The sequence below is a fragment of the Notothenia rossii genome (genome assembly GCF_949606895.1).
Source record: "Notothenia rossii genome assembly, chromosome: 5".
NCBI classification, from domain to species: domain Eukaryota; kingdom Metazoa; phylum Chordata; class Actinopteri; order Perciformes; family Nototheniidae; genus Notothenia; species Notothenia rossii.
The window spans coordinates 52,155,825-52,227,913 of NC_136903.1; the positions used below are offsets into that span (position 1 = coordinate 52,155,825).

General features: G+C 43.5%; 3 protein-coding genes across 6 annotated transcripts in view; 2 read left to right on the forward strand and 1 right to left on the reverse strand.

Moving 5' to 3' along the window:
* Nucleotides 1-4,075, forward strand: part of LOC307038739 (putative peptidyl-tRNA hydrolase 2) — a 5,863-nt gene extending 1,788 nt beyond the window's left edge. For all 4 annotated transcript variants that reach the window (XM_079680391.1, XM_079680392.1, XM_079680393.1 and 1 more), the window contains exons 3-7: nt 186-257; nt 960-1,034; nt 1,438-1,535; nt 1,766-1,880; nt 2,043-4,075. In XM_079680391.1, the coding sequence (XP_079536517.1) occupies nt 186-257; nt 960-1,034; nt 1,438-1,535; nt 1,766-1,880; nt 2,043-2,129 (447 nt within the window). In that variant the 3' untranslated portion in view covers nt 2,130-4,075. The remainder of the gene's footprint in view (nt 1-185; nt 258-959; nt 1,035-1,437; nt 1,536-1,765; nt 1,881-2,042) is intronic.
* Nucleotides 4,076-5,363: 1,288 nt separating this feature from the next.
* setd5 (SET domain containing 5) lies at nt 5,364-55,147 on the forward strand. Its single transcript, XM_079684499.1, is given in 27 exon segments — nt 5,364-5,781; nt 35,987-36,242; nt 40,219-40,318; nt 40,728-40,960; nt 41,799-41,863; nt 41,965-42,152; nt 42,306-42,344; nt 43,151-43,444; nt 44,131-44,279; nt 44,403-44,520; nt 44,646-44,755; nt 45,027-45,276; nt 45,398-45,472; nt 45,640-45,801; nt 45,888-46,256; nt 46,692-46,952; nt 47,424-47,541; nt 47,752-47,981; nt 48,758-48,814; nt 48,896-48,914; nt 49,095-49,208; nt 49,211-49,572; nt 49,962-50,054; nt 52,072-52,340; nt 52,795-52,916; nt 53,035-53,114; nt 53,609-55,147. Coding segments are annotated over 26 exon segments (4,485 nt in total). The 5' UTR covers nt 5,364-5,781; nt 35,987-36,171; the 3' UTR covers nt 54,146-55,147.
* LOC307039304 (THAP domain-containing protein 6-like) lies at nt 54,230-59,540 on the reverse strand. The gene is made up of 5 exons (XM_079681216.1): nt 59,135-59,540; nt 58,684-58,770; nt 58,141-58,300; nt 57,907-57,969; nt 54,230-56,507 (listed from the first exon to the last, which is right to left on the reverse strand). The coding sequence occupies exons 1-5, from the start codon at nt 59,149-59,151 to the stop codon at nt 56,499-56,501; spliced, it is 336 nt and encodes a 111-aa protein (XP_079537342.1). The 5' UTR covers nt 59,152-59,540; the 3' UTR covers nt 54,230-56,498.
* Nucleotides 59,541-72,089: the final 12,549 nt, after the last annotated feature.

The window sequence follows — 72,089 nt, forward strand, 5'->3', positions numbered from 1 at the left end:
CAACCAATAATTGAATATCCTAAATAATAATCCAGTATAAACTGAGCAATGCGAGTGAACCAGTTATGAAAAAAGAGGTATAACTGAATATATGTATTTATCAGTTGTCAACCAACATAAGTGACAGGTATGGCCACACTATTATAAACTAAAATGCCCATTTCCCTTTTTTCTCTTCTCTTCAGGCGCTTCTACACACTCGGAACGTGTCTGCCGAGGAGGCGGCAATGTACTACTTCAACAAGCTGGAGAATGAGGTGCCCATAAGATAGCCTAACGGCCCATCTACACTACAGGCATGAAAAAATCTTGAAGCTGGGCGTGTCTGAAGCTTGGCGATTTTTTGCGAGCAACCAATCACATGAATCTCCCGCCCCCGACATACAGAGCAATAGCAATGTTAAAACGAAGTAAACTGGATATAAACTCTCCAAACAGGCGAAAAAACTATCAGTTTCACCCACTGTCTCTGCCACCTCCCTCCATGCCTGGTTCCTCCGGTTTGTATCCCGGTAAATAGTTCCGGTCGTAAAGAACCGGGTGATTTGCTACCGTAATATCTCGTTTGGAATATGAGGAAATGAACTGCGGTCTGGCTCTCCCAGCTTGCACGCGGTTGGATTGGCTGAGCTTGCACTGGCGGGATTTGCATAAACGGAATTTGATTGGCTGATGCCAAGCATCGAGCCTCAAAAGTTGAACATTGTTCAACTTTTGATGCCGATAGATGCTCGTGATGCTTGCAAAGCCATGCCATGCTCCCCACAATGCAGTTCGGCGAAGATTCAAAATCTTCTACGTCACCCCATTCAAGTGAATGGGCGAAGCGTTGAAAGCATTTTTTGATGCCTGTAGTGTAGACGTACCGTTAGTCCCCACAGGTACACCTTGGTACATTAGACCTTGTGAAGTTTGTCCAAAGCCAAATCTCAGTGTCTCTCTGTCTGCTCCACTCTCAGGAAGAGGGGGACGATGACCTCATGTTCAAGATGGTGTTTGTGGTGAACATGGACCTGGCCATGGGGGTCGGAAAGGTTGGTTCCAATGCCGCTCCTCTCACCAAAACTAAGGAAGGGCTTTTTGGCGTTGCTACATTTGAATCTCTGGTTTTACAGTGATGTAAAGCTGCTATATTTGTGGGTGTTTTACAAAGGTTTTAATTTGTGTTACTTCATTGACTTATTTGATGTTCTTCAGTGCTTTTGCTCTGCGTGGGAGTGTTTCATGCTAAAATCTGTTGCAGTGAAACAGTGATTGTAGGGATTTCATATCAATTTAGTTGAACAGTTTGCATTCCAATAGAAAGCTGAGTTATGTTTTCAACGTCCCGTATGGATTTGTTTGAACTTGGTCTGAAACATCACATAAAGGCCATTTGCAATATGGCCTAAATAAAGATTCCCATGTAGTGGTGACATCAGTGGTGTTTGTGTGCAGGTGGCAGCCCAGGTTGGGCACGCTGCTGTGGGTTTGTACCAGGCTCTACAAGAGAAGAACAGCTGGAGGGAGATGGCCTGGAAGTGGGACCACAGTGGGTAAGACCTGCACAACAGAACAGTTTATTTCAGGAGGAGCAAGCATGTTCTACAGCTGCTGTTTGCAAAAGTCCAAAATGTTTATCCAATAATGCTACGGTTCCTGGAGTGTTCACGCTAGTCCCCCTTTAGTCTCTTACATAACAAAGATGATTATAATATTGTTGAATAATGAAGTTGCTTCTAATTAACATTAATGATGAAAATCAATGTGCATGGTGTTGATACAGATCCAAGAAGGTGGTGGTCCAGGGGACTAATGTGGCTCATCTACTGGAGCTGCAGGCCCTGGCCATGAGCCTCAGTCTACCCGCCTACCTGGTCCAAGATGCAGGGCTCACGCAGGTAGGACTTTTTTTAAGTAATATGGTGTGTACTTGTCTTTCGGAAGCACAAGTAATTATTCACAAAACATTGTCCAATTATTGGTACTAAAATCTTTGGTTAGAAAATGTATTTTTTCAGTTTTAACAAGTACCTTGACATGAAGACCTTTTTGTTTGGCAGGTGGAAGCTGGGTCGCGCACCGTGCTGGCCATTCTTGGGGAGGAAGAGATGGTGAACAACGTCACTGGGAGTCTGAAGCTGCTTTGAGGGGCTGACCCCCACGGTTGGGGAGGCATTGCTCTGCAGTGCCACTGTGCATCCAGCAGAAGGCATTATTTCCCAGCGGCGGGGAGAGTCTTGGCATGCAATCGGCAACCTTTACAACAGCAACAAAAAAAGACCTGAAGAACAAGGGAAATCCAGACATGTCCCAACACCAGAAACAAACCCCCTCAGCCATTTGTTTCCCTTTCATTCTTTGTCTGAGCCGCTTAGCCGGCCTTAAGAGCAGGAGGAGAGAGAGCACGGTTGTTCACAGGGTAACGAGGCGTAGGCCGTTGAATTTTCTTTTTCTGGTGACCTTTCTCTTTTCACACAGGCAACTTACTTACTAAAGTCTTATTAGAACATTTCAAACACCTTGAGTATGTGGTCCAGTTTCAGATATGGCAAAGTTAAAAAAGTTGAGTTGGTGGTCGACCAATATGCTTATTCAAGGGGCAATGTACTTTTAGACAAATACACAATGTAATTATAATTATACCCATAGCAGACGTAGTATTTCCCTGTTGGATCCACTATTCCTGAGTGAAGGATAAACTATTAACTGATCATCTGTGAACACTAATTTTGATATTTAAATGATTTTGTGCCTGTATGCAACTTTTCCCCCCAAAGACCCCTATCCTATAGAATCAATAACATTACTCATTATGGATAAATGGCTATATATTGTATACATTTGCCTGTTGGCGGGCCATATACTGTATAATCTGTGGTGTGCCACCCTGAACCATATGCGCAGTTACTGGACTTTGTTGTATTGTTTTTCTTTGTGCAAAAGGGAGAAAACTCTAAATTGAAATGTTTGGATTTACTGTTAGAATTGATGGCGGTCGAGAGGTTATGTGGAGCCGAAACGTCATGAAGTAAAGGTCTGCTGGGCTAACGTATGCACTGACTGCCTGTGAGGGATAGTTCACTTTAATGAAGTTGATCCATTTACAGCTTGACAAAATGCAGATAATTGTGTGTATGACAATTATTATAGACTTGGTGAATAGTCTTGCACACTATTAATCTTAATACACAAAATGATGTTTGAGCTGTGTCTATGTTCTCCTTTACAAATATTTGCGGGCATGAGCTGCCACTCCCAGAATTCCTGGTTTAATGTCAAAGATGTTATTTGTAAAAGATCGTAAAGAAATGGCGGTGGCATGCATGCGATATGAAATGCACATTTGAGTAGACAAGTTGGAATCCCAAAGTTCTGTCAATTTTAGTTACATGTCGACCCTTTGATACCCCCTATGTTTTACAGCCATTTGTGCGAGTGCTTCAGACTATGTATGGAGACAATTAAAATGCCTCCAGATTAAGTAACAACCATCTTGAATCGTGTTTTGTTCTTACACACTTGAACATACAGACAATGCATATGAGAGAGGGGCTGGAGCATTGTGGGGGAGGGTGGCCAATGGCATATTGCAGTGCGTGGTTAGGACCGGCCATATTACATAGCTTTTTCACCGCAGGAACAATGGCAGCATTGTGAAATATGGCCATCCCGACCATGAGAGTCCGGCCGGGGAGCTTGTAAATATTAACCTCATGACGTGCAGTTGGAAATAACTCTGGGGGTCGTGTTTATTTAGTAGCCTACAACCGAGTAGATACCACAGAGAGGAAGTAATTCCTAGCAAATAATTGCATATTCAGTTGAAAGTGTAAATAACCAAGGGAAGTTGGTTATTACTGTAGGGCGTAGCCTTCATTTCGTATTATATAATTCATCTATTACAAATATGCATTGTCGTCAGTGGCTTAGCAGGATTGTGTTCACACCTGTTACTAATGCATGGCAATGTGAATTTTTACATCATTTCCATAGCGTGATACTATTATGATGGTTTGACAGCACATTGTTATTTTAATGTCAAGTGTCACAGGTGTAAAATATCGTGTAATACTATTAAACCACATCCGGATCACTGCTTTGTTCGGTCTTCCTGTGCGTTATCATATACATTCATACCCAAATGTATAAAATGCAAACGTCCCTAATTGTGTTTTTCTGATTCAGATTCATGAAAATCTGTTTAATTATTTAAGCCCCACAACACAATTATTCTGCTGTCTAATGTCGTCACTCGTCAGACCTCTGCAACAAATGACGTTGGCATTTATCTCCACAGCCAATCCGAGTTGCCCCTCGAGTCTCATGACTGGCCAAGAAACCAATCGCGTTATTATCACTATTTGTTTATAATAGTGGCTTGGTTAAGCTCATAGACTGTAAAAGCAATATGAAAACAATGTATTAAATCTGTTAAATAATGCATCCGATATGCTTAGTAGCCTCACCAATAACTTTAATTTAATGAAAAATAAAACCAGGGCGCGTCTCAAATCTCCTTACGCTAAACATCACAGAAAGCTGGCCAGTTCCTCTTACAACTCTCTGAAATGGTTCTATTGAGCCGCTGCTGACGCGAAGTGTCGTTGTGTCGGTCACTTGTTCAGTATGTCTGCATAGTGTGGGAGTAGGAACAGACTTATTTCGGTAGCAGGAACAATGGTATGACTGGAGGGAGAAGTTATCAATTGGTGTAACTCAGGAGCAATGGTCAATTTCCCTATCCAACTCCTCAGCAGATGCTACACAGCGACACCTCATCCTCCATTCAACTGACGTGACGGTAGGTGGGGCTGACCCGTTGGGCCAAAACCCTGAGTCTTATGTCCCTGGAACTGGGCCCTAGAGACCCCGTGTAGCTAACGCTCGCTACTCTGAATTTCTATGAAAGCTCCTTCCACGTTAAATAGATTCATACAACCCTCAAATAAAAAGCATTAATAATCCCACTAACGAGTTAAAATAAATCCCATGGAATTTCTCATATTATAACGATAATTTCCAGAAAATAAGGAGGCACAGATCCTCAGTTGGTTGTCAAAGCGTCTCCCGATTTCAGCCCCTCTCCCTCTCCTTGCTTGCAGTCACCAGTAAACACATATCATAATGGAACTGAAATGTCGTACGTACAGCTCCTGAAAAAGGGACCGCCCCGTTTGACGTAGTTAGCGCAGAAAAAACGTCGACGCTGTAAATTATCCAAAGACTTTCATGTATACGTCGTGTGTAACATGACTGACACATTGATATCCAATCATTAGTGAGAGGCGGGACATCAGAGCAAGGGCCGCCCAGCCAGAGAGCCCCTGCATTGTCGCCAGGGAAACCCCGTGGCGTGGTTGTGTGTCAGTTTCGCTGGGACCCGCGGTCGATGCCGGTGAGGAGGGGGATGGGCGCCTCTGCGAGTGTAAGGACCCGAGACAGAATCAGAGCCCTGTATCACATACAGCAGCATATATCCCATTATAAATAGCGACTGTATATATACAATACACTAAAATACATGGATTTATCCACCGGGGATCTATAATAGACACTCAATGGATGCAGTGCACCTGAACAGGACAGGGAATTTAACTTTCCGCCTATGCGTAGGAGACGCTGAGAAGTTTGTTTCCTACCCCTGGAGGGTGAGCTACTTTTAAGGGCAAAGGATACAGGAGACTCCGAGGCCGATTTGCAGGCCTACTGGTCTGGTTGGATTTGATGTTGGGATACTCTAAGGACTTCCCACTGTACATGCATTTGCCTCGTTTGTTCAAGTTTGGAATGCCTCTTTAGGTGAGTACTTTGAATATTTGTTAATATAACACTGCTATATGTATGTTACTGCTTCCATTTACAGACAAGTATTGATCATGTCTTTAGTCCCCCTAACGTAGCCATGAAGCTAACCAACTTGGCTAACTCCTCAGCGTCCACATAAGTTTATTAGAACAAGTTGGTTGTCCTCACTATCTTTACACATTTTAAAGTGACTTGCTAACAAGCTTTCCATGTTGATGGTCTGCCTGCAGTGCTGCTCTGTGTCTGGACTGATCTTCCATGACTTTTTGATCAGCTCCTCGTGTTGTTTTTGATGGCAAGCTTGTTAGTGTGGAAATCCAGAACACTAATAGTGCTATAATAGATCATGCTAAAACATTATTTTAAGAAAACATGTCTCCAAAGCTTTCGACACCATCCTGCAAGTTTTCGAGAGTTTGACTGGTGTAACATTTGCTCCATTCAGGGTCCCTGCAGTTCAGTTTTTCCTCAGTTTTCATACCAGGAACAAACCAGTCACACTTTGTTAACGTTGTACGACCAATACACCTTTTATAGGGATATTGTGTTTTGCCACAAACCCTCTAAGCTACGGATTGGTGTCGTGTTGAACTATTGCTTTAATCTTTTTTTTTGGAGCAAGTTTCATGTCTCCGCAAAACATACACTAACGTTACACAGACCAAACAACTCCAGCAGCACAGCTATGTAATTAATTAAATGTAACATAGATGTTATTAGGTTGAGTTGAGTCTTTAAGTACGTTAGACCTACAACAGATGTGTTTAGTAGGGAAGTTCAGAATCAGGCAGTATCGTTAAGATAATATGCAAACTTGTTAGTTGGAAGCCAAAATATATTTTGGGCACTGTCCTTTCGACATTAATGTCTTCAATGTTTTTCTGGGACGCCAAAATTGTCGAATTTTTCAAGTTATCAATGACATAACTTGCAATTAGATCATTATTGACGACTCATGTTAGCTGAGCAGCCAGCTGCTCTGTTTGTTAGCAGACCAGCCATAGGCAACAAATGCTATATTAGCTTTTAAGCTAACTTTTTGGATGTTTTCCAGTTGATTGTGTCCTTATTTTGAACCGCTTATTTTCTGCAGACATTCCATGGACCGTAACTAGGTTTGAACCTGACTTTTTAAGCTGCATCTATTATTGCAGTGGGTTGTTGCACTTATACGTTTATTTTTATGAAATAATAGTGTCTGCAACATGGTGGTGTTTGACTACATCATGTTAACGCTTCTGTCTTTGGCAACATTCCTGATTTCGTTCAGGCGTGTGAATCGAGCTGTGGCTGGGTTGTGTTTTTCTTTATTTGTGCTTGTTATTCTTTCCCTGTGTGTTTTGGTATTCAGCAATAAGAAAACCAGATCTGTTGGATAGTGACTTGCTCTTCTTCACCTCCCCCACCTACCAACCCCCAGCCTCTGTGGCGGTTAAGAGAAATGGGTGGTATTTAGAGGGGAGCTCTTGTTTCCTTTTTTAGCCTCCATTTTTATTTCAACGTGTGAATATCATTGTTGAGTAGGTATGCAGCAATCACAAGTTTCGAGCAAGTTAGATACCTCGAAGCGGATGCGTTTGTAAAGAACTTGCGTGGCATTACATTATTCAGACCTTTTATTAATATGAGAGAATGCAATACATGTAACCCTTCCCATTTTTAGATTGAGTTTGGTTCTCAATATTAAGCTATACATTTCCAAAATATAGTGGATAATCATTCCGAGCTGAAATGTAACACTGTAACACAATCTGTGAGCTAGCCACTACCATGGCATGGTTTGGGACAGGGCAGAATGGACTGTGAGATTAGAAAGCGCCCAGTGTTATGATTTTGTGAGTTTTTATATTTATTAGGACCCCGCGGTTTCGGAGCATTAATGGCTGCCCTCGCCATCGCCTGTAGCTGCTCTCCCCTCAGCTGCAGCGCGCAGCCCCGCATCGTGCGGAGCACGGAGCCGGGTACACGGAGAACCAGCTCATTTTAATACCTCGGACATGGTTAAGTCAATTCATGTGCCCATGGATGTGTGATTACATCTATGCAGTGATAGTTGTGTCGTACCTGTCATAATTTCAGCTCCAAACATATTACAATTTATACTCTCAGAAATATTTCCTCGTTTAGATTCAATTATTTTCTGCACAATACCTGGTGTCAGGGTCATAATATATTCTCACTTCAAAGTACTGCGTTCACTGATCAAGGATAATCAAACCACCCAAAAACATGGTTAAAATCAACTCTTTGAGTTTGAAATAATGTATCTGTGTGTTTCTTGCTCCATAAATACAAATATTTCACCTGTGCCCCACTGAGAGCATTCAGCCAGCACCAAGTATTTGGATTGATCTTGATGCCTGTTGGAAGCCATGATGCAGTGCACTGATCCTTGTTTTCATTGGTTGCGACTGACATTCTCTGAATATGTTTCACATCTTTTAATAGACTGTGTGGGCTGCAACATGCAAACCTGGCCTCTCAGAACCATTGGAAACATGAGCCCCCCCAGCATTCCCCCTGACCCTGACGTGCCGTTTTAACTCACCCTGCCACCCTGGGAAAGCTAAGAATGAAGTGTTTGGCAGCTTGTTGCTGCTCTGACCCGCCATGTTGTTTTTCCAGTCCTCTCAGGCAGCTTCAGACTATGTGTTGGAGTGAGATACATGTGTTGTGGGTGTTGGGTTACAACGTTTGGTGAGAGAGGACTGCTTTCAAAGTGTGTGTGTGTGTGTGTGTGTGTGTGTGTGTGTGTGTGTGTGTGTGTGTGTGTGTGTGTGTGTGTGTGTGTGTGTGTGTGTGTGTGTGTGTGTGTGTGTGTGTGTGTGTGTGTGTGTGTGTGTGTGTGTGTGTGTGTGTGTGTGTGTGTGTGTGTGTGTGTGTGTGTGTGTGTGTGTGTGTGTGTGTGTGTGTGTGTGTGTGTGTGTGTGTGTGTGTGTGTGTGTGTTCTGCAGGATGTACCCTTGTTTTCCCAATGTGGATCTAAGGAATGTATGGACATACAAGGTTTGCCTGGCCGAGTTTTGTGTTTACTAAAGAATTAAAGCCTGTCTTTTTCATTCACAGAGTGGTTACAAACCAAGAAATGTAACTGCAAGGTGACATGCCCTTGAAAACATAAGTAGAATATGTCAGCACTGTGTTGTAGTGTGTCTGGATCATTCTCGGAACAGAATTGTAATCCCGGTTTGTGTTCCTGCTTGTAAAAGACAGAGTGAAGCAGGATACTGGCTGATTTCCAAAAAGAGAAGACAGGATTCTGTCTTGGTGCAGACGGTCGGAAAAGAGGGAGCAGGGGGTGTTGCTGTGAGGAATAAGGGAGGGGGAGAACCCTGTCCTTTTAGCTTTTCATTTGCATGCTGATGACACTTTGTATCCTTGCATTGAGGGCAGGTGTAGCTATTGATATGCTAAAAAGGTTTCCTGCGTCTTGTGCTTATGTGACCAAGTCACCCAAGCAAGTATTGTGGGTCTGCACGTATACAGATCAAACATATTAAATTGATTAAATCAATTATGTGCATTTGATCTTGAATTGTAGTGTAACTCAAATGTATTAGCTTATAGCAACTCATGTTCTTAGTCTTCAATAAAATATTAAGCTACTGAGTCTAATATGTATTTATTTTTATTTTCTTTGAATATGAGAACCATGGGGGATAGATATAGCAACAGTCCATGTACCCAGCCCTCTCTGCATCTTCCCTTCTGCAGCTGCTGTGTGTTGTGTGTCTGTCCGACTTGCACAACAGGGTTAAAAACAAGTCACTCTGACGCCTGCCTCTTTGGAGCATTCCTATTGGTGCAGGAGCTCTGGAGCTGCTCCAATGGGGCGCAGCCTTTTCTCTGCGTTGGGGGAGCAGTGTTGCAGAGGGCTGTCCTGGTTAATTCTGTTTCGTGCCGAGAAGCAATGCTTCTTGGGAGAATAATGGAGGAGGCGGAGGAAGCAATCTACGTAATCATCTCTCTCACCCTCTCTCTCTCTCTCTCTCTCTCTCTCTCTCTCTCTCTCTCACCGTCTCTCTCTCTCTCCTGTTCTTGTTTTATTGCACCCTTATGTTTTGTCCTTCATTTCCTTTTCTTTATCTCACTGTCACGCTGCTTGTCTCGCTTTCTTGTGATACTTGGCCGAACTTATAGCAGGAGAAAGCTCAGTAATAATCAGAGTGGTCTATCCACCTTTAGAACTCCAGGCAGACATTTTAGGCTTCACCACATTCCTTTCTCGTTCCTCTCCAACCCTCTCCCTCGTTCCTGTGTGTGTCTCTTTTTTTTCTCATGTAACTAAGGAGACCAAATAATGATCGAGAATACCACATACTCTGTGCAAGGTGAAACCTAGATTGCAATATGGGCAACACATTTCCAAGTGTGTTTACTCAGAGGGTGTTGTCAGGGGAAGAGAGAGCAAATAAGGAGCAGGGCAGAAGAAAAACAAGCAGGAGAGCGTTTGCACCAAAGTCAAGCCACTCGACACCAACGCGCTCACAGCTGCCCTGTTTTGTAATGCACAGCAGCAGTGCTAAAAACAAAAGAGGAAACAAATGGCTCTGGCCAGGCTTTTCCATTTCACAGGGGCCCTGCTCTGTCACCTTGATCAAATGGTTGTTGTTGGGAAGATACACAAACACATTTACACTTTTTTCCCCTCAACATCTTTTAGTTTAGTTGTTTTCCTTTTGACCCTGTAACAGTCAGAGCAGGACAGTTAAAGCCCTACAGCAGTTCAAAATGGCTGCCAATCCTCTGTGACTTTTTGTCTTGTGCGACACATTTGGTATTGGTTAGTCTCAATATGTTTGTTGTTCTGCTAATGTTGTTGTTGTTCAAGCCAGGACAAGCCTTTCTGTCGCTTTTGATTAAACAGTCGGCCAGGAAATGTCATGTAAACGTGTTTGTCATGAAGATCACGTGTGACAGGCACAGGGTGTCTCTGGTTTATGTTATGCTAGAGCATGAGCTTATCTAACGAGACGGCTGTTTTAGACTTGTCCTTGGAAAACTCCCCTCCCCATATTTGGAAGACAACATGGCTTGCAGGGAGTACTGCCATTGTGAAGCCTGTGTGTCTACCAACAATCTCAAATGGACAACAATGAAGATTTAGGCTAGGTTTAATTTGGGTACTTTTTTTAGTTTTGGAGGGTTTTTTATGATGAGGATTCATTATTTATATAAAAGCAGCCTGCCTTGAGCTTTCCTTTTAGAGGGAAATGGAAAGTCAGAAGTGAATAAGAAAGGTAGTCTAGCAGGCAGCACTAGGTTTTTTGTTGTCCCTCCTTTTTTCGAATGTTAGCGAGCCTCAAACTGATGGTTGTTGGCTTGTTTGCTCTGAAACAGATGATTGATTTTGTGTCGCTTTGTCCCTGCTGTCCACTGCTCTCTCCCCCACCCCTCTGATAGCACCTACTTGGCCTTTGTTCTCCATTGTGTGTCCCTTATCCCCAGTCTGGTCCCGGTCTATTCAGGCAACTGGACATTGCTGTATTAATGGCGACCAACACTGCGCTCCCAGGACACCGGCCGCTCAGCATCTCACCAGCGCTATCGCTGCTACAGTTGAAGCATTGAGGCTTTTTTTTTTTCATGTATTTCCGTGTGTATATAGTTTTTGAACTGCTGGTTTTTGGTCATTAGTACTACAAAACAGTAGTATTCGTGGCTAAGAAAATGTTTCTGATCCATCACACTGCGAATAAAGGCATAAATCAAACGCAATGATTGGTCATATCCAACAGTAACATTTCATAAAACAGAATCTCCGTATTCCCAATGAAGAATTCAAACTTAATTTCTCCTTTCAGCTTTGACAAAGGCAGGTTATCAAATCCTCTCTTTCCACTAATATTAAAAATAATAAAATGGCTACACAACAATTTACCTCCAGACAGATTGCCAAATGACGCTCTGGGTCAATAGAATCATGGTAGTTGTTCTACTGCCTGGCATTTGAACCTTTTATTTTATAGGACGAGTGGTAACCTCCTGCACTGGTAGGAATAGTTTTGATGCAAAATATTTGCAGTAAGGTATTTAGCATTACTTGTGTTGTTATTGTTGTACTCGTGACGCCCCCAGTGGGGAAATGCCTTTATCCAGTAGAGATAAATCTCATCCGGTTGCGTTAGACTTTATTGTTGTCCATCATTTTGAGCAACAGTAATCTAGTTCTCACAATTTTTGATAAATTCCGATAAAGTTCTCTAAGTCGACCAGGGAAAAGCTTCTAAAACCAAAGCACTTCATGTCAAAGTTGTGTTTGTAAAAGAATGTCCCTCTTGCTGGACTGCTTTTCCCTTCTGTCCATCTGATGTTCATGAGAAACATGACTGGGGAAGGTGTGTCCGTCATTATAGTGAGTTTTCTTTTTGTTCCTTTGCCTCAGATGAACAACCTTTTAATTTGCTCTGGTGGAAGATTCGAGATTCATATTTGATATATTGTGCAGCCCTAACCCAGGTCCCTTTGAAAGTTCAAAGTACAATAATAATAATAATTCTTACTGTGGTGCCAGATGTTTGCATCATCTAATGGTGCATTTCCACTACAGTGCGGAGCGCGGTTTAAGCGTGCCGTGCCCGGCCCATTTTTGGTTGCTTTCCACTTGGCGTAGTTCCGGCTAGCGGGTACTTTTTCACAGTTTTTCTGGCTCTCCAAAATCGAGGTTCTTTCCGGGCCAACAACCGGTTATGCTAAACTAGTGACAGAATCGCTGGCAACTACAACAAAATGAACATATTTGACCGTGATTTAATTGTAATACACGTTTAAAAAATGATGCCGAAGTAACAACATACTGATACCGGTTAGTAAAAAACATGAATTAATGCTTTGACAAGTATGCAGACAGACGGCAGGCGAAACACCTTTTTAAAATGCGTGTCTTCTGAATGCAGATCGGCTAAGCTAACGCAGTATATGCTCCGACCGTCCACACTCACAACAACGGCCTATACAGACATAAATAAAGCAGCGACTGTATTCTCCATGACACAGACAGTCTGTGGTTTGTACTTGTTTAACTGTTGTCTAGTTTCTGAACAGATATGAGGAGCTGTGAGCTCTGAGTGCTAACAGCTAACGGCTGATGTTGGTTTTGTGTTTCGCATTGAAGATGACGTCGCGGCTCCGCCTACACTGCATTACTACACAGGGTGTCAGCGGGGTCTTAAAAAGTACTAAAAGTTGATAAATCAATTTAGAGAAAATGAAGGCTATTAAAAAGTATTAAACGGCATTTTCCAGGGTATTAAGAAGGTTCACAGCAACGACAACATGAAACACCCTTTCATTGACTGAAAAGACATGTCGGGAAACCCCCTCAAGGCGGCCCCATGCATAGCGCGCCGTAAAAGGCTGCTTCTTATTTTAAGTTTTGTTGCCTTGCTCTGCTCTGTGGGGGGAGAGTCTGTCGATGGGGATCAAAGCTGTCCGGTCCCACATGCTAAGTGCTAGCCAGAAAGTCGCGGTGTTTAAGTCCCGACTCTCCCGATGGCCAAGCCGTGCCTCCCCTGACTGCACGTTGCTGACACACACCGCTGCAGAATCTCTGCACGGAGGAGCCGCGAAGGAACAGTGGAGTCCGGGCGATGCTGCTCCTCCAAGGAAGAGACACATGTTCACTAAGCAGAACTATATCCGGTCACAGAGATCTGCTATTTTAAAGTAAAGTCAACACATATCAACCCTAAATATAGTCTATATTAAGAACGAGAAAAGTCTTAACATATATCGTTTTTTGTAAGCATATGACAAGTGTGTGAGGGTGATGACGTCAGAGCATCGTCCTATGTGCCAGGGCTTAGCCCCGGACAGCCCCAGCCCAATTTAACCCCTGGGTATTTGTGAGGGAGCTCCTATATGGCATTACCCCGCTGAAGCTCACCAAAGTTTAATATGTTTCATAGTTCAAAGTTTTGTCAATTGTTTTGTTTATTTGTCAAATACTGGTTTCTAATGGTTTCTGAGGAGTTTTACTTGAATGAAAGAGCACAGAGTACAGAAGCAACAAAGCAGCATACTGCATTAAACCTGACCTTCACAGAGAGGTTGAAGTTCATGTGGAAAGGAGGCTTCAGTAGTCTGTCTGCACTCTGTTTAGTTGTGCTATCTTACAATCAATATCGTAAATGTGAGGTAAAGTGTGTCGCCAATGTAACCGGTTAGAACTCAAAGTTGCGATGAGGTCTTAAAATGTGTGGAAATGGTCTTAAAAAAGGTCTTAAAAGGTATTCAATTTGACTTCAGGATTCCTGCATATACCCTGCTATAGTTACTACCCCAGCTACTAAACTGTAATGGAAATGCAGCATAAAGTGAGTCTGGCCTACCAAGGCCTAACTATACCGTACTAAGCCGTGTGAGGCCCTGCAGTGGAAATGCGCCATAAATAGCACTGCCATCCAACCTGGCAGAGGTTCTATTCTCCCATTACGATTGTACTCTAGCGCTGTGCAATTAATCATATTTTAATCTCGATTACGATTTTGCCTTGCAACGATAATGAAAACAACGTATACATCCTGCCCGCGCGTGCGCGTTCACCCCTCCCTAAAAGCCCTCTCAGCCAGGTTGTGTTGTAACTTGCAGTCTGTTTAATAAATTCATATAAACACGTTACAAGGGAAGCTTTAGTTGCCGTGTCTCTATTCTCCGGTCTCTTGCGTTCAGTCAACTTTCACTAACCTCGTCAAGCCGGAGCCTCTTAGACCCCCATTTACACGCATACGAAATGCAAACGAACCGAATACGATATCAAAAAAGTCTTCCGTTCACATGAGACCGCTCGGGCCGAACATAGTACATATGCCGGGCCTGTAAGTGGCGCTGTACTTTCGCCACAAAATACACCAAAAGAAGCAAAGAAGACCCCGGACCATGGTTGCCCTTCTGTTTATGCCCCGCGGTGGATTTATAGTTCAACTGTTTATGTAATTCTCAATTTCCACTTGTTGCTGATGGTTGTGGAAGAGGAGCTGTAGCTTTTGAACTAACATCTGTAGCATGGTCAGTAGCAGTAACCAGTAGCTACTGACCATGCTACAGCAGTGAGCAACAGAGGTGGGGCTATGGCTTCATCGTTATCAGGAAATGATCGTATAAGACACGGAGCCGTTTGGCCCCCCAGAGCGTTCCGTTTGCAGATCTATCCATCTTGGGACCCGTTATCGTTTGCGGGATCCGTTTCCGTTACGGCCTCGTGTGAATGAACGGGCTATACGAAAGAGAAAAGTAGCGAATACAACCGTTTGCGTTCTCGAGTAATGCGTGTAGCAGTATAATTAAACATTACAGGTTGTAAGTGACATTAGTTATCACATTTATATATGTTTAGTAGGTTGTGGAAGTGCGCTCCGAAATATTTGCTATCTTCTTTATTGGTATTTAGTATTTATTTCTTAAAACCCACCTCTTCTCCTTAGCGTATTAACATCTTTTAGAGCGTTGCTTTTAAATTGTCTATTGTTTTTACTTGTACTTACTTTTTGTATGTTTTGTTTATTTGCCTGTACAGCACTTTGGTCTGGAGGTTTAAAGTGCTATATAAATAAAGCTGTATTGTATTTATTATTTTGATATTATTTATTTAAATGTAATTCATTTTTGTATTGGTTTTTCAGTTGAATTATACTTAAAGAGCATCTTGCAGGTTGTTTTTGTTTCTACATTTATGCTTAAACTTGCTTGAAAATTACAATTAAAAAAAAGTGAATGTAGGATTTGATATGTTTTACGAGACATAAGGGCAGGAATTCAGAGGGAAAGGAGCAATTTTGAGCTCTGCTACTAAAAACTGCTTTTTTTTAACGTCATACGTCAAACGCATCATATTACGTCACATGGGGGAGTTAACTTTCTCGGACTCGTTCTCTGACCAATCCGCAGTAGTAGTTTGTAGTTGGTTTGAGCGGTTGTGATTTAGTGAGCTGGTATTTTTTCGGTAATTTTACATTGCATTTCACCATTTGTAATCATAGTGAGCTTGTGTTTGTGCAGGTTGCACAAACTCAAGCCTGTCAGGGCATCGAGTCCACAGTTTCCCTCACGGGAAAAGGACCGGAGCTAGCGTTCGTTCCTGGGTGCGTTGTGCATCCACCTCCCTGCAGCACATACTCCGTCTCCACAGCTTTATCAAGAAACCGTATTACATCTCTCTCTCCCCCCCCCCCCCCCCCCCTTCGCTGCTCACGGCACCGTAAGACGTAGTGTATAGTTGCATTAGGTAACGCTGTGGTTGCTGTACTGCTGCAGCCGTCTCCTTCGTGTTTGTTTGTTTCCCCCTGTCTGTGTTGTTTGTGCGGCCGTGGTGGCTGTCACTCCTGGCTCCCGGCTCAACCTCCACTCACCTGCTGCAATCAGCTGTGCACCCTCCCCGACTACACACCTGCTTTCCAACAAGCCATTTACAATGGCATATCAACGGAGGCTCCACAACCTTTCTCCGCCAGATCGTCAAGTATCAGCCGTATCTCGCGTCTCTCCTCCGGTACAAAGCACCGCAGTGTGGAGTTGCATTAGGTAACGCGAGATACGGCTGATACTTGCACATTTAGTTTCTGTTATGGATCAGTATCAACAGTCCTGCCAGTAGCGTTACTATATTATCAATACTACTTTTGTTATAGCCTGATATATGATTGCTAACTTTACAATGTTGTGATGTGACTGACGTTAGCTAACATGCTAACGCCGGTCACTCACCAAGACAGCTGCTCTGTTCTCCACTGGTTCTCCACCAGGGTGTCCGCGGGGTCTTCAAAAGTATTAAAAGTTGATAAATCAATTTAGCGAAAATTAAGGCTAATAAAAAGTATTAAACGGCATTTTCCAAGGTATTAAGAAGGTTCACAGCAACGACAACATGAAACACCCTTTAATTTACTGAAACGATATGTCGGGAAACCCCCCAAGGCGGGCCCCATGCATAGCGCGCCGTAAATTGCTGCTTATTATTTTAAGTTTCGTTGCCTTGCTCCGCTCTGTCTGTGTGGTGGGGGGGAACTAAACGACTACGGTAACGGGTCCCGGCATACGCAACGCTCTGGGGGTCCAACGGCTCCGTGTGTAAGCCCTGGCCTATATGATCATTTTCTGATAACGATTAAATAGCCCGCCTCCCTCTCCCCACGTCTCCTGTTGCTGCTGGGCTGTCAGAAGAGGGGGAGGAAAAGAGAGGCAGTCACCGTTTATTAAATATTATTATATTATTATACAGAGAACAGAGTCGTTATCAATTTGTTTTAAAGCTCAATAAATAATAATAAGCTCTGCCGCACGGTCCCCTCATTCCTTGGAAGAGGCGGAGAGGTGGGTGTTTTTCATCTGCTGGTGGACTACCTTAGAGATACAGCAGGAGAACACGCCGTCCACCGCTGAGAATAAACAGAAGGGCAACGATGGCAACCATGTTCCGGGGTCTTCTTCGCTGCTTTTGGTGTATTTCGGGCGGCAGCAAGCAGCGCCACTTACAGGCCTGACATATGTGCTACATCGTTTCCAGCATTTCCAGCGGTCTAGTGTGAACGGACACGTTAATGAATCGAATGCGTGTGAACGGAAGCCTTTTTTGCGCTTGCGTATGCTTTTTACCGTATGCGTCCTCGTGGGGCCGAGGTCTAAGCCAAACTATATCCGGTCACAGAGATCTGCTATTTTAAAGTAAAGTCAACACATATAGACCCTAAATATAGTCTATATTAAGAACGAGAGAAGTCTTAACATATATATCCTTTTTTGTAAACATATGACAAATGTTTGAGGGTGATGACGTCAGAGCATCGTCCTATGTGCCAGGGCTTAGCCCCGGACAGCCCCAGACCAATTTAACCCCTGGGTATCTGTGAGGGAGCTCCTATATGGCATTACCCTGCTGAAGCTCACCAAAGTTTAACATATTTCATAGTTCAAAGTTTTGTCAATTGTTTTGTTTATTGGTCAAATACTGGTTTCTGAGGAGTTTTACTGGAATGAAAGAGCACAGAGTACAGAAGCAAAAAAGCAGCATACTGCATTAAACCTGACCTTCACAGAGAGGTTGAAGTTCATGTGGAAAGGAGGCTTCAGTGGTCTGTCTGCACTCTGTTTAGTTTTGCTATCTTACAATCAATATAGTAAATGTGAGGCAAAGTGTGTTGCTAATGTAACCGGTTAGAACTCAAAGTTGCGATGAGGTCTTAAAATGTATGGAAAGGGTCTTAAAAAAGGTCTTAAAAGGTATTAAATTTGACTTCAGGATTCCTGCATATACCCTGTCCACACACCAAAGCTCCATTTCTCTTTGATGGCCGTTATTTTTTCCAATCCTTGGCTGCTCCTGGTCTCTTGGACGCCTAGAAGGCTCATAATTATAATCATATGCATTCGAATATATATTTTCAACCTCTTCTGTGTCAAAACTAGCAGTGTGATCCATGTTTATTCATACGTTAGACCGGCCGCTCTCCCCCTTGTTTCCCCCATGTTACGTCACACGCGGGAGGTCACGTGCCGAGGCTTTTTTATGCGGAAGTGAACATTTCTTACAAAAACGATGCCAGATGTCACTGTAGTGTATATTTCTGTATATTTTTGGGAAAATCTAGTGTATTCATCATTTTCCTACACATTTATTCACAGGTGTCTTTAACCTGGAAGTTGCTCTTTAAAGTTCAGGGTATTCAACTGTTAAAAACATACTGTTCAAATTATTATTTTAATTTGTTTTAAAGTTCAATAAATTGATGTTTTCAAAGTCAATGAATAATCGCGTTTAATAATCGTGATATCAATATTGACCAGAAATAATCGTGATTATGATTTTTGCCATAATCACACAGCCCTATCTAGCGCTGGGCTCAAAGTTCAAATTATCTTTCAACTTTGACCCTGATTGCAGCTGACCTTCCACAGCAACCAGTCAGATAACAGCTGTATGAAGCTGTACAACAAAGCTTGGGATGTAACCATAGAAACAAACTTAAGTAGTTGGTTTCACCACAAGGCCTTGCATTGAGCAAAGAGAAAATCACATAATGTGTGAAGACTGCTTTACCCACACACCAATAGTCTGTGCAGACCAATCTTGTTTATATTTTTGAGAACAAAACGTTTTTAATCAAGGCCTGTTCTCACATTGACTCACACTAAATCATGCCATCAAGCTGTATCTTTATCATTTGTGACATTTTCAACAGGGTACAATCCGATTTGGTTTCCTGTCATCAGGTCTCTGTGTATGTGAATAGGGGTGTGGTTGGACCTCCTTGTCATATTGTTAATATATTTGGGTGAGTGAAATAAGATCTACAATGAGCCTTGCTTTCTCTCTGGCCACGTATTATTTTTGTCTTGATTTGTCCGTTATTCATCTTCAATTTCCTGGCGCTCTCTGAGACTGCAGCTCGACCTGCGCAGTGCTGGGGAATGGCAGATATTCATATCCTTCCTACAGCTTGCATGTGTGCGGGGGCAGAATGAGGGGGCGGGTGTAATCTCACTGGACTGGAAGTGTTGTGGAGGTTGTGCGAGGCACAGGTGGACACTGCGAGCATGGACAGTGTGTTCAAACCCAAACTGTGTTAGTATGTTCCTGTGTGTATGTATAGCCCATCTAGCGGTAACTTTGAAGCTAAATGTGGAAACAACATGGTGGAAAGACCCTGACTTGTTGGCCATTGATTGACACAATCCAACTAACTAATCAGATATCTTTCCAGTTGATTTAATGTTGTAGACCAGATTAAAAGACTGATTATGAACTACATTCACTTTGTAGGGTGAATATATTTATGAAAAAATAACAATTTATTTGTAGATTTCTTTCTAAGAACTATAATTAACAGCAACTTTTCTTCTATGGGAAATGTATTTGTATGTAAATACATTTTTAGGGAAAATATTATTCGATGGTTAAAACAATATGTATTTATTTATTTATACCTCAAAATTGTGGATAATTCCTCTCGCGTCATAACAATATATTTTTTAGTAACACATACTTTGACTTTTGTAATTGTAGGATAGTATAGACTGAAAGTAGTAGAGGTATCTCACCTGATGTCCAGATCAGGGCTCTCGACTAACTTTTTTCACCATCCTCCCGGAACCGTCCCGAAATACAATCTAAGCCGTCCCGAAATTAATGTGGACCGTCCCGAATTTAAAATATTAGTTTTTCTACTACTTATCATTAGTTAAAATCATTCAAAGTGACCTTTAACATAAATAAAACATCATACAAATCATTAGATGATAATTCATCAACCTTATTATTTGAGTAAATCAGTCAATCACATGACAAAGGCCAAATATATTTAAACAAACACACAAACGAGAAAATTACTAATATTGAATCAAATCAAGTCCCATCCAATTAACAAAAAAAATCCAACACTCTGTCCTGAAGACAGAACCCAGAGTAACCACTAACCAGGAGGACAGTCTGGAACACAGTCAGGAGACCTTTACAAACTGCCCCGCCCCCTCGCACACAGACGGGGGAGAAAGAGATCTCGTCTGGATTGGAAAGCTCGAAAATACATCATAGACGCATGTTGTAGTCTTATTGCATATTAGAAACGGAGTTGGATAAACTAAAACTGCGATATAATGTTTATGTAGCAATACTACATATGACATATATTTTTTAAATGTCTCCAGTACCGATAAAAAGTAAGATAACGTCGGAGTTTAACGTTACCACTGTCTTTAATAATTCCGGCCCGGGCGGAGCCCGTTTAATACCGGGGCTCGGTACCCATCCATACATGGGGAGAGGCGCAGCATATTGCTAAGGACTAAATACGATGGAGGGTTCTCATCTCAGCCTTATTACCCATAGGGGATGAAGTGGAGTAAGTAAATAAAGAGGCCGGCGCTCCAGGGTCTGGTTCTGCTGTGCGTTTTTGTGATGTAAAGGTAAAACATTTCAGAATTCCTCCACGGGATACCATTGTCATTTTACATCACTCAACCCGCGAAATACACACACTCAGTACATAGCCTACTGTAGATAGACCCGCGAATTTGCGGGCCAGGAATTCGCGGGCACAGCCAGCTGTGCGGCTGGCTGACAGCACATGGACACTGTGTGTGTGTGTGTGTGTGTGTGTGTGTGTGTGTGTGTGTGTGTGTGTGTGTGTGTGTGTGTGTGTGTGTGTGTGTGTGTGTGTGTGTGTGTGTGTGTGTGTGTGTGTGTGTGTGTGTGTGTGTGTGTGTGTGTGTGTGTGTGTGTGTGTGTGTGTGTGTGTGTGTGTGTGTGTGTGTGTGTGTGTGTGTGTGTGTGTGTGTGTGTGTGTGTGTGTGTGTGTGTGTGTTTCTGTGTGTGTGTGTGTGTTTCTGTGTGTGTGTGTTTCTGTGTGAGTGTGTTTCTGTGTGAGTGTGTGTGTTTCGCGGGTTGCTAAATGTTTTGTGTGTTTATGTTGACAAGGAGGTTTAATAATTGTGTGCTACACACAACGTGCAGTCGATTTCATTTTCATCGCCGTTTGTAGTAGAGTTAGCAGGGTATTTTTATTTTAACTCTCGTCCCAAATTCGTCCCAAAATTATTTTTTATCCTCCCTGACACTATTTTTTTTCGGCCCCGGGACGACGGGAGGTCCTTAAACTCGAGCCCTGGTCCAGATGCACATTAGGGTCATTGAACCGCTGATGGAAGTTCCAGAGTGTCAAGCTGCCTTCATCAATCTCTTTACCTTTAACGGTATACTGTAAAGGGACACCATTATGCTTGTATTCAGGTTCCTACTTGTATTTTGGGAAATGAAGGGAATAAAGTATAATAACGCTCCTTTTTAAAGTTTCCTATTGGGGACACAACTAGTGCTGCGTACCGGTACGCTGAACCGGTACTGGACTTTTAAAAAGTTTCGGTTCAAGTCCGGTTAAAATCGGAACGTCGGGAACCGGTACTTGGACTCGCAAAAAAACTAGCACTTACGCAGTGTTTCCGCCAGACCAGGTTAGTGAGTGAGCCGGATCATTTGGCTCGGCTCTCTTAAAACGCCGGCTGTTTCGGCTCCCAAGCGGCTCTTCATGTTACCACAGTTTACCACAGAGCCTCAGCTTCACCGCTGCGAGGCTCCGGCGCTCGCAGCTCACGCGCGTGCTCCACTAAAACCCCGGCCACTCATCGCGTACGTTCCGTGTTGTCCTGTAGCAAGCACCTTCAATGTCGGGGAAACGATCTTCAGTACTCCGAAAAGAATCCCACCAGGCTCCTTTTGCCCCTCAAACAAAGGGATGTCCTTTTTCCTTTTCGTAATTTCAAGTGATAAAAACTCTCGATCTTCTCTCAAATTATTAATATTTTTGGACGCCCTCGGCTCGCGTTCAGGGCGTCCCGAGCTGAATAAGGCCGTTAAATGACGGCAAGACGCCCCCCTGGCGGAAACGCTGCACTTACGTATATTCTCCTTTTTTGTTCTAAACCATCTAAAACCTTCCATAGATCGAGAAATTTGCGCTGAGAAAAGACGAAAAACATCGTGTCGGCTTCTGATATGGCGGCCATTACTGAACTAACGAAGTCTCGCAAAATATCACAACTGCTCGCGAGATCTGTGTGACGTCAAGGGAAGCTAGCGATGTGATTGGCTTAGACATAGTGGACAGCGTGGTGGAGTAGTAGTCACTACAGTGTATATTGTATAGTAGGTGTGTAACAGTGTAATGCGTATAGTCTACTAGGGCTGTCCCGAATACCATTTTTCGGGCTCCGGATATTCGGTAGTAATCAGCAGCGAATATTCGGTGCGGAGAGATTTTATTTTATTTTTAATAAAAAAATTGTTTCCAAAATGTTTCATAACACGCTCCGAATCCGAGACACCTGACAACACGCTGTTAATGAGCAACTTCCAGGTTAAAGACACCTGTGAATAAATGTGTAGGAAAATGATGAATACACTAGATTTTCAAAAAAATATACAGAAATATACACTACAGTGACATCTGGTGTCGTTTATGTAAGAAATGTTCACTTCCGCATAAAAAAGCGTCGGCACGTGACCTCCCGCGTGTGACGTAACACGGGGGACACAAGGGGGAGAGCGGCCGGTGTAACGTATTAATAAACATGGATCCCAATGCTAGTTTCGACACAGAAGACAGAAGAAGTTGAACATGAATATTCGAATGCATATGACGCACCACAACCTTATAATTATGAGCCTGCTAGGCGTCCAAGAGACCAGGAGCAGCCAAGGATTAGAAGAAATAACGGCCATCGGAGAGAAATTGAGCTGTGGTGTGAGGAGAACCAGTGGAGAACTGGGCAGCTATCTTGGTGAGTGACCGGCGCTAGCTACAGAATGTTAGCTAACGTCACATCACAACATTGTAAAGTTAGCTATCATATATCAGGCTATAACTAAAGTAGCATTGATAATATAGTAACGTTACTGGCAGGACTGTTGATACTGATCCATAACAGAAACTAATGCGCAAGTATCAGCCGTATCTCGCGTTACCTAATGCAACTCCACACTACGGTGCTTTGTACCGGAGGAGAGACGCGAGATACGGCTGATACTTGATGATCTGGCGGAGAAAGGTTGTGGAGCCTCCGTTGATATGTCGTTGTAAATGGCTTGATGGAAAGCAGGTGTGTAGTCGGGGAGGGTGCACAGCTGATTGCAGCAGGTGAGTGGAGGTTGAGCCGGGAGCCAGGAGTGACAGCCACCACGCACACACAAACAACACAGTACCAGAGGGGAGAGAGAGAGAGCAGCGAAGGGGGGGGGAAGAGAGAGAGAAGTAATACGGTTTCCTGATAAAGCTGTGGAAAGTATGTGCTGCAGGGAGGTGGATGCACAACACACCCAGGAACGAACGCTAGCTCCGGTCCTTTTTACTGTGGACTCGATGTCCTGACAGGCTGGTATTTGTGCAACCTGCACAAACACAATACTGCACCATGATTACAAATGGTGAAATACAATGTAAAACTACCGAAAAATACCAGCTCCTTAAAACACAACCGCTCTCCTCAACGCAACCACTAACTATACCCGCGGTCAGAGAGCGGAGATGTGTCCCCTGCGTGATGTAATATGACGCGTTTGACGTATGACCTTAAAAAAAAGCAGTTTTTAAGAGCAGAGCTCAAAATTGCTCCTTTCCCTCTGAATTCCTGCCCTTATGTCTCGTAAAACATATCAAATCCTGCATTCACTTTTTTAATTGTAATTTTTCAAGCAAGTTTAAGCATAAATGTACTAAAAATAAAAACCTGCAAGATGCTCTTTAAGCAGAAGCGCAGAAAGAGCATACTATTACGATTTATATTTATTTATTGTCTCAGTACTCGCATACATTAAAACTAAATGTGTCGTCTGCATTTAACCCAGCCGCAGTGCAGCGCCCGGGGACCAAATCTGGTTCCAAATTCCGTCTAAAACGTTTTACAACCTGAAGATACAAAACACATATTTCTGTTATAACAACAATACTTTTAATAACATAGCCGTAACAGTAGGACTAACATTGTAATACTTGTTACCGATACAGTAAACAGTATTTAAATAAATGAAGAACGAAAAATAAATGAATGAACTGTATGCTAATAATTGCCTTAGCCCCCGATGTTCCCACATTGCTCTTATTATTTTATTATGAAATTGAAACCCGAATAGTTGGCCAACGAACGAATAGTCGAATATTCGGGTAAAGGCCTGTACAGCCCTGTAGTCTACTCTACACTCAACCTTTCAGCAAAGTTTTAGGGATTTAGGCTCAGTCAGCTCAGGGACTGTTTGGTTACTTTAGTTTGGTAAATGAAATAAATGTTTGAACTTTGTAGTAGTTCACTGTAGTTGCTGTCATAAGTCATTTGTAGACTAAGTGGCAAAAAGTTTTTTTTTTTACATTTGTACTTTGTAGAGAAATGTAGACACAAGTTGGAAGGGAGCAGAATAAACCTGACGAGTTTGAATTTGAGTTGATTATGAGTTTATTTTCAATTGATAATTAGCTCACAATAAGTTCACTTTAGTTACTCACACAACTTGACACAAGCCACTCTGGACTTGAGTCCGGACCTGAACCTGAATGTGAGTCCAGCACTAGACACAACTGCCCTGCAACCTTACTGTGAATAAGTTTGCTTAGTTGCATGCTCCCAATTGTATTGTGTTGGTCCATGTTAGAAGGCTAACAAAACAGCAGCAATGAGTCAGGCAGCAGCCTAGCCTTGTATCAACATGTATAGACCTATAATATCATTCTGACCTCAGAAAACGACAAATGAAAACTTTAATTCCATGATGAGATTCCGTAATGTGCGGAGGTATTTTTGCCGACGCGCATATGTGTCGGTGTTTCCGTTTCCTGTGTAGTATTTCTTGGGTTGTTATATTCAGATATGAATGCAGGGGTAGACATTAAGGGTAAAATGCCACTGGCCCTCCGGGCCGGTGGAATTGTATTATCACTGGCCCCACCATTGTAACCACTGGCCCGGAGCATTCGTCCAAAATAAAATCGACTTATAATGAAGAAAATTAACACATTTGTTGCAATAGTAATGTATGCACTAACTACATTACTACTTGTACTACAACATTTGAATCATAAGTTATTCTTCATTTTCCTCAATTGTTCATATTTGGTTTATTAAAATAATGATATTGTGGTCATTGTTAAAAAATGTCAGCTATTATTATGAGTATTATTGTTTGTATAATGCACTTTCTGCCTTCCTGTCATTAGGAGTTAGAAATGTAATGGCTATGTAATAGATTAGATTAGAACCCTCATTATCCTAAACTGCTGGGACATTTCCCTATAGCCAATACCTTTTATATTTTCTACTCTTCACTTACTTGTCAGCATAGGTCGACATTGATGTACAGAGCCGACAGAAGACCTTGTTTATATTGGCATCATATTGAGAGGTGCAGTGACGCGTCCTAAAACCAGGAAGTAAGCTGCTGGTTCCCCCGACAAAAAGCAATGGGATTTCTCCACAGGGTTTTGGAAAATAGCTGGAAATAAGGTCTGGAAAACAAACCTGTTTGATAAATGCGCGTTTTGTTCAGCCGGATAATCTCCACATGTCTACCCTACTTTTATAATTTTCTAATCATAAATCTAATCGATGGCTTATTTTAGGGTTATTTTAGGGTTTTAGGACGCGTCACTGCACCACTAGAAGCCAACTCCATCGATCGAGCTGGCTGAAACTTTCTCTCGCTCTTCTTCTCATACTCCCTGTCACTCTCCTTTAACTCCTCCGGTGACTTTCTTTTATTTGAAGATTGTTTTTTGCCCGGCGCTTGGCCGGTTAATGCTGTTATTAAAAACATTAATGGCGAATGGTTAGGTGTAGGGCTGCAACGATTAGTCGACATAATCGACGACGTCGATCATAAAAATTCGTCGACGCAGAATTTTAGTGTCGACGCGTCGTATAAAAACAATCAGAGAGCCGGTAACGTTAATTCAAAACTGCGCAAATGTTCATTTGTAACTGCAATGCACTACAGGAAGTGCTGGGGGCAGTATACTCTCCATTGTCTGCCATGACTGCATTCTGTACTAACAACAAAGAAGAAAGAATACGAACGATGGCGGAAAGGAGAGAGAATGAGGGTGATGAAGAGCTCAAAAAAGCGAGACCGAGAGTTTCGAAAGTGTGGGAGTATTTCACAGACGACAAGCCAAAGAAGTCAGTGAAATGCAGAATTTGTAAAGGGGAATTGGCATTCCACGGCAGCACTACAGTGATGCACGAGCATTTAAAACGCAAGCACCCTGGAACCGTGAGGACTGCTACTTTGGATCATGGGTAAGTTTGAGCAAGTTAGCCATAGTCATGTTTACGTTAGCTTACATGTTGGAAAACAGAACGTCTCATGGTTAATGCTTGCTAAGCAAACGCTATTTCAGTTATGTTGAGGCTGCGTGTCCACCAACGAGCTGCTAAACAGCGCCAAGCTTACAGCGTAGTAGAGCACACTAGAGCTTTATGGACGCTGTAATTAATTCCAAACTTAAAATAATAATTAACAAGGGTCTGCGAAATGACAAGAATAAAATGCGATTGAATTGATCCTGGGACTGGACAACAGGGTGACATTCACAGGTGTGCAGACTTGAGGTAGAACATGCACTGGAGCCCGGAAAAGGAGCCGTGCCCACAGGAAGCAGAGATGGAGGGTGTGACAGAAATAATCGTTAGATTAGTCGACTAATCGAAAAAATAATCGACCGATTAGTCGACTACCAAAATAATCGTTAGTTGCAGCCCTAGTTAGGTGGCGCGATAGTCTGTAGTGAAGGAGCGCGCTCCCGCTCACGGGAGCCTGCTCGCGCTGCGCTCCGCAGCAAACAGCTGTTTGCTTTTCACCCAACAACGACAACCGACTCACAAAACGCTATGTTGTAGCGTTAATATACAAAACAATTTAACTTGGGTTTTATATTTGATCAGCATTTATCCTTTAACGCCCACATAAAATCCATTTCAAGGACCGCCTACTTCCATCTACGTAACATTGCAAAAATCAGGCATATCTTGCCTCAAAACGATGCAGAGAAACTAGTCCATGCATTTGTTACTTCAAGGCTGGATTATTGTAACTCCTTATTATCAGGGTGTACCAAGAAGTCAGTCAAGTCGCTTCAGCTGATTCAAAATGCTGCAGCTCGTGTACTAACCAGAGTTAGGAAAAGGGACCACATTACTCCTGTTCTGGCTGCCTTACACTGGCTCCCTATAGAACACAGGATAGAATTTAAAATTCTTCTTCTCGCCTACAAATTTATTAATGGGGAGGCGCCATCTTACCTTAAAGAACTCATTATACGCTACTGTCCTACTAGGGCATTGCGTTCCAAGAATGCAGGGTTGTTGGTTGTTCCGAGAGTCTCTAAAAGTACAATGGGAGCCAGAGCCTTTTCTTATCAAGCTCCACTTTTGTGGAATCAGCTTCCAGTTTGTGTTCGGACGGCAGACACCCTATCCGTTTTTAAGAGTGCGCTTAAGACCTTCCTTTTTGATAAAGCTTATAGTTAGGGCTGATTAGATTCAGCCCCTAGTTTTGCTGATATAGGCTTAGTTTGTCGGGGGACATCTTACTTCTTTCTTCTCTCTGTCTATACCTGTGTACTCTCGTTCCGATTAACCCAGCTTCCCCAAATTTCTTTCTTTTTGGTGTCTATATACGCCGGGATCCGGAGTCTTGGATGATCCTGCGGTCCTGTGTCATGGATCGCGAGTCCTGGATCTTGAGTCGTGGCTGTGGTCCTGGATCATAAGTCTTGGATGGATATCCTCGTGGATTCATCTAACTATTATACACAGATTATACACAGATCCAAAGATTTGGACTACCTATGTTGCAAATGTATTATCTTTTCAATTTACACACGGCATCTATTGCACGTCTGTCCGTCCTGGGAGAGGGATCCCTCCTCTGTTGCTCTCCCTGAGGTTTCTCACATTTTCCCCTTTGAACTGTGGGGTTTTCTCCGGATTTTTTTCCTTGTACGATGTAAGGGTCTAAGGTAGGGATCCATCGAATATTTGGCCGCCGAAAATTATCGGCCGAAAATGGTTAAAAAGGCCCTTTCGGCCGAAAGGGTTTTAGCACCGAAAAAATATCACCGAATGTCAGGGAACAGGGTTACGTTGGTAAGCTAACGTGTTGTTGGGATGACGTAACCAAAACGCGGCGACAAGCACGGCGCGCGACCATGCTCGCGGCTGGCTCACAGCCAACATGTCTGGCGCTTGGAGATATTTAAAAATATCAGAGAAAGAGGCGCGGATTGCGATTTGTAAAACGTGTTCAGCTGACATATCTCGAGGGGGTGTAACTGCAAAGACTTTCACCACTTCGGGATTACTCCACCACTTGAAATCAAAACACCCGGAAAAATATGCGGAGTAAGATCAAATCACAAGCACTGACAGCGAGAGACTGTTCAGCGCTGCCTCTCATGTGCTTGATGAGAAGAGGAACAGACTTATGGCTGATAAAGCAGAGAAGCTACTGTTCATTAAAAAGAACCTCCCACTTTTCCTTAATAAGTAGACAAGGCTGGCTTATCATAAGCTTATCTAGTTCTACATGTCTACTCTATACCCACTTTCCTGAACAATTTTCATTGTGAGTTATAATTCACCATCTCAGGTTATCATTAGGGGGAAATGACAGCAGCACAGTGTTCAATATATTGTACTTTCGGTATATAAATGATACAATGTTGTTTACATTGCTCATGAGGACAGACCACCTTATTTGCAGATTCTTGAAATTGTCATTTAATTTGTAATTGATTGTGGATTTTGTATCCAGTTTTCACTTTATGTATCTTTATACAATGTTTACTACTTTGCTTATGAGGACAGACAGCCTTATTTACAGATTCTTGAAATTGAATTGTAATTTCATTTGTAAATAGTTACATTCATGTGGATTTATCCAGTTTGCACATTTGTAAGCATGCACTTATAGGTTGCCATAATCATGTCTTTTTCCATAATCAGGTAGCTGAACAACATTGGTAAAAAAAATTATACATTATATATTATATATAATGTATAATTTTTTTTTACCAATGTATGTATATATATATAATATATATATATATATATATATATATATATATATATATATATATATATATATATATATTTCTATTAATCATTTTCGGTCATTCGGTTTTCGGCCAACTGTTTCCTATTTTCGGTATCGGTTTCGGCCAAGAATTTCCCATTCGGTGCACCCCTAGTTTAAGGACAGAGGGTGTCGTATTGTCATACTGATATTCTGTACAAACTGTGAAGTCCACTGAGACAAATGTAACATTTGTGATATTGGGCTATATAAATAAACATTGATTGATTGATTGAACTAAATTGCTAGTCGAAAATACCAATACCACAGGACAATTCTTTTTTTTAAAGCAATATTTTTAGTGGCCCGAACGGGCAAGTGGAAAGTACGTTATGCTGGCCCGGGGTGTCTAAATAATGCTTCCGGGCCAGCGGTCCATTTATAATGTCGAGCCCTGGAATGATACTAGAACTAGAACTAAATGTGCTCTAGAAATGTCCAAAAACCTCCGTACATTACAGTGTCACTGTTCCCTGCCACATTTTTGGTCCAAGCAGCGTTGAAAAAGAATAGAATTCAGCTCACTTGAGTCATTGTAATTTATTGCTGGACAACGTTGCATAACTGTAATATTCACATCTATGGCCTCAGGAGGAGCAAAGGCGAGACTTGGCTTTGAGTAATTCACTGGATCAATGTGGTGGGCTATAGCTTCTCTGGTTAGTGTATCTGTATGTACATAATGTTTCTATTTGTGCTCTTTCACGATGTTGTTTAATGCTTACAGAACTTGCTGTTCTGAGGTCTGCTCAGACGAGGTGTGTTTTTGTGTGTATGTGACTTTGATCTGCTGTGCATATGCTCTCAGGGTTGGATTTCTTTGTCCCCTCTATATTCCTTTTACTCGCTGATTCAACCCAGAGATACATTTAGATGTTAAAAGATCGTAAAACAGCACGTCAACCAAACACTTAATGTCGGTATTTCAAAAAAAGAAGAGGCGAGATAGTTATGTGAGAGAGAGGGTCTCCTTTGCTGTTCATTCTGTCTGTCTCCCCCTTGGACTTGTCTCCAAAATGGCCTCTGTTCTGGTGGAAGTGAAAATACTTTGTTGAGCCTGCTGGTAATTTGAGCCCGGTATTCATGGCCAGAGTAACGAACAAGGAAGGGAGGGAGGTGCCGGGGGAGGAGGAGGGAGCGAGGTAAAGAAAGGCTTTCCTTCTTCGTAGGAATGTACCTTCCTAGTTCACCGTCTGGTTCTTCTGGAAGAGGCCCAAATAGCGACTCCCTTTGTGAGTTTGCTAGGAGTGAGGTGGCTATTTCAGTGAGGCAGTAATAATAGGGATAATAAAGAGCCAGTGGTCTTGGAAAAGGATCCGGATATGACTTCATGTTTAAGTATATTACAAATTCCATCACGCCCCCTTTCACATTGTTAAAGTTTAAATCTTCCGGACAAAATGAGAAAAGTGCCGGTCAAAGGTCTCAACTAGATTACTGTAGATTAACTACATTATTCAAAAGTGTACAGTAACTTTGGATAATAACACATAATAAACGGAGCCTCTCTTTCCCTCCCTCTCTCTCCCTCTCCTAACAGCCGGTCCCTCTCATGCAGCTGGCTGTTCCAGTAATGAGTGAACCGACAGTAAAGAATAAACATATTTATTAGGGATGTCCCGATCACCTTTTTTTGCTCCCGATCCGATTCCAATCATTTGATTTTGACAATCTGCCTATACCGATTTTTCCCGAACCGATCTTTATGCAATGCATTAAGAGAAAAAAAGGTAACAGATAACGGCTGGTCATCCAACGCGATAAATTCAGCTATCTTGGCTGTTATCTTTTTGGCCTTTTCACTGTTCTGGTGCAGTTTCTCTTTCCTTTTAAAAGTCTCCGCCTTGCAAACATTGCATCTGGCTGTTACACTGCCTATACTTTCAATTTTATAGTACTTCCAAACTCCTGACATTTTCTCTGTCCCGACTCCCGAGTCACTAGCTGAACGTAGCCTCTCGTTAGCTTACTGCTACTATTAGACACTGCGCCCTGCCCACTCTGTTGCCAGATTTGAGAGAAATAAGCAACCAGGTCTATGAAAACAAGCCCAAAAGAAGCAACACATACATGATGTTGTGTAATTTTAAACCTAAGGCCTCAGGATGACTTTAAGATGGGAACATGGTCATTTTTGTTTTGTAACATTAAATAAAATAATACAAATATTTTATAAAAAAAAAAGATTCTCGATTTTTTGTTCTTTTTTTTCCTCCCGGTTCCGATCTTTTGAAAATCACGTGATCGGCTCCGATCACGTGATCAGATCGGGACATCTCTAATATTTATAACTACTAGGGGTGTAACGGTATACGTATTTGTACCGAAACGATTCGGTATGGGCCATCGGTTCGGTACACGTGTGTACCGAACGAATATAACGTTAAACGTAAAAAATTGAGAACGTGAACAACTTCTTGGAAGTAATCTCAGGTGCTGCGTCTCAGCATTCAGAGTAATTTGCTCACATTGGGTTCAACGCGTCATAGAGCGACCAAGTCATTTCATTGGACGAGAGGCATACTATGAGAGCTGGTCACAGGGATGTGTTCAAATTTAGTCAGTAATTTGAGGAACTGTCGAAATGGCGAACGCAGATAAAGTTTAGCTCGAAAATCCTCCAGCATCATTGAAGTCTCCGGTTTGGGAACATTTTGGTTTTGCAGTTACGTACAAGGATGACAGACAAAGACAGGTGGACCGAACCAAAGCTGTTTGTCGGCATTGTTCAACTAAAATTGGTTACGCGGCTGGCAATATATCAAACTTGCACACTCATTTGAAAAGGCATCATCCGAACGTGAATATCACCGGTACCAAAAGAAAAAAGACTGAAGTGCAAACCCAACTCCCACTAGCATTTAAGCCTCCACCACTCGCAACAAGTTCAGACCGAGCCAAAGCTATTACAAACGCCAAATATCCTTATGTTGCCATGTTAGCAAAGCGCTACCTGGCTGTATCTGCTACCTCTGTCCCTAGTGAGAGGGTGTCCTCCACAGCAGGAGACATTGTTAGTGCCAGCAGATCTGCCCTTTCGGCAAGCAATGTGGACAAGTTCATCTTTCTTTAAAAAAAAATGAAAATACAATGACAAGCAAGTCATAATGTTAAACTGGCTGCTTAGGTACAGTACAGTACAGTACAGTACAGTTCAAATACAGATTATTTCAGTTCATCGAAACACTGCACCTTAATGTTTATTTTATTATATTTTGTATTTATTTGAGTGAATACATTATTCACAGTTTAATAATAAAAATAAAAAAACATATTTTATGTTTTGTGATCATTTTTTCTGCTGTACTGAAAACGTACCGAACCGTGACCTAAAAACCGAGGTACGTACCGAACCGAAATGTTTGTGAACCGTTACACTCCTAATAACTAGTTTAGGTTGTTCCAGAGGTAGATAAACTAGCTAAGTGTGTTAGGTCTAACTTGAAGTGTGTGTTTTGCTCCGCTCACCGGTCCGTCACAGCGGTCGGGGCTGTGATCATGCAGAGCTGCGTGTCTCCGTCAGCAGCATTTGATCTGATCTCTGATCTCTCTCTTTCCCGTCCGGTTATACTTCACTCGCGTTTATGTCCATATCGATTAGTTCTTGCTAATGATATGACTGCCTGCGTGTCAAAGGACACCTTGCTTGGCAACGAGGGTGTGGCGGCAAAAGTATAGTGCAGCATTAAGCATTTGTTTACATGAGGGGTCAAAATGTCCCCTTCAGGAGGATACATTTCTTTCTCCACATTAAATGTCAGACATTAGAAAGGAAGTGACTGTGCATGTAGCATATTGAATCTTCTTGTCTGTCACATAAGTGGCGCAACTGATGCCCTAAGGGGAAATTATTTTGACCGGACATTTTGAATGGAGAGATTTCGATTAGCCGGTCTTCAGCATATTTTACCGGTCATAGTCCGGTAATTACCGGCTAACGGTCACTCTGCCATCAACAATATGTCTATAATGCTCAAACGTTTTGTTCAGCAGGATATTTCCCCAAAATTAACATATTTTATTATTTTTGGAGCGCAAATGCAATCGCCAGAGGTGAAAAGCTAACGTTGGTCCATAAAGGAATAACATCATGGTTGCATGCCTGCGTGTCCCCAGGACGATAGAGGGGGCTGATTTTTGGTTTGATGACGTTAAGATGGTTGAATAAGTTGTTAGCAACCGACAACTTTGTAACACATAGAGGCTTCAGACAATTTATGAACGTATGTTATGTCGTAAAACAAAATGTGAAAATCTCAAAACACATTCAAAATACTGTTTGCTAGCAATGGCAGTAGCAGAATGTTCTCCCTTGTAACTAAAAGCTTGCTGACATTTATGTTGCTACTTCCCAGTGAGTGTCTCCAGCTGGATAAGGCTTGTCAGTGAGCGCTGTTGAACTGACCTTGACATTATTGGAAGTCCCCGGCCTGGCTGTGGTTGCCCCGGTGCTGGAGAGAGTGGGGGCAGCACTATCAAAATGTCATGCAATGGGTGTCTGTTGTTCCTTAATAGTATACCAGACTATTACATCATTATTATAATGTCCGGCAGTGGCTCAGTCAGTAGGGGCTTGGACTGGGAGCTGTAGGGTCGCCGGTTCTATTCCCCGACCAGACCTAAATATGGAGTGTGGACTGCTACTTGGAGAGGTCCCAGTTCACCTCCTGCCCTGCCACGGTGCCCTTGAGCAAGGCACCGGACACCTCCCTTCCCCCCCCACTCCCATTGCTCCCCGGGCGCTGTACACTAGCTACCCACTGCTCCTAGTACTAGACTCTTGGTACTAGGATGGGTTGAATGCAGAGAACACATTTTACTGTGTGCTCTGCATGTGTGACCATTAAAGAGGGTTTCATCCCTCCCAATTCAAATTCAAATTAATCTTTTTTTAAATCTTTTTTTAGATATGTACAGTCAATTCAATCATTGGTGATTTGTGAGTTAACGTTTTTGCACATGTTTGCCCCAGGGATGACCTTGCTGTAAGCCAAATGGTCTCCTCAGCGTGTGAACAGAGGGCAGTTCCTCTTTTTGCAGCGTGGCTTCTGTCTCTGCGTCTCACTGAGGCAGAGAGGGAGGAGAGCACAGGAGTGTGGGTCAGTGTTTCAGCAGAATGTGGTCACATGATGAGGGCTGGGCCTCTTGTTGGGTGACTCACCCCTGCAGGCGTCTTGAGGAAGGCGCCCCCTGCTGGTTTCCTTTTATTACTGCATCCTAATGGGAGGCTCAGTGTAAGCAGAGTTGTAAAAGCCCCTGTTTGTTTTCCTGCTCTTTGGAGAGAGAAAAACAGCCCCTCTCCATGCTGGGAACCTCTGTACAAATGAGGGATAGGCCTATCCTACCATATATCACTTTACACACATTATGGCAATATCTGCTGCTTCTAACATGGAAGCCTTTATTGTCATCATGAGTCAGCAAATGTGGCCCTTCATTAGGCATGTAAAGAGGGTTTGCCTTTGTCATTGTTCAACTGAGCACTGCTATTACCTCCAGCAAAGACAAACAGGCCCTCATTCTCTGTTTGTCATTTACTAGTCACAAACAGAGTTGTGTCTGACTAGCCTATGCAATGTTTGTTTTTCTGGTTTGAAATGATGTGGAATTTTATCTATAATAGTCCACGACTTGGGCCATAAATATCCACCTTTTGGCATGATGTCTGTTGTTCTTCATTCCTTTTACCTTTCCCCCTCCTGTTGAACGCTGTGCAGCTCTACTCCTCATACAATGGCCCAACATGGTTTTTTATGTTACCAATGCTGAGTGTCATTTACCAACCAACTTGTCATAATGTGACTTTATTGCCTGTCTTATATCCAGTTTTTCAGAAAGTATAACAGTAGAGCCAAAAGCCTTTATTCAGGGCAAACATTTTGACAGTTCATAGCAGCAAAAGCACAGGATAACTGCTCACATTTCTTAATGCTGCAGTGTTATAGTGTTGGAATTGTGCAGACTGGATAATCAGGTCCGCACATTATCAGTTTCTTTTTCACACACGTAGCACACTAAATGTTATCACATATTGGAAAACTGCTGGTACAGATGACACCAAGTAGAGTGTGTAGGACGCCTGGCGCAAGGCATGTTACACACACATATAACAATGTTTTCATTTGTTTTTTTGCCATACGCGTTTGAGATGTCTTCAGCACCCCTTCCTGCTTGCCTTGTCCTCTGAAGAATGAGCGTCTCAAAGGGGCGTCTCAAAGGGACATCACACACGCACGCATGCACATCACACACGCACGCATGCACGCGCGCGTGTGTCTATCTTTAACAGATCTGTGCAGATCCTCTGGGTAATTTCTGATTATTTCAGGGTTGGTGTGTGTGTGTGTGTGTGTGTGTGTGTGTGTGTGTGTGTGTGTGTGTGTGTGTGTGTGTGTGTGTGTGTGTGTGTGTGTGTGTGTGTGTGTGTGTGTGTGTGTGTGTGTGTGTGTGTGTGTGTGTGTGTGTGTGTGTGTGTGTGTGTGTGTGTGTGTGTGTGTGTGTCACACACTGACTGGGGGTGTGTGACACTGACTGGGGGTGTGTGACACTGACTGGGGGTGTGTGACTGATGCTCTATCTGTGTGTCCCTCTCCTCAGGCCCCCCATGACCGTGAGCCGTGGGCTACGGCTCAGCGGCGCCCCACCTCTGGAGTGGTTTGTTGCTGCATTCGGGACCCTGTGATTCCTCTCCAAACTTCCCCCCACCCCCCTTCCCATCCTGTCCCTCCCCATCCCCTCCTCCCCCTCTTCCCCCCCTCCCACGCTTCGCTGTGCCGGACGTCATGAGCATAGTAATCGCGCTGGGAGTCACCACACCTGAAACGTCTTACTCAGATATGGCTGCTGGATCAGAGTGAGTACTAACTAACAACTCCAGGATCTGGAACTAGTTGGGCTTGTTATAACAGTTTAACCCCCAATGCACTTTCTGATATCTCTGTATGTGGCAACCTTGCTTTACTAGAGCAAGTGTCACAGATTGTTAACACACTTCCTGTTCAACCTGATCACCTGCACCACCTGAATGTCTGCTGTAATGCAGTTGGTTAGTGTGAAGCCAAATAAACAAAAATAAATCGGACTGGAAAAGCAAACACACCTGAATGTTATATTAAGAAACAGAAATGTCCTATGACACTGAACACCACCTTACCTTTGACCCACTGTTGTGTTTACTGCTGGTCATTTTCCAACCTTTTATGAACTCTTCTTCTGAAGTGTTCTTTTGATGTTGCTACATCTTCATATCCAAGCAATCAGGTTTAAGGGGAAAAAACAACAGCCAAAATAAACAATGGCCAGATCTAACAGGAGGAACTTTCCTCTCCTGTTATGGCGCATTTCCACGTGCACGGCCCGTTTTTGTTTGTGTTTCCACTTGGTGTAGTTCCGGCTAGCAGGTACTATTTCACAGTTTTTCTGGCCCCATAAAATCGAGGTTCTTTCCGGGCCAACAACCAGGCTGAGTCGGGCTGAGTATGCTAAACTAGAGAGAGAATCGCTGGCAAGGGGGCTACAACTAAATGAACATATTTGACCGTGATTTAATTGTAATACACGTTTCGAAATGATGCCGAAGTAACAACATATATTCAAATTATATTCAAATTTCTTTATTAGGATAAACCCCTTGAGGTGAATCACCTCGTTTTCAAGGGGGTCCCAAGAAAACAAATAACAAACAAGTACAACATACAAACAACATTCACACACATACATCGGAAGAAATAACCAAGAAATTACAAACATTCAGCCTAAGCATACAGCACATGGTAATACATTATAGGCGGTTACATTGAATGCATATCATTGGGTAGAGTAAAGTAGAGTAGCTGTACTATATATACAAAATCATAACAATAAAGACTTAGAAATAAAGACTTAGAAATGGGCAATAGGTGGGTCATCTCATGAGGAGATGGTGAAATAAGATGGAGCCTCAACAACCCTTAAACAATAAATAAAGTACTTCAGGTCATACAAAAACATTCAACCTTGAGGTGAGACGACAATGCACGCTTGAACAAAGTCAGAGTAGGGAGAGATCTGATGGTAGCAGGTAAGTTATTCCAATCAGCAGGAGCTTTAAATTTGAAGGCTCTTTTGCCAATGTCCTTTTTAACTAGAGGAACGGTGAAGAAGAGCTGAGAGGTATGTCTAACTTGGTGGGTTGATGTAAAACGAAAGAGATACTGTTTCAAATATGGGGGATAATTAAAGTTGAAACTTTTATAAATGAACTCAAGCCAGTGCAAATGTCTTCTCAAATCAGGAGAAGGGAGATTGAGGTTTAGGTACAGTGCACAGTGGTGTGTATGGAAATCACAACCGAGAATAAATCTACACATTCTATTGTAAGCAATGTTTAGCGGGGCTAGAACAGATTTCGGAGCATTGAGATAAACAACGTCACAATAGTCTAATAAGGGAAATAGCAGTTGGGTAGCAAGTTTTTTCCTAACTTTTAAGGTAAAACAGTGCCGAGAGCGGTAAAGAGTACCGAGACCAAAGTTTACTTTATGCAGTATATGATCAATATGAGGTTTGAATGAAAGGTTAGAGTCAAGCCATACCCCTAAATATTTAAAACTGTCAACTCTATGCAGAATTGTACCATCATTGCAAGAAATATCACATGAGCCAGTCAAAGATTTGAGTTTGTGTCGGGTACCAAAGATCATAGAGAAGGATTTAGTTTTGTTCAAAAGTAACTTGTTCTGGAATAGCCAGTCTTGCAGGAGGGTGAAATCTGACTGGAGTGAAACTTGAATTTGAGAGAGATTTGGTTTTGATGTGTAAATAACGGTATCATCTGCATATAGATGAACATTACAGTTTTGAAAAATGGAGGGCAAATTGTTTATATAAATGGTGAAAAGTAGTGGTCCAAGTGTAGAGCCCTGAGGTACTCCACTATGCTGTATAAGGAGATCAGAACTTTTCCCATTCAAAATAACACACTGTTTTCGATTATGTAAATATGAGCTAAACATACTGATACCGGATAGTAAAAACCATGAATTAATGCTTGCCAAGTCTGCAGACAGACGGCAGGCAGAAAACCTTTTTAAAATGTGTGTTTTCTGAATGGAGATCGGCTAAGCTAACGTTGTAAATGCTCCGACCGTCCACACTCATAACAACGGCATACAGACATAAATAAGCCAGCGACTGTATTCTCCATGACACAGACAGTCTGTGGTTTGTACTTGTTTAACTTTTGTCTAGTTTCTGAACAGATATTAGGAGCTGTGAGCTTTGAGTGCTAAGAGCTAACGGCTGTGTTGGTTTTGTGTTTCGCATTGAAGATGGCTCCGCCTACACTGCGTTACTATAGTTACTGCCCAAGCTACTAAACTGTAATGGAAACGAAGCATAAAGTGAGTCAGGCCTAACGAGGCCTAACTATACCGTACTAAGCCGAGCGAGGCCCTGCAGTGGAAAAGCGGCATAACATTCCAGTTTTAGTGTCAGTAACCTCCAGTGGTTTCGAGGAACTACCAGGGATCCCCAGCTAATGAAAACTAGCTTAAGTTATTCCTTTTTTAGAAAACAAATATTGTGGCGATAATAGGTTTCAACCTTCCTATACATTGTTAATACAGTATTACAACGGTTATGTCCAAAGCAATATGTCCATGCATTGTTGGTGAACTCCCCTTTGACACCTTTCTCTGTGTAGCACCCTGGGTTGTGATGAATATGCTTCCTCCCAACATCCTGTGAGCAGTTTGCTGTAGAGACCCAAAGAGATGTGAAGTTCAGTCCACAATTAAACCTAAGATTAAGTCCAAGATTGAACTTTAGCAGACATAAATAAAGGAAGTACAGGATGTTATGCTTCAGTCAGCTGGCTGCACTTGAACTCAAAACTGTCTGAAATAAAGCAATATAACACCGACTCATGTAGTGCTGAACTCAAATAAAAAATGCTACAACTGGTGTTTTATTTACCCTACTAAAGTCACTTCAAACTTCCACCCACCTCGCTCAATTGCTGTCATTAATTGTTAAAGTATTTCTGATAAATGTTAAACTACCTGTTATGTAAATTCCTAATAAAGGAATTGTGATATGAAAAAGTCTGCCTGGGTGCAGGGTGAAAATGCCCTGCACAAAGATCTCTTATGCCACATGTAATGAAACAACAAATCGTTGTTTATATTGTAATAAAAGTTTCCGTGGTCTTGTAACAATTTGCACATTCTATGTGGGTGGAAGAGCCCCTCTCAAGAGACTAATTATCATCTCTGTAAATGTTTATTTGCCATCTCTCGGACAGGAGCTAAGCTTGTATCATATCTCCACCCAGGCCCTAGCTTTATGGTGGTAGTGTCTGGGGAAATGTCCACAGTAAGAACAGTAGTCACCTCTGCAGGTCAACCTGCTCACATGAGACTGAGGTTGTGTGGAATGCAGTCCCTCCACTCCCCTTGTTCACAGCCCCCTTTTGTTTCCTCCAAACGCTAGGGGGACATGCAACATCTTTTCTTAGAAATACAAAATATTGGGATTTAAAAAATTGTTTTACATTTAAGTGTCATATATTTGGGGGGAAAGGGGGGAAATGCAAGGTTATACACTCAGACCTCAGCTACAGAGCAGAATGAGTTGCATAACATAATGGCGTCCCACATTCCATTTCCACATTGGTTCTCCCAGGCTGAAGAGCTACTTCAGGGTTGTGCTGCCATCTATTGACTGTTTGATGTCTTACTATTACAGTTGTTGACATAAAGACCTGGAAAATATACTGTATAATACATGAAATTCTAAATGTAGTTTTGTCATCAATCCCTAAAACACTTTTTCTGTTGGTTATTTCCCAGCCCTGAGTCAGTTGAAGCGAGCCCTGCTGTGAATGAAAAAAACTACAACCACAGCTGTGGGAGTGCACAGAGTCATGGGTATCGGGGTCTACCATATGCTGTGAGTTCATACCGCTCTTCTCTATTCATCAATTCTGATTATGGCATGCCTTACTATGGGATGTACTATTCCTTATCTGTCAGATATAAGTTAGTTTCAAGTATAAGCGTTTTTTAAGCTAAAATAATAACTCAGTTAAATCTATCCAGTCTTGTCTTTTTTCAAATATTTGCAAGTTCTGTGTAATTCAGTCAAGATTCAGATAAGAATCTGCGTTGCTTGCAGTTTGGTCACTGACATGAGTATCTTTCCCGCTCTATAACCACAGACTACTTTTGTTATTAACAGCTGTACTGTTTCACATACCTGTTTTTTGCCCTCATTTTCATTCGTCTCCATTTTCCGTTTCCCTTTTTGCCTGAACACCCATTGTTTGAAGATGCAACAGTCTTCCGTTGTGTGTTGTCAGGATCACAACTATGGCGCGCCCCCTCCCCCTACCCCACCCGCCTCCCCGCTCTCCCAAACCATCATTCCCCGCATGGATCTCAACGGCGTGGTACGCGGCTCCCGCTACCACGACACCATCGAGGACAACTCAGCGGACAGCGACAGCTCGTCAGAGGAGGAGGGGGCTGTGGCCAGTTGGTGTCACTGCAGCCTGACGCCCGACGGCCTGCTCATCAAGTGTGACAACTGCAGGTGAGGGGGGGGAAGGAAGTGCCCACACCGGATCATGGAGCGTAGTTTCCAGCTCTATAAAGTGCAAGATAGGACCTACCAGGGCAGCAAAAGTTCTTCCTTTTAAGAGAAGCAGTAACAATACGAAATCCTGGTCACTATTATTTTATTGTCAAATGTCACACATTTTATTATATCCCTCATAAGAGCCCACTCTGTTCAGATTGTAGCAGTGTCAGAAGATAGATAATCTTTATTATTTTTATACAAAACATGCTTTTGTTTGTGTCCAACTAAACAATTACAATAAACAATTATTAGAAAGTGAGAACACTATTAAATCCCTTAACTGTGATTGCTCAAAATTCAGCATGTATTCATGTAGTCATCCTCTTTCCATTTGTCCTTTAAACTGCAAGTATATATTCCAATGCTCAATGGGTGTCATTCTGTTCAAGTAGAGTGTGTAACGGCACCTTAGTGGAAGGTTTGAGTCTGGGTTTGGAGGGGACCTTGAGGTTCAGGTCATTCATTCAGCACTGAACTGATAGTCAAACAAAACATATTTGTAAAATGTAAGTTTGTAGACTTAAGTAAATACAACTTTATTTTGATAATATGTTGCAATGATGGTAATATAAGGATTGCCTACCAATACTTTTAAGGCTATTTTACAAATATTCTTAGCATGATATACAACAATTAAGTTGCAAAAAAAATATCCTACTGTTCCTTATAAGTTCCTAATAACCTTGAGTCTGTTCAGCAATTGAATGCTGTGCATTATAGCATTGATTTGACTTTTGCACTCTTATGGCCCATGTATACTATGTGCTGATGTGTTTTATTGCTATTTTAGTGGCAGGGGACTCGACAGGAGGAAAGGAGCAGACGGCCAACACAGAAAAACTGAGAATGTCTCAGGTACATTGTTTTGTCCTTTTTGGTTAATGAATGTCCCCATGACAGTTTAAGTGCTATCTGATAACTGTGTTTTGTTCTATCTGTTGTGTTGTTTTTGATAGCTGGTGAGAGCAGTGCTACTGAGAGTGGGGACGAAGAGGTGTCGCCCTCCACCGTCTCTTACACCGCCACCCAGCATACGCCCACCAGCATCAAACTCACTGTCAACCGGGTCAAAAGGAGCAAATCCAAAAAAAGGAAGAAGAGCATAGAGAAGGCGCATGGAACGCCAAAGGGCAAAAAAGTCAAGGTATGACACTGTGCGAAGCAGAGTGGATGAAGAGGAAAGATATATATCGAAATGATACACACTTAGTTCAAACCCACTTTGGAGCTGTTGTTTTTGGTTATAAGCTTGTCACATTGACATTGAATACTTATGGGTTCATTACCCTTCTTTCAGGCTTTCAGAGAGGGCTCCAGGAAGTCCATGAGGATGAAGGTAAGATTGGCGTTAACCAATATGTCGATGCAATCATGACTCGCAGGGTGTCATTTTTTTAAATGATGCGCAAGCTTTGTGCTCGAGCCTTCCGGTCTACTCTGTCAGCTACATTCTGCTCAGGGATGCCGGTCTAACTTCAGCAGCTACGTTAACTAGGGGTGTGTTCGTTTATAGTCACCGTGTCCCGGTGGAACTCCGGCCCATACTGGACCGTTGGTGAACTCGGAGCACTGTTAGAACGGGCTGTTCGGTTATTCAGAGCACAGCTCTATAAACAGGTGTGTGTGTGTGTGTGTGTGTGTGTGTGTGTGTGTGTGTGTGTGTGTGTGTGTGTGTGTGTGTGTGTGTGTGTGTGTGTGTGTGTGTGTGTGTGTGTGTGTGTGTGTGTGTGTGTGTGTGTGTGTGTGTGTGTGTGTGTGTGTGTGTGTGTGTGTGTGTGTGTGTGTGTGTGTGTGTGTGTGTGTGTGTGTGTGTGTGTGTGTGTGTGTGTGTGTGACGGAATAATCAACAGTAGTACAAAAAGCTGAAGATGTAACAAACTAAAAACAATTATTCTTAAAATCAATGTGGTGTACGTCTTTGACGTGCCTTTTAAAAACGGTGGCGGTCTTCAGGTGCTCTTCCAGCACAGTGTGCAGGGAGGAAATTAAATCCACCAATCCCCTGAAAATGCCGGTTTTGATTGAAGAGTCTCGTCATGCCCACGCAATGCCAACTCAAAAGCCCCACAAAACGTCATTATTTTGGATAAAATATAATGAGAAACCTCTGACACATCCTTCCCCATCTTTTTTTCTTCGTAGAACTCCACGACGGAGGCCAGTGTGCTGGATGAGAACACAGCAGAGGGCTGGGAGAGCAGGATCCGCCAGTGGACGGACCAGTACGAGGAGGCTCTGATCAACCAGTACAGCGCTGACGTCCAGACGCTGCTGGAGCTGCACCGCGCCGCCAGCAACACCGTGTCTAAGGCGGAGAGCGGCAGCGCCACCCCCCCCTGCACCACACAGCTCCATGCCGCCTCAGGCGATGCAATGGACACCATCAACCGCACAGAGCTGGCCTGCAACAACACCGTGCTGGGCTCACAGATGCAGGTCTGCCCCCACCCAATAATATATTGATTCAAACTTAATGTCCCAAAGCATGCATGGGAAACAGCCTTGCCCTTGCAAAATACGCGACATCACTGGCCAGTATTAACGAAGAGCCATAATAAAGTGGTGCAATGATGACGACATTATTTTGTAGCCTGACCCAAAAGTTAGCTTTGCAAAGGCTCTTTTGACTTAAAGCAATTTCGTTTTCCAATGGACTTATCTGTGGCATGTTTAAGATACTTAAGGTCTCCACGTAATTGTAACAAAGGAGGCTAAAACTAAGAAGTTTCAGACATTCACCAGTGGGGTATTTACTGACATATTTTATTTTGTATAGCAAAAAATGAAAAGCTCAAACACGTGGGTTAACAACAGACCTTTTTGCAAGGGTTTCAACCAAAAATATGTTGACTTCAAGAAGAGGGAAACAGAACTTAAAAATGCAGACTAACACATTATATAAACAATTACTCAGTGATCTTAGACTGAAAATCATAGGGGAAGAGTGAGTTCTTCCTAGCACTAAACATGAATCATTTTAGGTTGTCTGATTACATCTTGATTACTAAGTTTGCAGGCATGCTCTGCCTGCATGGATATAACCAGACATTTGTGTATTGATGCCATATACAATAACATAAACGTCCAGTCGCAAATAACTGTTTTGTGGTTTCCGTTTGTAGCTCCAGTTGGGGCGGGTAACTCGGGTACAGAAACACAGGAAGATCCTCCGCGCAGCCAAGCACCTGGAGCCAGACACACTCATCATTGAATATCGGGGGAAGGTCATGCTCAAACAGCAGTTTGAAGTCAACGGGCAATTCTTCAGAAAGTAAGAGATCATTGGATTGCTGTAGCTGGTCTGCAACCCTTTATACATTCAGTGTTTGGGTCCAAACACAAAGGCTGTGTTGTTTCACCGCTGATGATGCCATTGTCATCATGTTTTTTCCAGACCCTACCCGTTTGTGCTCTTCTACTCAAAGTTTGATGGTGCGGAGATGTGTGTTGATGCAAGGACCTTTGGGAATGACGCCCGCTTCATCAGAAGGTCCTGCACACCCAACGCTGAGGTCAGCGAACAAGTTCTTTAGAATCTCAACTCCTGCCACTGCTGTTTCCTTTCTCTGTGGCTTTCTGTTTCATTAGGTTGATATCATTGACTCTTTTTAACTGATGGATCGATTCCCTTCTCCAGGTCCGGCATATGATTGCTGACGGCATGATCCATCTGTGTATCTACGCTGTCAGTCACATCACAAAGGACGCTGAGGTCACCATTGGATTTGATTACGACTTTAACAGCTGGTCAGTACTGCTCCTCCATTCCTATCTCTCTACAGGCCTTTTAACCATCCACTAAAAATCATGCATCGGCGAGAACAAACGTAGGTTCATTCTCACCATCTGAACATTGACATTAAGTATAAGTGGGCTAAGTCCTGTGGAGAAACATCATAATCTTCAGAAACAACACATGCTCAATCAGCTGCAAAGCGGGTACTAGTGTAACTGGCTGCTTCAGAACATTTTTTTGTTCTCTAATGCAACCTTCTCTCTCTCTCCTAACAAACCACAGTAATTACAAAGTGGACTGTGCCTGCCATAAGGGCAACCTGAACTGCCCGGTGCAGAAGCACAACCTGAGCCCAAGGGAGAACTTGCTCAGCAGCCCCTCCCTGCCTCCCCCCACCCCTCTGGTTGGAGCTGAGACCCGACGGAGAAAAGCCCGGAGGAGAGAGATAGAGAGCTGCGTCTCTGGTGACAGCAACCAGAACCTGGACCAGCACCAGGAGGCCAAAGACCTGCAGGGGACCAGCGACACAGAGGTGTGTACAAAGATATAGTAATGTCGCCTCAAAGAGACAACGTTTCTAAAAAGCAGGAAACATTTCTAATATTCCAAGGTGGGTCAAATGTGTTGCTCATGTGCTGCCTGTCTGATATTAGGAGAGACTGCAGGATGAGCTGAAGGTGGAGGAGGGAGAGGTGGAAGAAAATGGGGCCGCCATCTCCAATAAAAGAGTAAGACATTTTAACTATTTTCTAATACTGCTGTTTTACTAATTTAGCTGACTTTTTCTAGATATGTATTTATCTGTGGCAATACATTCCAGTTCCAGCAATACATCAGTTGTATTAAAGATAAGTGTAAGGTGGTTTTCTGACACCGTCTGTGTCTGTCCATGTAGACGTGTCACAGTGTGGAGAGGAGGCGTAAGAGAGTGGGAGGAGCAGAGGTGAAGGAGGAGGGTGGGGAAAGTGAGGACGGGGCAGGAAACCCTGCTGGGAACACTCCTCTCCCTCCCAACACTGGAGTAGGGGTCAGCACACGACGCACCTCCTATGTCATGGTCAGTGACCATCTGTGTGACAGTGGTTTGTTGTTTTTTTACGTGTTGATTTAATTTTTCTATTCAATTTGATCATTCTCTATCAGGAAGTGCCATCTATAGAAGAAAAGACCTCATCACCCACCCTGCCAGCTCCCCCCGCCCCCCCTAAACCTGCACGACCCAACAAGCCTCGGCCCAAAAGTCGGATCTCTCGCTACCGGTCCAGTTCCTCCCAGCGTGCCCGGCGGCAGCGCCAGGCTAACGCCCAGCTAGCAGCAGCAGCTGCTGCAGCGGCCGCAGCCATGGCAGCGACGCCGGCCTCCGCTGACCAGGGAGCCTCTCTGGACGACGAGGCCTCTCAGGGCCCGTACGGGGCTGAGCACGTCCACGGAGAGAGCGGGCTGCATCTACTCGATGGAGACAGTCTGAACTGCATCAATAGAGGCAATCTGCGCTACCCCAAGACCAAGAAGGTGAGAGGACTTTTAGGGTCTTTTCTGTGGTCAATTCAGGATTTCTTCTATCATATGTCACATTTTGTGTATTCCTAGTAAATGCAGAAATTCAAGATATTTTATTGTCTTATAAACAGAATAAGAGGCAATTGCACTGTACAATGAAATAGTTGGATTCAACTCTCATCAACATCTACAAATAAGAAATTATACATACATACAAACGTATAAGATCAAAACTAGCATATAAGAACATTTACAAATAAAACCTGACATGCTTTATATATATTATCCTGTCCAAGAATATGAGCACACGATTTGCTGCATGATGAATCTAAAAGTAAGTCAGTTTTATATAATAGCAGGGTATGGTGTATAAATAAATAAATAGATATAACAGTATGAATGTGAATGTAACAGTAGCTAATTATTAAGATTCGTGTCCTCCCTCAGTACCTGGTGACTGAGTGGTTGAATGATAAGGTCCCCGGAGCAGAGAAGGTCCACCAAGATGTGCCTGTCGAGCGCCCGCTGCGGATCACCACTGACCCCACGGTGCTGGCCACCACCCTCAACATGCTGCCCGGCCTCTCCCACTCATCGCTCATCTGCACCGCCCCAAGACACTACGTCCGCTTCGGCTCCCCCTTCAACCCCGAGAGGCGCCGACCCCGCCCGCTCCAGATGGACGGCACTTATGGCTGCTACAAGAAGGTAAGAGATGCAGCCAAGCGTTATAGGAAAAGTATAAACACATATAATCAATGCTGTCTTCTCTAGCTTCTCTCACTTGCTAGTTCTACAAGCTTGTCTTACGGTTGTAAAACTATAAAAAAATATATCTGAAAAGCATTTTAAAATATTTAAACATGAATCCAATGTTTTAATATTTAAATCTTTACGCACAGTATTTTGTTACTTTTGGGTTCTTTTCAGTTAAAGAATCTGTATTTCTGGTTTGCCAGCATGCATTAGATTGGTCATAAAGCGTATATGACCTCTGAAATATGAATACATGTGACTTTAAATCACCTTGTAATATGTTAAAATGCTGTCATTTATTATAAAAACTCAAGGCTTTCTGAGGCAATGGGTTGATAAATGTGCTGAATATATTTGAATGTCTTTTGAACAGATGTTTCAGTCTTAGTTTTGAAACCTGACTTTGCTGTTGTGTTGCTGCAGAGGTGGATAAAGCAGGTGGAGGATGAGAGCTGCTCAGCCAGTGTGGAGGACGGTACTGAGTCCACTTCCTCCCAGCAAAGCACCAGTAGCAGATCCACCCCTAACCCCCTGTCCGGCGGTATGTACACACCCCCATCTGATGACTCATTTACTTGTGTCAATATCTATAGATCTTAACTTAACTTTCTAAAATACAACATATTAAAGTGTAGATAAAGTATTCAGTATTCATCATATTTTTATACCTGACCTTGTGACTAGTAGTTTATTATTTCCTGTTTTTATAAGTCCTTGTAATATTTTCAAATATCCTGTTTTAATATCACAGATGTCAACGCACCGTTTAAGAAGCGCCGCTCCAAGTTCATGGCAGAGAGGACATCCGCCCCCTCGGACCACCTGCTCCGCCCGCTGTCCCCCATCTCTCCCCCGCTCCCAGAGGACTCCCTCCACTCGCAGCTCCTCACCCCCTGTGGCTCCCTGCTCCCTAACGGCCTGGCCTTCTCCCCCATGCCCTCCCTGCCCGCCAGCCGCTGCAACACACCCCTGCAGTTTGAAGTAAGAGAACAGCCACGCCAACACTTTCAGTCACGGCTCATTGAAATGTCCTGGTCAGTCCAGTTTAGTCCCGGTGTTAAAGTCAGCCATCCCAGGGTTTGGCCTGAGCCCCATGACCTCTACAGATGGACCTTTTGGTTGTGGTAATCTGGCAGGTCTTTTCTACCTAACAAGCTGATAGCAATGTATAGTAAATAATATGAGAGTCTCTATTTAAAAAGTGAACATGTGTGTCTAAAAGTAGGGTCAGTGATTCAACATCCCATAGACTACAGTCAATGTTTTTAACTATTCCAAATTATATTCGGAGAACATTGTTAATCATTGAAGAAAAACCACTGTGTTAAGACAATTCATGTTTGTTGTTATTAAATCTTCATTTTGGATGAAATACAAGGATGCTGTGAGGCTGCTCAAATTCGACACCAATGAAATCAATGTTCTGTGACTGAGCAAACGGTCCAAATCAGAATTTCTCTCATTGTCCTGCAACAGGAATATTCCCAGTATTAAAACGGCAGGAGTATAGTGCAGATCAAATAAAAAGAATAGACTCAAGGAGGCACATGTTATTAGTAAGACGATAAGGAAACACAGATAAGAGAGAGGCACTGTTTACAGATAGTAAATAAATAGGAGAAAAAGAAAGCGTAAATTGCTATAGGATATATTGCACATGAGTGTATATTGCACCACGTTTTATATTTACAGGCAGTGTTAGACTATTTAATATTTAGCAGACATCTTGTGCGTTTAACATTTGATTTTCTCTCTAGAACATATCTTCCCCTGAGGCCTCTCCTGTTTACCGGCCCGAGTCCATCTCTCCTGAGGTACGCTCCCATCTCTCTGCAGCTAACTCCTAGCTGCCGAGGCTAACGGCTAAATGCTACTTCCAGCTGCTTGTTTCTCAGCTGTGTCTAATCACTGTGTGTATCCTCTCTCTCTCTCTCTCTCTCTCTCTCTCTCTCTCTCTCTCTCTCTCTCTCTCTCTCTCTCTCTCTCTCTCTCTCTCTCTCTCTCTCTCTCATCTCTCTCTCATCTCTCTCTCTCTCTCTCTCTCCTCTCTCTCTCTCTCTCTCTCTCCTACACCTCTCTGCTCTCCACCTGCAGCGTGTCTCCAGACAGACTTTGACCTCAGCTCGCCTCAGTTCCCGGACCTGTCCCTCCCCTCCAGCCTGGAGAGCCCTGTGGCTGTGACCTCCGATGACTTTTCCCTTCCTGGAGCCCTTCAGATTCCCAGGGCCAATCATCTGTAGGGGCCTCTTCCCTGAATCCTGCGTCCTGTCCCTCAGACCTTACCTCACAACAAAACACGGAGCAGGCCTTCAGGACAGAGTTCAACCTCATATACACCTGCTCGCCCCTCAACGCAAACCTGGGGAACCCCGTGGCCCCCGAGCGCCACCTCTCCCAGTCAGAGGGAGGCTTTTCCCCGGCAGAGTCCTTCCACAGCTCTATCAGCGGCCAGGGGCTGCTGGGAGACGCAGGCCCCGGCTCCATGTCCCCCTACGGCGAGTCTCACTACGGGGGGGGCTACCCGGACAGTGGAACGCCTCCTCACACCAGCAACCCACCACAAAAGAAGAAGGCAAGTTCTCAACACGTTAATAAGAATGTGACACATGTTTTTCAGTCAGGTAGCTTCTCAGCGTTTCATCTGTTCTTCTGCAGCACGAATGACTTTGAGTGTGCAAACTGAAGAGCCAATCATGATGTGCTTCCTGCTCTGTGTTTGCTCGTTGACTCTGTCTTATATATATATATCGATTGGTCCTTATGTCAGGTGGTCAAATCCAAAAAGCAACAGGCAATACAAATATTTAACCATTTTATGTTTATATCTGAAATGATTTCAACTCTGTAGCTTCGACCCTACCCCCCCCTCCCTCCCCCTCCTCTCCCTCAGTTCCCTTCCTCCCCCACGCTGCTCCTTGACACTTTTTGCCAAGTCTCTCTTCCACTTTTCTTCCAAGGCAGAGGGCCAACCAGCATACCATTAGTCTGCTGACAGGGAAGCCAGATTACCAGGCTATAGCTGTAAGAAGTGAATACAAGCCAGTACAAAATATGGTGAATATTCTCCCTACCACTACATCTTTAGAAGTGTGCATGTAAATATTGTTTCTTTGCATCTGCATACAGCACCCACCCCATGCCCCTCCCTCCCTCTCTCAAATCTACATCGAATTATGAAAATATTTTTAGCAGCAGTCATTATGCCATCTCAGTCAAGTCCATTGAAGTGTTAAGGTTCATCCATCGCCTTGAACACGAGAGGCTGAAGGTTCATGAGTTGTCGTCATGGTGTTGAGATATCTGCTCCATCTCATCCATGGCTCTATCCAAACCGATCAATGCTCCATCCACGTCTGACACAAACAACTACTCTTACACTTTGGTTCACAGCAAAAAGACATGCAATGGATGTTTTAGCTGTCACACGATTGATCAGTCTTCACTCAAATGTAACATTACACTGAGCTGAAATCTTTATGCAGCTGGACACACGCATGCATGCACACACACACACACACACACACACACACACACACACACACACACACACACACACACACACACACACATACACACACACACACACACTGTCCTGTAACTGAGGACACAAACCAATGGTTGACTGCATGTGGCCTAGAACTCATCATCGTCAAAGTCTACAATATTTCAATTCTGAATTAGCCATGCAGTTACAATTGATTTGCATATATGTTCACCAGCTAAAATAATGAATATACATTTTTCAACTTTACTTTTATGTATATAATCAAATGCTCTGCGACAATTAGACTAGTCAAATAAGTTATAATAAGGTTAGATTGATAGTTGCATTTTAGAAAATGTTGCCCACTATGCATTAAAAGAGCTTAAAGTGACTTTAGCCAGAGTTGGGTTATCCAGACAGCAGACAAATACATTTGAAGTCTTCAAATACAAACTATGGTCATTACAATTTGAATACCAATTCCAGGCCTAACTGGTTCTATCAGCTATAATAACCTACTTCACCCCACAGTAAATGCTGAGATGAAACTATGTGGCCACATGGCAGATCATTGGATCAGACATGTGGAAAATAATCAAAAATTAGTTATTATTTGAATTATATTTGGGTAAAGCTAAAAGTAAGTGCACTTCAAACGTTTCTAAAAGCCAGGAAAGCTAGTTACCAGGCACATCTGGTCAACATTAAAACAGACCATATGTCAGTAAACTGTGAAGGAAATTAATAATGGGCAGTATGGATTCTTCCTCACCATTTGCCCTTTTTTTTCCTCTTCAAAATAAGTGTGATTAACTTGTTTCTCAATTACAACTCAAATTGTAACTACCTATTCTATGTTGTATGGTACTGTAACAGGCAAGTCATTGGAGATATTTTTACATCAAAACTATAGGTTTGGTTTGATTGACGTGGGCGGACATATGCACACTAAATTCATATCTGCTTAAAAAGCTGCTCAAAAAGCCCTACCAGGATCCCTACAGTAGTGTGTCCACTGAAGACGTCAGTGATAGGTGGTGCTCGGTGGTTTCATACCCTGACCTCGCACTCTGCAGTCTGTGTGTAATATTATACACAGATTCAGAAAGACCCATCCATGTCAATATGTGAGGCGATCATCGCATCCCCCTGCCTCTTCATACCCCCCCGATGACTGCTCTTATTGTTAACAGTGTAGGTGTGTGTATACGTTGTGTGTTTGTGCTCAAACTTTCTGTTGACATTGAAATGAGTGTTTGTGTAGTTGTTGCATCATGGCGTGGTGCATTACAGTTGCCTGCTGTTGCGTCAAAGCTGTATGTTACTAACATTCAGAATACACACAGCGACCTGCAGGTGCGTGTGGGACAGAAACAGAGATGCATACAGTGTCATTTCCATGGTGATCCCGCTGTGTTTTCTTTTTCTCATTGAATAGTTGAACAGCAGGTGAGTGCTCTGGTGTGGTGCATGCAAGGGGCCCATCATCAGTTTCATCGGGTGTTTCAGCATCAGTGTGTGTGACTGCAGCTGTGTGTGAAACCTGCACAACACACCCATTCATCAACCCCCCCTCTGCTGCACCAGGTGTCTCTGCTGGAGTACCGTAAGAGGAAGCAGGGCAGCGGCCGTGACTCGGAGCCCGCCGGCAGCAGCTCGTCTCTGGGTGGGACCCCAACCCGCCCCGGCCTCCACTACAGCCAGGATCCCCCTCATCCCCATCACCAGCACCTGCAGCCCTCCCCACACAGCTCCTTCTCAGCCCACTCCTCTGCCCCGCAGATGGAGGAACTCAGTCCTCCAGACCAGCAGGGCTCGTCACGCCCCCCCCGACACCGGGACAACAACAACCAGTGGTGAGGATTATATATAAATTATATATACAGATATTATAATTTTTTCATTTTGCAGTTATTTATTTGACCAAGCATCACATTCAGTTTACAGTTCAGCCTGAAGCTACTCATGACTTAAGTTTCTGAATTTCATACTAAAGGAAACAGTTTCTTACTGTGTGGCCACATGGCTGATACACACATTGGCAGTCAGGGGATTACCTCAGCCCCTCATGGCCCAGGACATCTTATGTAAACCAGCACAGCATGGCAACATAAAAACAGTTTGGATTATACTTTTACCATTCGCTTTGTTTTCTCTGTCAAAATAAGTTTGAATAACTCGGGTGTTTGTCAATGACTAACTCTGGACACCTCTGGACAATGATCTCTGTTTATAGTGTGTGTGATGGGGGTCAGGGTTTGGTCCTGGTCAGAGCTGGCAGCTAATCTTTGGATTTGTGTTTATTTCCAGGATGGTGCCCACTGATGTAGAGCGTCTGAGGGAAGGTCAGGGCGTTCTGGAGCGAGTGCTGCGCAGCATTAAGATGGAGCGCGGCTACAAGAGGAGTGAAGGCTCCTCAGAAAAGGAATCTGGTATGATTAGAAACTCACCTGCAGACAGGCTTCGATCACAAAGCCACAACTATGATTTACCGACAATAAAAACAAATAAAAAAAAGATGTTGGGTTGATTCTCCTTTCTGTTTTTCAGATGCAGATCGATATGAGGTGGGGGCAGTGTCTCCCATGACGAGCCCCCACAGAAACAGCCCCTCTGTGTACTCTCAGCAGGTATGAACATTCAATCAGTGGGGCAAGCATCCACACAATAAGATTATAATAGAAGCAGTTAAATGTAAATATGGAATTAATAAGCATTTTCTGACTTATATATTTACATAAACTCATGTGTTTATTAATTTTTTATCATTATTTATTTATTGTACACAGCTTGTGTTTCGTTCAGTTAGTAAACACACGTTACTTGCTGGTACGGTCTTGAGTTGTCCAATGGCATTCATATATTAAGTAACAATGGGACTATTTCTCATCATGCCCTCGTTTACCAGCATTGCATGCACCAGTGTTCCTCAAAGTGTGTGTGTGTGTGTGTGTGTGTGTGTGTGTGTGTGTGTGTGTGTGTGTGTGTGTGTGTGTGTGTGTGTGTGTGTGTGTGTGTGTGTGTGTGTGTGTGTGTGTGTGTGTGTGTGTGTGTGTGTGTGTGTGTGTGTGTGTGTGTGTGTGTGTGTGTGTGTGTGTGTGTGTGTGTGTGTGTGTGTGTGTAGTCCTCAGAAAGCCTGCGGCAGACAGACAGCCCCTCCTTCCTCCAGCAGACCTCCAACTTTCCATTCCGGGGTTCCTACAGTCCCTCATCAGGCCAGAGCTTCTACCCCCGCCTCTCCTCCTCTCACCCTCCAGCGTCCCAGGACCACCCTCCCTCCTCCAGTCACACCCCCACCTCCTCCTCAGACTGCAGGCTTCTAGCTCTAAACCAGCAGAGCGGCAGCAGCAGCGTGGACGGAGGCTACGGCAGCGGTCACTTAAAAGTGAGCCTTTTGAACAGCAGCTGCCCGGCAGGGATCCCCACCCCGGGCCCCAGGCAGACTAAGATAGACTCGGGCGCCCAGGCCTCCAGGGGGCAGCAGCAGCAGCTGTCTCACACCCTAAAGGCGGGCAGCCCAGGCCAGGCAGGGCAGGCCAGCTCCAGGCTGCTGTCGGCCCCCGGACCCTCACACTACCCACAGCGGGGGCAGAGCCTCAGTCAGTTCCAGCACTCTCCCCTTCAGGGGCCCGGAGTTAGGACACAGTCAGGAAGCTTTTAGGGGGGGGGTGTGTGTGTGTGTGTGTGTGTGTGTGTGTGTGTGTGTGTGTGTGTGTGTGTGTGTGTGTGTGTGTGTGTGTGTGTGTGTGTGTGTGTGTGTGTGTGTGTGTGTGTGTGTGTGTGTGTGTGTGTGTGTGTGTGTGTGTGTGTGTGTGTGTGTGTGTGTGTGTGTGTGTGTGTGTGTGTGTGTGTGTGTGTACCCCTGGAGCTGCAGTGAGGTTGGGGCTCTGAGTTTGTGGGGGGGGGGGGGGGGGAGAAATGTACAGACCTAAGAGGAGCAAGGACTTCTTTACGAATTCCTCCTTTTATTATTTTCAGTCCTTTCTTTCTTTATTTTCAGAAGAAAACAAATGACCACATTCTGCACAAAGCTAATCACTGACTTTGGACTTCATTGGGAATCGCTGGGAAAGCGATTTAAGACAACACATTCTGAAAAACAAGAGAAATCACATGTAACTTGAAAGGGTCCCCGGTGTTCCTCATGTGCTGGACTGTGCTAACAGGCTCTCCAATGTCGGGAAGTTCAAACCTCCACACAAATGTCTGTACATAAAAAGTCGTACCTGTCGCCATATGATAAATGCTCAGATACATAACTGAAAGCAAGAGTTGTTTTATTTTTTTCGTTATTTTTTGATTTGGCGAGTGGCCGAGTCTGTGCTGCAGTAAAGATGTTTAATTTTGAAGGGGGGGGGGACATGATGCAAACAGAGGACATGTTATTCATCCGTTCTACAGATGCATTAGAGAGGGGGAGGAGGCGACTCCCTGCATGGGATCATTCCATATGATTGTTCTCTCAGCCTTTTCTCTCGAGGTTCTCCGTTGGTTCCAATGTTTTGTTTTGGTTCTCTTCTGTCCTCTCATCCCCACTGGACTGTTTGAGTTGAGGACTGCCGTAGACCTCTGACATTGTACTTCAGACATACCGGTCTTATGATTCATGGTGCTGCATTCTTGTTTTTTCCAATAAATTTGAAATCCAGTTATGTTGCCCACATTTGGCTGCATTCATCCTCTCATTGTATCGGTTAAATCTCATTTATTGTTCTCCACGTTCCTATCTATCATACATAGTGTTGGGATGCAGGAAGACATTAGAATAATCTAACTTAATTTCTATATAAAATGTTGGGTTGTTTTTATCCTGCAGATTTCTTTCAATTTATATAATATATATATATGTTTTTCTGACCAATCCTTGCATTCCGTGGGAAACCAGTGAAGTGATATCGGAGGGGGTTGTTAAGGTAAAAAGCTGCTATGTTCTCCTGTGAGAGCTGCTTACCTCCCATAGAATGCTGTATTTTTCTTTTTCACTGTTGTCCTCACAAACTGACTCGTAACAAAGAGGCATTCCTCCTGGCGCCGTAGTAGGATCTCAGACTCTCCTCACTCTGACACTTTTATTTTGGACAAGAAGTTAAAAACTGTTTGGAAGACTTCAAGGACCGAGACTCCCCCTCCACCACCACTACTACACCCACAGCCCACCAACACAGAAGGGTACTCATGTTTCATGAATGTTTGACGGATTGAAAAAATAAAGTTTTGACCCAAAATTAACCAGCACCTTAAAAGACACAACAGGACAATATGTATGACCATGTGTACTTGTATAGAAAGAAATGTGATATTGACTTGTATGGAGAACATATAGTACACTGAATATATCGCATGATATTTCTTTTTAGGGTCCGAGTGACCGGCTGTCATACGGTTGGAAGCTGATTATCAGGTCTGATCAAACAGCAGACTCAACATTCTCTTTGTTTGTAAAGACCATATGTTGCTTTGTTTTATTTTTACACAGATTATAGTAGTAACTATTCAATTGTTCCCCTCCAAAAGGTTTAAGAAGCAAGAGATGTAATGCATTTTGATAATAAAATAATCATGATGGTAATGTATTTTGAAAACTACCATTGTGATGTGTCATTTTAGGGACTCACTTGTATGTGTTGCACGTCACCCCAGTGCAAGTAGGGAGGAAATACTATTTATAATTAGTATTTTAAAATTCATATAGATATCTTACCCAAGTGCGTTTTATTTTCCTAGTTTGGGACTACATTGAACACAGTCAGTGAGGATGGATACATGTCCCTAATGTTCTAATTATTAGCACACTGCAAAGCCTGCTTTGAGCCAGCAGGGGTCTCAGTGATGGCCATCAGATTTGTTTGTGCTGATTAATCGAGATCATTATGAACAATACAAAGACTAAAGTCTGTATCCTTCAGATATCCATTTAAATGCTAGGGGAGAAACTGATTTGGGGGGGGTGTTCTCAGTTTGAAGGGAGGAGGAGCTGAGGATGGGGAGGAAGATCTCCGTACACAGCTTCTGCATTAGATCATCTGGTACATCGGGAGAAAAACACAAAGAAGATCTTGTTACATATTGAAATAACATGCTCAACCACCTGAGTTCAGAGGAGTGAAGTTTGAGAATGTGTGCCGAGTTGTTAGCTGTCTGCAGGTGGAGGTTGGGGGCTTTAATATACTGTTGAGCTACCCAGAATCTGCAGGTGGGTGCTGAAGGCTGCTGGCAGAGGGTGGAGGTTCTGAGGTGATCAATTCAATAATATAAATACTATATTATTTTATTATAATATAGTCAAGACAAAACATGCTTATGACATGCTCAAAAACTGATATTTCTTAAATCTGTATTCAAATGTAGTTCCCTCTGTCAGCAATGTATCAACAACTACACACACATTCCTATCAGTATTTCTCTGTGTTGTGGTTGACATGATGACTGTTAGGAGTTAAGGGGAGAGGCTGAGCATCACCATGAAATGTGCAAATTGGCGTAAAAATGAATACAAGGGGAAAAAATGCTCCATGTTTTTTAGGCTGTAAACTTTAACTGTTATGTAAGCCAACTAGACAGAGTTTGTCACTCTTCCTCCTGTACATTAGCAGATAAAAGGCATAACATGCTTGAATGAATGGTAAACAAAGAATGCTGGAAATAACTGCATCTCCATTAGCCTATATGCTATGCAGAGACTGCCTTCTTCATGTCGTGAATTGCAGCTGATGTTTTAATTTGGCAATTGGCAAGTTGACTTATACAACATTCGCAAGTTGTAAATTTGACTCATACAATAACCCACCTTCGAGTGATGCTCTAGTTTCTTCATGTTTTTTTTTTTTCCCCCTCTTGCTTGCGCCGGACTGAAACTATCTTTTCACCGACATCTCTTCACCTGCACTAGTGGCCATATCAAAGCTGTGATTGGTCAGATGTCGATTCATTGCAACGGTGTTGGGTTACAGACGTGCTCCCCTTCAGAGCTAGAGCTCTGCTCCCCTTGTCACCTCTCAGTCTCGCGAGGGGTGCGCGGAGAACTGCTCACAGCAGCTGAGGCCCTCTGGGCAACGCGGGGCCCCATGCAGCTTGCGTGATTGGCCTGTAGGGAGGGGCGGCCCTGGCTAGGAGTATTACACGTGCTGCTATTTAAACGTTTATAAACATGACAGGCCCCTAGCCTAGTGCTAGGAGGAAGTTATCTTCACCGCCAGATGTTCATCTGACAGATGAAATCAGATATTCTTCCTCAGAAAATAGAGTCTGCTCATCCCCTTCTTTACACAGCGTCAGTGTTGATCCTCCAGTTCAGTCCGTTGTCTAAGTGCACTCCCAGGTACTTGTAGTCCTCCACAACAGCCACATCCTCTCCCAGAATGCACAGGGGTAGAGGAGACTTCCTCACCCTCCTGAAATCAATGACCATCTCAGAATACTCACAACATTAGGCTGAGGTTCATCTTCCGCTCTTCTTGAAGTGGTTGTGCTTCTTGTTACTTCCGGCTAAAACAAACATAATTAAAGACATTTTGAGTGTTTAAAATGTGCTGTAATACACAACACATTATTTATTCCTAAACTTGCAGAAAGAAAAACTAAAGTGTGACATTTAATCACATATTTATATATCAATCTTATACACCTTGAATTCTTGTTGGCCAATGATACACATACCCTTTGAAGATGAGCTGGGAAGTTGAATATTGTTGGCATAACACCATCTTTAAGCCGGACAGTCTGCCCCGTCCTGTCAAAGTCCTCACTCCTGAAGTGCTCACTGCCAGAGGAAACAAAACTGCCCCACTGCCTCCTCCTCTCTCCGGTTTTGGGAAACCTTAAAAAAGTGAGAAAGGTAGCCAGATATATAAATTATTGTCAACATTTTAAGCCCTTCTTTCCTTTAACATTAAGGGTAAGGACAAAAATACACACCTAAATTATCATTTTTTTGGGGTAATTTTATGTATGTAATTATGTATACTTTAAGAATGACAACCACATTAAGAGCTATAAAAAAGGTGTCCAAAAGAAACATTAAATAATTGTGTAAAGAAATGGTAGCAACATATTCTAAAGAGGCTGGGTCAACATCAATCTTGAAATACTATTATCTCACATAGCCCCACTGATCCTGTGTAGCAGGACTTGTAATGTACATACATCCACTCAGTAATTAACGATTATCCTAATTATAGTCATAATATTGTCATATCTTACACGTGAAAGGTGACTCCACGGGTTCTTGTTTCCAGACTTACGGTGATTAGAGTATCCGTAGGGTGCGTCAGGCATAGCCAGATACTTCTGTAAACACAAAGCCAGCAATTTCCTGTATCATAATGTATCTAAATGTAAGATGTTGTTAACAAGCCAAACCACTTGGAAGAAATCAAGTGTAACTTAAGTTATGTTGAAAAGAAAGAGCAGTTCTGCTACTCCCACTGGTGTAAAGTTGCTGGGTCAACTTTGTAATACTAGGTCTCACTCACAGCCTCTTGTTATTAGCCAGCTAATAAATACAACCACATACACAAAGAAAAGCTGCAATTTCAACATGTCCAAGCATCCTGTATCATAGCCATGCTAATAACGTTTATAATAAACCAAACCGTTTGTAAATCAGTCAAGATTTCAGCGAGTTAAGAGTATTTTTGTGAAGATGACTCACCTTACAACAGCTACCATAGCGCGTACCAGAATAGCTGTTGACTGTAGCAAGATGGCGGCCGGTGAGCTACGCTACAAAATCTCCCATGAGCCATCTAGTGTTTATATATCTATGGGCTGGAGCAGGAGCGGCACCAGGGGGGAGCTAGGGGGTGCTGAAGCACCCCCCAGGATTGCCTAAGCACCCCCAAGAAATATGTTTTTTTTTTCTTTTTTCGAAAATTATTATTATTATTTGTATTAAATTAAATTAGAAAAATTATTGATTACATCAATGCAAATGTGAAACAAACACATTTTTGGTCACAAAAACATAAAGCCAACACAGGTGATATGATTAGGCCAATGGCCGCACCCATTTGATTTTTGACCTACCCATAGGCTAAATTACTTTGTGACAATTGAGTGACTTCCTGTTAGCTAGAGCGCCAAATTATTTGCTCACAGCAAAGTGAAAAATATATCGTTTTTTAGTCCTTAAACGTCCACGTGTGGACACTCAATCAAAATCACCTGAAAGCGAGAGGGATTCTGCACATAATAGGCCTCGTGAGTACAAGTAGCTTACTTCTGGGTCTCTCTGTGTTTCATTCAAGCTCTGCTCTGTGTGTGTGTGGCATTTCACTTCAGAAATGTTTTTTGAATGACATTGTTTTTGTTTTTCAATGTTTTTTTTCATCATAAGTGAATACGTGTTCTGACAGGAGGGAAACAGGGAGCAGATGGCTGGTCTGAGGTCTGTCAGCATGTGGAAGACTTCATCCTCAAAGTCCAGATGGTCTTTACCACCGTCTACCAGCTCTGCGAAGACAGCAACCCACAGACAGTAAAAAGATGTACCGAGCATTTGTGTTGTAAAGTCCTCCCTTGTCACTCACAAACACCTGCAGACTGAAAACTAAAGAGTCCGAGCTGGCTTCTGACCCCTGGGGGTCTTTCCATAGCCGCAGACCTGCTCTGGTCCCAGTAGAGCAGGACAAGAAGCACACTATTACTACATATTATGATATTTATTCTTCTGTTGTTCCACAAATGATTATCCACACTGATATCCACTCACACACAGACAGGATTTGATGTGAAAACCTTGTGAAGACTTACAGAAAACGTTTGACCTCTGTCATTGCCAACAAAGGGTATATAACAAAGTATTGAGATGAACTTTTGTTATTGACCAAATACTTATTTTCCACCATAATTTGCAAATAAATTACCTATACCTAGGATGAAAATTACAGGCCTCTCTCATCTTTTTAAGTGGGAGAACTTGCACAATTTGTGGCTGACTAAATACTTTTTTGCCCCACTGTATGTATAAAATATACACAAATCCAGCCGTTGTCATGACCTTCTTGATGCACACCCTCAGATCACAGGAGCTGTGGGAGGTCACGGCTTTTTGCTGCTCCCTAAATCTCTTCTGACATCGCCCCACCTTTAACTGCTCTGGTTGGCTATAAATAGCACAGCTAACGTGGGCTAACAGCCTCAGAGGGTGCAGAGATGTGCGCTGTGACGGAGAAGCTTCCATCAGGTCTGTGTGGCGCTGTGATTTGTTGTCAGGCCTGATGATGCTCCGATGATGGAGAAAGGTTCATGATGACTGGTTACTGTTTATCTGAGTTGTAGCATGTATTTATGTTTACTTCCCAAATACTGCTGTTAATAGTGTGAGTACTATAAAATGATCAGGCTAGCCAGACTAAATTGACTAAACCTGCAAGTGTCTTTTTCTGTCCACACAGCGTCTTTCACAGCCCAATAGAGATTTATCTTCCAATAGACTGTTATCAATATCAAAGGCATATCAATATGCTGACCTTGCATTTAGGTGTGGACAGGCACTACTGAGCTCTTGGCGAATGCCTGTCCAGATCAATCTGCGTTCTGTGGAGATATTAATAAAATAATAGCCTGTCGCCTCGAACTTTCTGAACCAAATACAAAACACATGCTCCCTTTTGAGTAACACTTCATTTTAATGGGTTTGCACAAGAAAGAAAATACACTGTCATGAACATGAAGGAGCCTAGAGATCTAAGTGCCATTCTTCAATGCAAAAAGGAAAGATGAAAAAGGAAACTGCTGCCTGATATAGTCAATGATATAATTGATCAACTTACAGTATATGAATATATATGAAGGGTTTTTAAAAATTTGTAATAGCAAAACCAACCTCTGTAAATGTAAGCATCACAGTTTACACCGATATAGGGCTTCTCTATCTGTCTACCACTGTACCTCTCGTTTTATGATGGTCATAGTGGGCAAAGATGGCTCTGTGCCAGGCATCAGTTCTGTCTGTGTACAGGAGTAAGTTAGTTATAACGGGCCTTCACCTGTTGGGCATACATCCGCAGTCAGAGCCTCTGGATTTTCTCTTAGTTTTTTTAGTTCATAGGCTTTTTTTGCCTGTCCACTTCTTGCCTCTGTTGGGTAGTTCAGGACAAGAGGACTGAATTTCCCTACAGGATTCTGAAGAGTCACGAGGTTCCCTAACTACTCTTTGCTGCTCCCTAGTCCCTATGGATGCTCTTTAGCAGGCTACTATATATGCTGGCACAGGGTTAGCTTTTGAATCTTGATCAAATAAATGAAACTTATTGTGGGTATAAAAGACCTTACCTCACTTTCAGGGCCCCCCCTCCCTATACGCAGAACACTCACAGTGTGTAGGGCCTCTAATGGCGCATTTCCACCGCAGGCCTCGCTCGGTTTGGTTAGGCCTTATTACATGTAGGCCCGGCTCACTTTAATGCTACGCTTCCATTACAGTTTAGGAGCTGGGGCAGTAACTATAGTAACGCAGTGTAGGCGGAGTCGTGACATCATCTTCAATGGGCACCCGTGAGCACCCCACAAAAAACAACATCAGCCATTAGCTGTTTGCACTCAAGCTCCTCCTATCTGTTCAGAAACTAGACTAAAGTTAAACAAGTACAAACCACTCACTGTCTGTGTCATGGCGAATACAGTCACTTGTTTATTTATGTCTGTATAGGCGGTTGTGAGTGTGGACAGTCAGAGCATATAGCCTATATTGCGTTAGCTTAGCCGATCTCCATTTAGACAACAAATCAAATCAAGTTTTATTTAGCACATTTTTAAACGATTTTTGGTCGAGCCAAAGTGCTGTAGGCTACATATAATAAAAATACCCTACAGTAAATACACTTTACAGCAAATACAACAGCACAGTTTGTGCAGAATGTCAGTATGAGAAAACGACACCCTCTGTCCTTAGACCCTCACATCGTACAATAAAAAACCTCTGGAGAAAAACCCACAGTTTAAAGGGGAAAATGGGAGAAAACCTCAGGGAGAGCAACAGAGGAGGGGTCCCTCTCCCAGGACGGACAGACGTGCAATAGATGCCGTGTGTAAATCGAAGAGATAATACATTTTACAGCGTAGGTAGACCAAATGTTTGGAAATGCATGTGTCTGTAATAAGAAGATCACGCATTTTAAAAGGTTTTTCGCCTGCCGTCTGTCTGCAGACTTGTCAAAGCATTAATTCATGGTTTTGACTAACCGGTATCAGTATATTGTTACGGGCCAAAAACTAAAACTAGGCCAAGTGGAAGTGCAACCAAAAACGGGCCCCGCACGGCTCGGCATGCTTAAAGCGAGCTCCGCGCTGCAGTGGAAACGCGCCATTAATGCGCTAGGGGCCTCATCTTATGCGCAAATGTGGCGAAACTATGCACGCCACAGTTTCCCCGCCGTGAGGCCGGACGTCCAAGGCCCCCCCCCCTGGAGGAACATTGTTAGTTTGTTTTGTCTTTTGACTTTGTCTGGGGCCGTTTGTCCTTAAATTTGCTTTGCTTAGCGTTGCATCCCGATTGTGTGCTATGTTATTAGCTGTTAGCCAAGATCATGGGCGTAATTTCCACTGGGGACAGGGGGGACATGTCCTCCCCACTTTTCAAAATCCCATTTGTGTCCCCCCCACTTTTTAAATGTGTTTTTTTTTTTACGCAAGCGGTCATCGTCACGGAGGAGCGTCTGTGTGTGTGTGGGGCACGAGCCCATCTTGTGAGAAAGAGAGAGAGAGAGAGAGAGAGAGAGAGAGAGAGATTTTTGTTAGCATTTGGTGCTAGCTCGGAGCTAACGGAGATTAGTGGCTGTTTCAACAATAAGGAGAGGGAGAGCTCTATCCTGTCGGACTTTGAGAGACTGAGAGATAGAGAGAAAGAGAGAGAAAGAGAGAGAGATAGAGAGAGAGACTGAGAGAGAGACTGAGAGAGTTACGGGGGTTGAGGTTAGCATTTGGTGCTAGCTTGGACTGGAGCTAACGGAGATTAGAAGCTGTTTCAACAATAAGGAGAGGGAGAGTCCTCTCCTGTGTGACTAAGTAGTTGGGTCTAGAACCTCAATTCCGTGACCATTCTTCTGCTAAGATGTTTTGACACTTGATTTGACATCATTGGACCTTTTATAAAAAATATAGACCCAAGGTCCCTCCCAAAAATCCCGGCAATTTTTGCTAGAGGGCCAAATCCAAGATGGCTGCTCGCGCCATCTTAAAAAATTAACTTTTGAACCGAAGCCTAGAGTCATGTGTAAATGCACTTTTTGGGGTAAGTCGGCCACAAGGATTCAATTTCTGACATCAGTTTGGTGCGATGACATCGTTCGGACCCACAAATCCAAGATGGCCACCATCCGGTCGAGAAAATATACACGTTTTGAACGGGAACATGCAGGATCACGAGGTACCGGTCACGGCAGTAGAACAAGCACTCACTGTTATAAACTGAAGTATATATATGTACTATATATGGGGGCGGAGCTTCCTACAGGCGATATAGGCGTTTGCCTAGAGCGCCCCCCAGAGGGGGGCGCCACAAATAAAAAATTAAAAAATAAAAAGTTTGCTTGGCGCAGTTTTGGCTCTATATCTGCAACCATTATTTAAAAAAAAATAATAATAATCTAACATAAGGGAAAATGAGCCAAAAATCTAAAATGGTCGGTCGGTCTAAGAGCCTCAGCTTTAAGTGTTCACAGTCAGAACATGCTAGAGCGCTGTGCATTGATGGGTATCTGTCAAGTGTTTTTAAAATTGAGCGTTGAGGAAAGAAAGACTAACGTTAGAGAACTGTGAAGAGGCAAAAGCCATCGGGGCGCAGTATAAAAACAGAAGAAAAGAAGAAGAAGAGAAACGTGCCAAGTTGAAAGGTAGGCTATGCCATTTTGATTGTATTGTCAACATTAGCGAATGGATCATGTAATCTTGCTAGTTAGCCAAGCCAACGTTAGCTAGCCAGCGTTTGTTATTACCATTCAGTAGAAACTGTCATAAGGCTATTTTTGTTGTGTCATGAAATAGAAATATTAGTAATAATAACAATGTTAGTTTTGGTGTAGCGAGCTACACGTTAAGTTTACCTCAGAAAGCAGATTGACTATCCGAGTCAAAAATTGGCCAAATTCAACCCTGTCATAATGTGCGCTAACGTTAGCTAACTAGCTCAGTGGTTCTCAACTCCAGTCCTGTTGAATGTTTTCGTTCCAACCCAGAACTAACACACCTGATTCAACTGTTCTAATAAGATAGTCATAGCTCTTGATTAGTTGAATCAGACCTGTCAGGCTGTCCAAATGCTTACTAACTAAATAATAGCTACATTTAACAAATGGAAATTATTCTTAATTTCTTATCTGCCCCCATATCAACATCTAATACGTAGGCCTACTTTCTTTTCTTATAGGGATTCATGAGTATGCCGCACGATATGGATCATAGCTTGTGACAATGTCCAACATTCCGTGTATCTTGCAGTGTGGAAGGGTTTGCAGCAAAGCCACCGATGCCATTACCTCAATTGAAAAATGGGACACTCTAAAGAACAATACAGAGTTATGGAGCGGTCTTGACAAGTTCGGAGACGTCCATACATCCATCGACTGGGATACAGGTCCCGTCGGACACTGTGTCCATGATACATGTAGGTTGACCTTATGCAATGCCACAAAACTGGAACAGGCCAACAACAGACAGAAAAAACGAGTTGTCGATGAATGCCAAGCTCAGTCTTCGTCTACGTCTGACATTAGTTCCACAGCTGCAACTCCATCTTTCAAGCGGCTGCAATCTAGTCTAGGGCTGATACACGATAAAAATAAATGTGTGTGGTGTTGTAAGACGGAGTCGGCAAAACATCCAGAATCAAAGTTGGTCCTGATTTCGTACGATCATGCATGGGCAGCGTTCAAGAGCCATACGGTGGCTCTGGAAGATGAACTAATGCGCGACAGAATCAACTGTCTGATCAATTATGCAGCTGATCAGCCGTATGCACTTGATATCAGATATCATCACAAATGCTGGTTTAAATATGTTCGTAACTACCAGAGAATGAGTGAAGATGACAAACTTCCCCACATGCACAATGTCACTCTCCGTGAAGCTCAGACAATTTTCTTTGATAACATCAGAACAGTTATCTTTGATGAACATGAACTAAGGTCACTGCAGAGCCTCCTCAGAGATTACAGCTCTATCGTTTCTCGGTATGGATTCCCAACATCTGGAGTCAAGTCATCCTACATCAAAGATATCCTGACCCGGGAGTTTAAGGACAAGATCGGCTTCCACTCTCGCCCTCAGAGAAACCAGAGCGACCTAGTCTATGACACGTCTGGGAGCGGTTCATATGTCGAAGCAGCGATCTCCTCTATTGGTGTCAGCAGTGAGCAACTGGTGCAAAATGTGGCTGCGCGGCTCAGAGATGATGTCAAGTCCATCAAACTCGTCCCATGGCCTCCACGAGTCGAGGAGCTAGAGGAGGAGGAGGAACTCCCGCCTCTCGTTTTGCAGTTGCTATCGGCTTTGCAGGGGAAGCATGGGGTAGATCTGTCTCCAAGCACACTTTCTCTCACCTCTCTCATCACACAGTACATTATAAAGCGACCCACCACTACCGCCATCAATGCCACCGTCACCCTTCACGGATTGACTCGTAGCAAGGAGCTTGTTGATTCGTACTACAAGCTGGGCATGGGGATCAGTTACCCGAACGTGCTTCTGCTACGTGATGTTTGGACAATGCATGACCTTGAGCGGTGCTCGGTCTGTCCGGCAGAGATCGATGAAGGGGAACCAAGCATCAGTATCATCGACAATGACGATTTTCGGAACGATACATTGACAGGAGGAGGTACTTCACACCGCTGTAATTGGATGTTTCTGCAACGCGAAGAACGTCTTGTACATAAGCATGAGGCAAACACCCAGGATGAGCAACCGCGGATCAAACATGCCAAGACTGTCTCGGACGTGCTGACTGAGAAGGCCTCTGAGATGCAAACGGTTATGCCATATAGGACCGTCAAGCGTGGCGAGCCTCCGATCCGTCCTAAGCCTACTACTGTCTCATCGAGTACTGAGCCTCAGCGCCAGCGAAGCATTATTCATGCCCTTGCACGTGCTGATGTGAATGGTGACCGCCCTGTTGCAGCCGAACAGAATATCCCTTCGTACAACGGGTTTCACGCTGGATTGAATATGTGGCAGGACAAAAGCAAGGCTTATTTTCATACATCTTACAATCAACCGCCCGACAAGTCAGTTGTGAAGGACGTCATGGACAAGCTGGTTACCATCATCGCAACTAAGCACATGCCCTTTGCCTTCTTAGTTGGAGATCATCCCGTGTATGTCCTCATCACCCTGCTCAAGGCCGAAAACCCAAGCAAATTCAGTGCCATTGTACCTTTTCTTGGTCCCTTCCATACACAGTGTGTGATGATGAGTGCCATCTACAAGCGGTACAAAGGTAGTGAACTAGGTGAAGTACTTGTCGCGGCTGGAGTTATTGCCGATGGCTCCGTCGATCGTGCACTGAAAGGCAAACATTATAAGAGGGGGCTACGCTGCTTGCGACTCATGTACGAGGCCCTTATGTGTCAGCTGATGAAGGAGAACCTCGGGCCCGACCTGGCTGATGAGACGAGGGAGAACCTTCACATTCTGAGAGATACGAGTCAATCCGAGGAATCCCGCGCTGATGCTCATGTGGCACTAGAGAATGATGCTGACCTCAAGAGCCTTGTCACCAACATGTTCACCAACGTTGAGGCCAGTGACATGGCAAACTACTGGAGGGATTTCCTGTCCATGACAGACGCGCTCATGCAGAATGTACATGCGGTCCATATATGCAACTGGGATGAGTATGTGAGCTCTCTGCGTGCGATGCTGCCATGGATGGTAGCTTACGACAACAATAGATATGGGAAGTGGCTGCCAGACTTTTGGGCGATGTTGACAGCTCTCCCTGCAGATCAGGTTGCGTTCCTTCGTACTGACTTCACCCAGTCCATCACAGGCAACCCCTATTCCAACATGGCCTGGGACATGTGGATCGAATGCACCATGAACAAGGGTAGCAAAATGAAGTCTGGTTGGCTCTCTATCCTACAGAATGAGAAGCAGCTGCTGGTGCACTCCAGAAATGTGAACAATGTGGCCCAGATCCGGGCAGCTCACAATGCCCTTGCAAACCGAAAAAAGACAAAGAGGAAGCACACGGAATGCGGCCCCAAACGGATGCGAGAAGATGAGCAGTGTGTGCAAGACCTGGTTGAATGCATGCATGAGTTTGACACCTTCCCGTTCGATACGGCCTCAACCACCCTCCGTACCTTGCAGTCGGCCATGCCCGCCTCTGATGAGCTCGTTGCAGACTTCAACTCAGCCCATGCCGCAGGGGAGAAGAAATTGACCCACTTTTTGGAAGAACGGGTATTCAATAAGAATACCTCTCTTCATGCACCCGTCCCTCTGTGCAAACGATTGACGTTTGCGAAGGCGTTAAGCAAGGAGAAGCCATCAGATGAACTCAAGGCGAAAGCTGCAGAAATGGAGCGAAGCGCCCTCAAGGCAATGATAAACCTGGTTGAGGGCAGTCAACTTGTGAACCTCCCCGAGTTGCTCGAACATCGTATTGTCGAGGAGTGTGTGCCATTATTTAACTCCAACGGCACCTTCAGAAAGACACAGAAGAGCATGCTCGTGCAGAAGCTCTCTCTGGAATCTGTAGATCTGCAGGAATCATACATCGCTCTTGTGGACATGGGCATGATCTGGAGGATGGCAACTCCATCAGCAGAGGATCGGCGGACGCAAGATGGCAACCCATACAAGTGGTCGGACTATGTCCACAAGCTATCATCGATTATCCTTGCACGCCATCATAATGCTCACCGTATCATATGTGTGAACGACCCGTACGACACAGCATACTCGACGAAGGATGACGAGCGAGACCTGAGAGTACAGGGAAACACACATGTGCCCAACACCTACATGAAATTGGGTGACGCATTCCCCACTGCCAGAATGTTCAAGACGCTGCTGTGTAGCTCCAGCAACAAGGGGCGGCTGCAGAAAATGATATGCAGCTACCTGACCAATCTTGCACAGAGTGTTGATGTGGAGATTGTCTACTCTGTCGGCTCCCACTGTACCAACTTATCAACCCAACAACCGATGCAGAACTACAGCTTTGACCAGTCTGAGGCTGACACTGTCCTGTTCTCCACCTATGTAGTTTTGCGCGAGTCAGGCTACAGTGGTCCAGTTGTCATCGATGCCACTGATACTGATGTATATGTTGCGGCAGCACTTATCTCACAGCAGCTGCCAGGTATGCTCTGTATCAAGAGGAAGCAGGAAACGGTACGCTGCTGTGACATGACAACTGACATGATGGCCGACTGTATTGTGCAGCTGCATTGTATGACAGGCTGTGATGCAAACTCAGGCTTTTACGGCAAAGGTAAGAAGTCTGTGTATGACCAGGTGGCGAAGAGCCCTGTTGCCCGACAACAGCTCTCGCGATGTGGAGATAACCTTGCCCTGACAGAGGAGGTGCTGGAGCAGCTCTTTGCCTTCACACGTAGCATCATCTACGGTGACAACAAGAGCAAAACCATGGCTGAGGCCCGTGCTGCTAAATGGAGGACCATCAAAAAGAAATCCTTCATCCGTCTCCCTCCGGATGCCGACAGCTTGCGTCAACATTGCCTCCGTGCCAACTACCTGGCGTATCTGGTGCGCCATCCATCGCTAAAGCACCATCCCTCACCAATCGGACATGGTTGGGAGCTGGTTGGTGGTTGCTGTCGCCCTGTACGTCACACGCGACCCGCACTCCCGATGCATCTACCTGCACCAAGGCCAACTGAAGAGGGACAGGAAGATGAGGAAGATGAGAGCGATGATGATGACGAAAATCGAGTTGCTGCTGTCCAGAGAGGCGATTCATCGGAATCGGAGGATTCAGAATGTAGCGAGGCAGGGTGCTCTGATTCAGACTGATACGGACTCTCAGTGTCATATTGATAAATTAAAAAAAAAGCAGAATTGTGTTTCATTTGTGTTATTGTTCAAAACTTGCCATTTCTCGAGGCAGCATTTTTGCGTTATTACATGTTGTTTGAAGTGTTCTCATTTGCTAACTAGTCAAATTACAGCTAATAAAAGTATTTTATTTGAAGGTTAAGTAGTTGTATATCGTGTCATACATTCTTATTTCATGGTAAAATATTAATATGCAGATTATTTGCTTATAAGTCGATCAGTACTCAAAACGTGTGTAATTTCTCGACCGGGTGGCGGCCATCTTGGATTTGTGGGTCCGAACGATGTCATAGCGCCAAACTGATGTCAGAAATGGAATCCTTGTGGTCGACTTACCCCAAAAAGTGCATTTACACATGACTCTAGGCGCTCTGGTTCAAAAGTTAATTTTTTAAGATGGCGCGAGCAGCCATCTTGGATTTGGCCCTCTAGCAAAGATTGTCGGGATTTTTGGGAGGGACCTTGGGTCTATATTTTTTATAAAAGGTCCAATGATGTCAAATCAAGTGTCAAAACATCTTAGCAGAAGAATGGTCACGGAATTGAGGTTCTAGACCCAACTAATCCTTAGATTGGGAATATTCCAGCCAGGTATGCTCTTTACACCACTCACTGTGGAACGATCTTCTTGCTCCTCCTTGTATGGTTTTCGGAAAGGCTGAAAGATGTGGCTGTATTGGTCCATCGGCTTTATATTTGGATAAATCTAAAATGAGAGAAAATAAGCAATTAGGGCCATTCATTTACTACTGTATCAGTACTTACTAAACAATTCAACTGTCCTATACTCAAATCCATTCGCCCACTCACAGCCTAGTGTGAGGGACGTTGCATTAACTTCAACATACTAGAGTGTGCCTGCCTACCATGCACAATTCTGAACATGTAGGCTACAGTATGAACTATAGGCTACCACAGGCTAATATATGAGAACATGAAAGCCATGTTGTTATATAGAAATATGTTAACAGTGAACTAACATACTGTACCATGTGGTCCAGCTGGACTTGTAGTACTGATCTGACTATCACTGCTCCTGTCTGTCTGTCCAGCACTGTTCTGCTCTCCCCCTCTTTCTGGGTCTCCGTCTTCTCTCTCAGTGGTTCTGCTCTTGGGAATCGTGAATCCTGGCAACAAGTCTGTAGCACAATCATAAGGCCGATAGGGTGATAGTGCACTCGCCCTAGCTTTACTAAAGACTTCCTTTTAGATCATGATAACATGTGGGGACCTTTGATAAATCAGGGTAATCAGAAAAATAGTCAGAAAGAGGTTCGTTGTGACAGTCTGCTTTAGAAGTGGAGATCTTCCTCAGTACCAACTTACTCTGATCGTGTACACACTTCTGTTTACACAACATTCCCCAATCTTGTACTTTTCCTGACCGCCAATCGATGACAGGATTGTGCAGAAGTAACCAAGGGTAACCTAAAATGATTGGGTATTGAGCTGATTTAAACACATGACAAACTATGTTCTCAACATGAGTGTCATTGATTGTCATTCTTACAGGTGTGGTGCAATGAGTGACTGTGAATAGTAGGCGCCCATCTAACGCGTTCGCTTTTAACGGCGAAGGTAATGGCGTCAACGTCAGGTTAAGCCTAAGAGCTAGCTCTTTATCCAAAAAACTCTCATCGGCTCCAAAATTTACAAGTGCCCCCTGTTCAATAACCTGATTACCTTCACATAGCATAACTTGAGTTAATGTGCGTGGAGGGAAGTAAAAAAAGTCAGATTGGCTCACCAGTGTCTTCCCTTTCACCGGGGAGCCTGTTCTTTAGTAGAAACAGAAACATCTTGCCTCCACTAGGCGGCGACGTCGTTCCTCCGGTGAGATTCTGGCCCTGCCAACCTGCATCGGCTCCTCCGAGTCAATGGGGGGCGCTGTGGCCTCTGAAGCAGGTGACGAGCCGAATGGTGTCCTCCGGACAGGATGACAAACAGGTGAGAACCCCCTGGTTCCGCTGGACGAAAAGGCAGTCTTCTTTCTTTCTCTATCCCTCTCACAGATACGATTGTCAATCTTAATAGCAGCCGCTACCATAGCTTCTAAGTCTGTGGGAGGATCCATAAGCAATAAATGATCCTTAATTTTCTCTGATAGTCCGTTCCGAAATATGTCCCTTAACGCTGAATCATTCCAATCGCAATCAATAGCCATAGTGCGGAACTCAATTGCATAATCCGCCACTCGGCGTTGATTTTGCTGAATGTATGTCAAATTATGTGCGCTCTACAGCTGGTGTGTGATGTGCAAACACTCTTTTAAACGAGTGGATGAACTGAGAGACTGAGTTGCAAGTTGCAGAATTTTTCTCCCACTCCCCCGTTGCACATGCAGCCGCACGGCCGGACAGATGAGAAATGATAAATGCGATCGGAGCATAATCAGATTCAGAGCTATATATGTAGGGCATTAACTTAAAGTGTAGATCGCACTGAGTCAGAAAGGATCTACAGTCATTAGAATCTCCGGAAAACTTATCTGGAGGGGCCAAGCGAGGCAAAGGGACAGCATGGGATCCAGGAAGCGGCGCCGCTGTAGTACGAGGGGCTGCCAGCTGTTGAGGATGAGCCGCAGC

Bases quoted from the DNA above. Each gene is read 5' to 3' on its own strand.
- LOC307039304 (XM_079681216.1), bottom strand. The intron at 58,301-58,683 runs GTAAGATATGAC...CACTTTTTTAAG, and splicing joins CGTGGAGTCACCTTTCACGT to GTTTCCCAAAACCGGAGAGA. The intron at 57,970-58,140 runs GTATGTGTATCA...TGTTTGTTTTAG, and splicing joins TCCCAGCTCATCTTCAAAGG to CCGGAAGTAACAAGAAGCAC.